Source organism: Nelumbo lutea, chromosome 3 (assembly GCF_056320005.1).
Source record: "Nelumbo lutea isolate HS-2025 chromosome 3, American lotus-T2T, whole genome shotgun sequence".
Lineage (NCBI taxonomy): Eukaryota > Viridiplantae > Streptophyta > Magnoliopsida > Proteales > Nelumbonaceae > Nelumbo > Nelumbo lutea.
The window spans coordinates 34,478,109-34,549,744 of record NC_142686.1 but is presented as its reverse complement, the minus strand read 5'-3'; the positions used below and the strand labels follow the sequence as shown (position 1 = coordinate 34,549,744).

General features: G+C 36.2%; 5 protein-coding genes, 1 long non-coding RNA gene and 1 pseudogene across 12 annotated transcripts in view; 6 read left to right on the top strand and 1 right to left on the bottom strand.

The window, feature by feature from the left end:
* LOC148864172 (elongation factor Tu, chloroplastic-like) overlaps positions 1-1,979 on the bottom strand; it is a 2,070-nt gene extending 91 nt beyond the window's left edge. Inside the window, exon 1 of the mRNA XM_088979042.1 lies at positions 1-1,979. This exon is cut by the window's left edge and continues 91 nt beyond it. Coding sequence (XP_088835168.1) covers positions 236-1,726 — 1,491 coding nt within the window. The 5' untranslated portion in view covers positions 1,727-1,979 and the 3' untranslated portion in view covers positions 1-235.
* Positions 1,980-11,798: 9,819 nt separating this feature from the next.
* Positions 11,799-35,080, top strand: LOC148864170 (uncharacterized). Of its 4 annotated transcripts, none has more exons than XM_088979037.1 (5): positions 11,799-12,132; positions 13,785-14,328; positions 26,608-26,721; positions 33,903-34,288; positions 34,517-35,080. In XM_088979037.1, exons 2-5 carry the CDS (start codon positions 13,798-13,800, stop codon positions 34,812-34,814), a joined length of 1,329 nt encoding a protein of 442 aa, XP_088835163.1. In that variant the 5' UTR covers positions 11,799-12,132; positions 13,785-13,797; the 3' UTR covers positions 34,815-35,080. The 4 variants fall into 4 exon arrangements, with proteins under 4 accessions (XP_088835163.1, XP_088835165.1, XP_088835164.1 ...); XM_088979038.1 differs by having other exon boundaries at positions 11,887-12,132; positions 13,790-14,328; XM_088979039.1 differs by lacking the exon at positions 26,608-26,721 and having other exon boundaries at positions 11,838-12,132.
* On the top strand, positions 17,144-18,195 carry LOC148864171 (uncharacterized; annotated as a pseudogene).
* Positions 35,081-37,018: 1,938 nt separating the features above from the next.
* LOC148864169 (uncharacterized) lies at positions 37,019-40,184 on the top strand. Its single transcript, XR_016110108.1, has 3 exons — positions 37,019-37,052; positions 37,145-37,248; positions 40,045-40,184. It is a non-coding gene; the product is annotated as an uncharacterized LOC148864169 (long non-coding RNA).
* Positions 40,185-47,553: 7,369 nt separating this feature from the next.
* LOC148864168 (uncharacterized) lies at positions 47,554-53,546 on the top strand. Of its 4 annotated transcripts, none has more exons than XR_016109253.1 (5): positions 47,554-47,806; positions 51,327-51,715; positions 51,985-52,307; positions 52,482-52,642; positions 52,896-53,546. XR_016109253.1 is itself a non-coding variant. In XM_088975314.1 (5 exons), exons 4-5 carry the CDS (start codon positions 52,577-52,579, stop codon positions 53,303-53,305), a joined length of 624 nt encoding a protein of 207 aa, XP_088831440.1. In that variant the 5' UTR covers positions 47,703-47,806; positions 51,327-51,715; positions 51,985-52,307; positions 52,482-52,576; the 3' UTR covers positions 53,306-53,546. The 4 variants fall into 4 exon arrangements, 3 of the variants coding, with proteins under 3 accessions (XP_088831440.1, XP_088831442.1, XP_088831441.1); XM_088975314.1 differs by having other exon boundaries at positions 47,703-47,806; positions 52,748-53,546; XM_088975316.1 differs by having other exon boundaries at positions 47,703-47,806; positions 51,327-52,307; positions 52,748-53,546.
* A 2,845-nt stretch (positions 53,547-56,391) lies between these two features.
* On the top strand, positions 56,392-63,280 carry LOC148864167 (F-box/LRR-repeat protein At4g14103-like). Its single transcript, XM_088975187.1, has 4 exons — positions 56,392-56,661; positions 60,549-61,550; positions 61,726-61,887; positions 62,021-63,280. Exons 2-4 carry the CDS (start codon positions 60,594-60,596, stop codon positions 62,888-62,890), a joined length of 1,989 nt encoding a protein of 662 aa, XP_088831313.1. The 5' UTR covers positions 56,392-56,661; positions 60,549-60,593; the 3' UTR covers positions 62,891-63,280.
* Positions 63,281-70,591: 7,311 nt separating this feature from the next.
* Positions 70,592-71,162, top strand: LOC148864166 (protein SRC2-like). Its single transcript, XM_088976302.1, has 2 exons — positions 70,592-70,987; positions 71,091-71,162. Exons 1-2 carry the CDS (start codon positions 70,592-70,594, stop codon positions 71,160-71,162), a joined length of 468 nt encoding a protein of 155 aa, XP_088832428.1.
* Positions 71,163-71,636: the final 474 nt, after the last annotated feature.

Sequence of the window (71,636 nt, the reverse complement as noted above, 5' to 3'; positions counted from 1 at the left end):
AAGCAACAGAAAATGAGAATTACAGAGAATCATAGCATGTCCATTAATCTAACTAAACTAAAATAACAATTAAGAGCAGAAAAGCAAAATTACAAAGCTATAAGACACTAAAATCATCGCTGGATGCAAACCCAGTCTCATTTACTGCACATAGTTGATGATTCAAGTCCCAAAATTCTACCAGTGAGGGATCATTTGCTTCCGTGCCAAAAATTTTTAGAAGAAACTAACTGTATCATTCTATGATGGACTGGATGACACCTGCACCAACAGTTTTCCCTCCTTCTCTGATGGCAAATCGCATTCCTTGCTCACAAGCCACGGGCATAATAAGCTCAACAACCATCTTCACACGATCGCCTGGCATAACCATTTTCGATTCCTCATCCTTGTCATTCATAATGGATGCAACCTTCCCGGTGACATCGGTAGTCCTCATGTAGAACTGAGGTTTATATCCAGCAAAAAAAGGAGAGTGTCTGCCACCTTCGTCCTTCTTGAGTACATAAACAATGGCAAGGAACTTGGTATGGGGGGTAATAGTGCCAGGCTTGGCAAGGACCATTCCTCTCTGAATATCAGCCTTCTGAACACCACGAAGAAGAAGACCGACATTCTCTCCAGCATAGGCCTCGTCAAGGATCTTCTGGAACATCTCAACACTGGTGACAGTGGTATTTCGAGTGTCCTTGAGGCCAACAATGTCGACAGTGTCACCAATCTTAATGGACCCCCTTTCAATACGGCCAGTGGCAACGGTACCACGACCAGTTATAGAGAACACATCTTCAACGGCAAGGAGGAAGGGGAGATCAGTCTGGCGCTGCGGGATAGGGATGTAGTTGTCGACGGCATCCATGAGTTCATAGATTTTGTCAACCCATTGATTCTCCCCTCTCTTGATGCTTGGATTAGCCATTAGGGCTTCAAGGGCCAGTAGAGCAGAGCCGGAGATAATTGGAATGTCGTCGCCTGGGAACTCATAAGACGATAAGAGCTCCCGAACTTCCAATTCGACGAGCTGGAGAAGTTCCTCGTCGTCAACCTGGTCCTGCTTGTTAAGAAAGACAACCATGTTGGGGACACCGACCTGCTTGGCGAGAAGGATATGCTCTTTGGTCTGAGGCATCGGACCATCGGCACCAGAGACGACAAGGATGGCGCCGTCCATCTGAGCAGCACCAGTAATCATATTCTTCACATAATCGGCGTGACCAGGGCAGTCGACGTGGGCATAGTGGCGTTTCTCAGTCTCGTACTCGACGTGAGCAGTGTTAATGGTAATACCTCTGGCCCTCTCTTCAGGAGCAGCGTCGATTTCGTCGTATTTCTTGGGAGCGCTGTTACCGACGGCGGCCAAGGCCATGGTTAGGGCAGCCGTGAGGGTGGTCTTGCCATGGTCGACATGCCCTATGGTTCCAATGTTGACATGAGGCTTCTTACGTTCGAACTTCCCTCTAGCGGCTCGGACGGTCAGGGAGCGGTGGTTACGCCTCGTCGTCTCCGGTGATGTGGTGGTGGTGGCGGTGGCGGTCCACCAGAAGATGCTGGAGGGGTTAGTGAAGGAGGAGGAGAGGAGAGGAGCTGCTTTAATGGTACGGAGAGCGCCATTGAAGACTGAAACACGGGAAGTAGTAGAAGGAGAAGAGGGTGTGAAGTGGAACTTTGTTGAAGCTGCTGTTGCTGTTGCAGCGGTTGCTGCGGTAGCTGTGGCTGCAATTGCCATGGAAGCAAGCTTTAATTCTACTACCAGTCTAGATTTGGGAGGGAGAAGGGGGGAGTGAGAGAGAGACTGGGAGGAGGAGGAGATGACAAGAGAGTGGATGAAAAGAGGGCTCGAGACCTCATATCCATCGTCCTATCCTGAAGCTGAAGGGTAGTAAGTACCGATTAGCTCAGTTGGAAAGGTCTCTAGCTGGTTATAGGGAAGACTAGGGTTCGAATCCCGCGTTCACCAGGTTGAGACTCGAGAGGTTAATCAGTTTGAGAAAGAGACGGACTATCAGCCTCATATAAAGAAAACAATAAATAAATAGTTATAATAAGGCAAAACACTTAAACTACCCCGAGGTTTTATGAAATTGACCGTTTATGTATGATTATGACTATTGTACAATTTTTTTTGACAATAGGACAAATACCTCTGGTCCGTTCGTTTTTTTCAACACACTATTAGAAGTTCACGTGCGTACCACGTGTATATAATAGTAAAATTTATTAATATGAAAAATAATTTTTTGAAATAAAATCAAGAAGAAAAGACATATTATCAAAATTTATTTATTTTTAATAACCCTAATATACAAAGATTATTGCAGCGTAGAAGAATAATTGATTATATAATAATTATTCTAATCAATAATTATCAATAATACAAAAAATAAATAAAAATCTGGAGAGTGGGTGATCACTTTCGTTGATTAAGTAGTATATGTGTTTTACTTCTTACTTTCTCATAGAGTTTTCTCTTAGCACCTACAAAGGTGGAAATGAGATCAATTGACAATAAATAAGAATAATAATATTACATAATGAAAAATAAGGTGTTGAGCATATAAATCCAGAGACAATGATCCCTTAATCTTCTTGCCTTCCTTTTGGCTTTATAAGTCATAGTCCTGTTAATATCAACTCTAAACCCTTTGTGAGTCTCAGTGTGTAGTGCAAGGACCTTCCAAGTTGGATCGTTAATGAATTTGTTCTTGTACTTTTTGATAAGCCTTGCAGATGTTATATTGTAATTCTTTAACTCTAGCACATTCACACATATTTCTAAAACTTTTAATTTGAATTTACTCCTTATTATGCACCCAAAATGCATATATTCTTCAACCAACCTGCAAATTGCCCCAACATTTTCCTTGCAGATTGGCAAATGTCTTCCCCACAAACAAATTGGGCTGTCCCTGGATATAAAGAACTCAAAGTGTGCTCATCCCTCATCATCCAAGCCATGTGGACTATTCAAATCTTCTAGTTTCTAATAGTTATCCAGCAATTTTGGTCCAACTACATTAGACCCATCTTGTAACCACCCACGCCATTTATTGTTTCATTGTGCTAAAAATGCAAAACACTATTATCACATTGTGCCTCATCGTGACCATGTTGTACTTTCATTGGGAGGAGCAAGCATGCATGTTTGCCCTCAAATACTATAATAATCCTCTATCCCACAACCACTAAGTGTATCGGTCAATTCATCATATAGTGATGTGGGCTGTTCGTTATCTTCATCATCACCACTAATAACATAGTCCATATCATCACTATTATCAACGTTGTCATCACTAATGTCAACATATCCCTCATATGAGATATTGAATTCACCATATTCATTTATCTTATGCCTTGATGAGATGGACTCACTCACAGGTGTTAAAGGGCTTCATTCCCCACTTCATGAACAACATACATGTTTATATGAACATTGCCTTCATGTGTTGCATAAACACATCTTGGTCATTATTCATCGTTGAAATCATACAATAAATTTCTATAACAAACTCGGCACTAACATTTGTACCCTGATCTATTCACTATGCTTTATATTTAAATGTATGATAGTAGGTCCCCATCAACATTATTGCACGTGGCAACATCACTACCACAGTAAATTTGTGATGGTAAATCAATGGTGATGCCACCATGGTGTATAAAAATAGTAAATATCTAAAATGGGAACTTTTTTCATTCAATAATATACAAAGTGTATGTAAATATCAACCTAATATACAGCATAACAGACATTAACTAGACAAAATGGAAAAGCCATATTTGCCCGCCTGGTGTGTGTGTCCCATTCTATTGAGATTGTGTTTGGTTCGAAGGAAAATGTATGAAAAGAAATGTAAAGATAAGAAAACCTATAAAAGGAAAAAAGGTAGGGAAATGAATGGAAAGAAGTAAACCTATACAAGATTTGCAGATGCTTCCTTATCTTTCCCTTCCTTCCCTACCTTCCCCTACAATTTTCCCTTCCTTCCCTATCATCAATGGAAACAATTAAAACAAGACTATTAAGGGCCCAATTTAAATGTTGTCATACTAGTTTAATCCTAACAAATAAACCCAAACCCATTAAAGGGCCAGCATATAAGAGTGCCAAACACGAATCCTGTTATACCAAATCAATGACATATGGGGTTGCTTGACATGAATCATATTATATCAGCTCATTGGCACATGATGATGCTAATACGAATCATGTTAAAATCAATTAAATGACATATAGGGATGTTAACATGAATATCTTAAACCAAATCAATGGCATATGGAGTTGGCTAACATTAATCATGTTATTCCAATTCAATGGCACATGGAGATGCATAACTTGAATATTGTTATACCAAATCAATGGCATATGGGAGTACTTAACACGAATCCTATTACACCAGTTCAATGGCATATGTGAATGCTAATATCAATAATGTTAAACTAGTTCAATGGCATATGGGGTTGGCTAACATTAATCATGTTGTACCAGTTCAATAAGATACGGTGTTGCCTAACATTAATTGTGTTATTCCAGTTCAATGGCACATGGGGATGCCTAACAGTAGTTTAATGTCAATGTTTAGAGAATTGAATCGGGAATATAACTAGAGAGGGGAGAAGTTCACAGGATATGTATATATACATATACACACTAGAGGTCATATAAATATTATATATAATATGTTTTACAACTTTAGTACACTTAAATATGGTGCATTGATGACAATTTCCTCAATTTTTTAAATAAATTATTATGGGTCAAGTTTCTTAATTTACATTTTATTTAAAATACATGCATAATAAAGTAATATGTACAATAAATGGCCATTAATTAACACAAGTTAAGAAGTGGACTAATAGTACTTAAGCAATATATGAAAATAAGAAGTTATGGATTTGAATCATGCTAAGCACGTTTTAAAATTTCTATTAGTTAAGGACCTGGGCAATTTCATGAAACTAGGATTGGTTCATTATGGTTAAAACAGATGGTTAACCGACTTTCACTAGTCTTTTAACAAAAACATTTATTAGGGCATAATTAAATTGGCCAAGGTCTTGGGTTACAATTCAACCTGGCCTACAATTTTCTAAACACTGCTTAATGTTGTATATAAAGAGCGCTCAAAGAGTTTAACTTGTATTTGACTTTGGAATCTATGTGCTTAATTTCATGTTGGTTATTTTGCCATGTTTCCATTCACCTAACACTCTTAACAAGGCTATAATCTTCATATGCTAACAAAAAAAAAAGTTGAAAACACACAAAATAAGATTGGGAGGATAATATCCTTTTGTCATTCACATAAATTAACAAATGGATAATTGGGCGGGGACTTACTTTACATTGATGGTACAATTGAAGGGATGGGAGGTCCATCATATGGATGGCCGAATGTTGCAAGAAGGTCGGGTGAAATTTCAAAAATTTCATTATCTCCCATCCGGAAATCATATTCCCTAATTTAGAAAACTGCATTTTCAATGATCGCTCTTGAATCAAAATCGGACCAGATCTGAAACCAAAAGGGAATGGATATACCTGAGACGAAGTAACAGTAACTCTCAAGGTAAGTATTCACGCCTAAGGAGAATACTAAAACCCACATCTACTGAAGATGACACAGTGTATGATGAAACATGATCAACATAATGGTTATTCAGTAAGAATCGAACAAGGGCTAGTGAGCACGACTTCAGATTGCTTCTTCTAGTAAGAAACAATATAAAAACCTTTCTTAATCAATTCCACCGGTGGAAATCGAACTGGGTAGTGGCAGCAAGAATTGGGGAGAATTATGCAAGTTGTTGAGTGTACGAGAGTCACTTTTAATTGGAGAATTTGCCCCTTATTTATAGCCTTATTTGGATCAATTCATAATCCAAATATGAGAGAATTTCTTGATCAAAATCTAATATTTGGATATGGACTCTTAAATGGATAAGACTTATCTTATCCTTTAGCTAATCCTAACCAGGTTATAAATCAGATTTTGCCCCATTTTAATTAACTAGCTTGAGCCCAGTTCAAATTGGACTTTAAGCCTATTAAACAATCACATAGCTCACTTACCCTTTAATCTACTAGCTAACTTGGCTCTCTTTGTATGGCGTAGGACCTGAACATTGATCTACACATCAGCCGCATGGGTTCAGCCCAGCCTCTATTACAAGGCTTGGCAAATTCACTATAGGACATAGTGAACCCCTGAATTCATCACCATGGGCTCTTAATGGGCCCAACATTTACATTAAATGGTCATTGGGTCTAGCCACCTTATGGAAACCCAGTGACTGTGGGTAGATGCAAGATTAGTCCATCAAATATTACCCTGAATGGTCTTACACTTAACCTCTTAGCCCTTAATGATCATACACTGCCCGACAATAGAGGACATTTCCATCGGCTGCAAGGTACAATGCTGCATTCTCTACTCACATGGATCCCGTGAATTAAAATCATCTGCAAACAATTTATATATATATGCAAAACAAATTTCAAACACATTTGAAATACAATACCGGCAGTTTAGGTTTCCATCAAAGATAATGCATTTCCCGATCATTCACTTTGTCCGACAAATGGGCTAATCCTATCACTATGATCACCTACTTAGATGAATTTTCGGACTACCCCAATATACCTAGGTTTTGACCCCCTCTAAGGATCTCACTGATTGGCATATCAAAGACAACCCAACTTGACACCTAGTGCAGTACCATAATCGAGTTTAGAGGTCAAGTGTAGCATTTCAGTTTTGTCCATCAATCTCCAAGGTCTATGATAATACTGGAATTTGGTCTGATTCAGGATTTCAATAAAATCCACATTGCATTTACATCAGGTCTCACCCTGGCAGCTGAGACAAGCCACCCCCACCAACTTGGCGGCACATCAATGTCATCATTGACAGGATAAATCTCCCCATATCTATCCAATGGCTATGAAGATTCTAAACTAACACGAGTCTCATAAGTGTTCAGTCTAAGGGTATTACACAGAAACACAATATAATAACACAAATCAATTATGCACTTTATTCTTTTATAATAAATGACAATAAGTACATCAATCTGATTGGAGCTAAGGGCATACACTATCCAACAACAATTACTTTCTGTCTTCCTCATTTGTACACATAAAACAATTTATGACACACGAGGTGGAGGACATTGTATGGGGCCATGGTGAATAATGACAATCCATACTGAAACCAACCTAACAGTGCTGATACAAAGGCATCCCATTAAAAATTAGTTGTTTAACTCATTCAAACACATATATAGCAATGAATCATAAAACTAGACATTACATACACCGTTCAATTGTCACAATAAACCCTAATTGAAAATATCTATCATTCAATTATCACACTAAACCCTAATTGAAATACAATCATAAACATTGAAAACTACATCAAAATTAACAAATCATATAAAAGAATCACAAGGCATAGAGAATAAGCGGCATTAAACAACCAGACTCCTGACATCAACTCCCTTAAACGAGAAGGGACAATATACAATAAACAAAAAACATGGAATGGAATAATGTATAAGTACATAATAAAATGATAAAAAATTGTAGAAAAAATAAAACAAACATTTTTTTTGTACCTTGATTATCTTCCATGATGCCAATACTAATCAATTGTCCCATTTGACAATGATAACACTAAAATCATGTACATAGCAATAACACCACATTCTTTTTTATTGCAAAAATGAAATAAATAAGCAAATTTTTTACGAGATGTTATATGAACATATTTTTTGCATCATTTTCCACATAGTAGCATCGACATAAGAACTGGTTCTTCAACAGTCTGTAAGGGCACAACGTGATGAATAGTGTCACCCAACAAAGTGAGGTATTATAACCAGTGTTATTTTGCCATTTTGAAATTTAGTTTCTTTCACCTATTGAAAACTCAAATGGCTTTTGCATCATTTTACATCCCATTTAACATCGGTTAACAATTTTGTATTATACCAAAACATTTTGGAAGTTTAAGTATTGGATTTGTACGTTTTAAAAGTCAAGTACCAAATTGAGACTAGGCCTAAAGCATAGGGCACTAATTTACAATTGTCCCAATTTAAAAAATGATTGTATTTTAGTTAACAAAAGTTATATACTCTAGTTCACACTTTAAAAAATGATGTGCGTGTATAAGAGTAAGCGTTCACGTGGCAATTCTAGATGATGATAATGATAATTATAATAATAATAATACATCTAAAAAATTATATAAATATGTATTTTTGAATTTTGAATTTTTAATATTAATTGGATGCAGATTGAAAAATCAATATGATTAGATAAACATCTCATCAAAATATGTGATAATTAGATCGACTTGTTAAGTTTCAAGTATCATTAGCAGGCCTACCTACTTGGCTAAATTATTATTTTTGTAATGTTTTATATTTTCTGTGTATCATTTTTATGTTCATTTATCAAATAAATGTAATATTTAAACAAAGAGAATTGAATGGGTGAAAAATAGTAGTTCAATTTATAATTTAAACCTCACAATTAAATATTGATGTGTTAAATTTTTTTTTCTATAAGTTTTTGTTGTGTTTCTGTGTGTAAAAATAATTTTGACATGTCACACTTACTTTTTATTTAATATGATATTATACGTACACTTTATTTTTTTTGCAAAATTTGTGTTTTTTTCATTTTTATATTCTATTAATTTTTATTATCTATTTATTGTATTAAATGCTAACACGTTTGACCCAAAAGTTGAACTATCGATCTTTGCCAAATAGTAAAATAATTTCATTTTTTGTTAGTTCTAAATTACGTATTTCATTTTAACTATCAACAAAAAAAACTTATTGTTTATAACACTTATTCTTTATTTTGATTAATAAAAATGTCATAAATGTGTTTAATTTTTCTATACTTTTGTAAATTTTTATATTTATTTTTATTTTAAAAAATTATTACCTAATTATAACTTCGTAGGTAGATCAATTTGATTAAGATGGTTGAATTGCTTACCACCACTACTTTGATAAAGAATCATTTTGTTTCTAAGTTATTTTAAAATATATGGATCTATATTATTACAAATATTTACATTGATCTAATTAGTAGCATTTATTAGTGAAAATAACTTAAATATAGGGTTTAATAAGAGAAAGTGATAGTTAATATGTATGTATATGTGTGCATACCTTGTTAAACTAATATGGTTGAACCACTGGCCTACTACGTAGAGGGAAAACAATTCAGCTTGTAAGTCAATTTTTAAAACATTGGTAGATATTATAAACACCACAAATGTGATAATTGTGGATTTATAATGACATAGGCCCAAAGCTTTTTCCATACTAGGTTAGGCTTAGGCATGCCCTAGTCATGGGTGTGAAGCCTAGATAAAATGCAATTTCGAGTGATAAAACGTAGGATAGAAGGTATAGGATGGAACCGAATCGAGCCTGTGGGGCCTTAGAATGCCAAACCAAATTGGTAGAAATAGAGTTCCCGGCAATGCGCCTCGCTTCCGCAAACTTCTTACCATCGGACTCCATAGCCTATGCATAAGCCCAACTTGTAGACTTAGACGGAACAACCAAGCTTCTCATTGACTTCAATTGGTTGTTTAATTTGAAAGGCAAAACTTAACTAGAGAGTAGGCTATAGGATTAAAACCCCTTCCTTTGAGGGTGGCGGGTGGGTACAGGAAGACTAATCCAATATTTTAATTCAATAAGAAGTACCACCAGTGTGACCAGCTAGTCCATGGTCACCCATGAAAACAAACAATTCAAAGCTTAAACTTTCCCCAAAAACCCCTAATTTGGTGCAAAGGCTTTTCCCTTGTGTTATGCATGAACAATATTGATTAGTATTTGATTTTAGCTTGAGTGCTTATTTGGAATGGCTTTTATTCAGTGGCTTTCTAGCATTTACAAGGTAGGGCTACACACAGTGGCGGATCCATGACCTTTGATCAGTGAGGATGGATACCCAATGGGGACGAGGAAAATTGCTAGGTTTGAGTAGTAGAGTTCAAAATACCAATACAGGCTGATATGCCAGTTGGAGCATATCGGCCTCTATCGACCCGTGCTTTCATTTTTTTTATCTATTTTAAACTACTTTAGAGGGGTTGGTTTAAGGCACGTCTACTCCTTGAACCAAGTCAAACCCCGAAACACCCACTATAGGGGTGCATCAGGAGGTTACCGATACATAGAGGTGTAAATCAGGCCATGCCGCTTGTGGCCCGGCACGACCCGACCCGACAGCACGCGAGTCGTGCTAGGCCTGACACGATCATGTGGGTAATGCTAGGCCTGGAGTTTTTGGTCAGTGGGCCGTGCCACTTGCGACTCGCGACACAGCCCAACATGGCCCATATATATTATTTGTATATAATATATATTTTCATATTATATTATATACATTATAATTATATAATCATATATAGTATATAATATATTAATAAAATAAACAATTGTTTCAATTTTATTATACTAATTTATTTAATTATTGTTATTATAACCAATTGTATACATCAAATTTCATATAAAATTAAAATTTTAAAATTTTCTTTTCATTTTTTTTAAATAAGTAGCTTTGGCCCGACCCACAACCCGGCCTGACCCGCGACACGGCACGGGCCCACACGGGCTTGGGCCATGGTCCATGTTAGGCCGACCCTCCAAGTTATCCCAGGGGAATGTGACATAGCCTAGGATGGCCCATGGGCCATTTTACACCTTTACCGATACAATATATATCGATCAATACATATCAATATTTTGAACCTTGAGATGAACAAAATAGAGTAATGAGATTGAATTGTTAAGGATGGAAAAAAGGACAACAAAACATAGAGTTAAACCCCTAAATCCCAAACCTCTTGGTCAACATGGAATATGAACATAGGTATCATTCTTGTATGTTTTTTTCTTTATTTCTTACATATTCATTTATAGAAAAATGACCCCATTTAAGAAACCAAAATTTAATTGACATGCTATTATTTTATTTGAGCGGAGGCAATTATGATAAAAATCAGTTTCTTCATGATTCAATGAGGGCAATTGCCCACACTGACTTATACATAGATCCAATGACAACACATGAAAATCCATGAAGTGATGTTTGGGGAAAAGCTTAAAAGGCAAAAATAGACTCACATGAGTTGAGAAATCAAGCACTTAGTAAAGCTATTATAGGTAGCTTTTCAAAAGTGGTTCAACCAGCGTGCTTCAAACAAAGTTGAAGCCTTCCCAAATGGGTCCTCAATGCATCTTTTGCATAAAGGTATTCTGTTTGCCTTGTGGGTAGAGTAATTGTGCATAGCAAATTAGACACGTGACAATATCTCTTGCTAGCAAATGTATGTATGTGTAGGCTTAGCTTGTGAAGAGTGCATTGGGCCATACGAATGAAATTGGCATGGCATATTGGCCCATATTACAACATCTCGCCATGAAATTGTGGGTATAGAAGGTCTAGAAACACCATGTATAAGGTTTTGAAGATATTCCCAATGCAAGGTTTCACCGATAACGGTGTGGGCACAAATTTGCCCTAAATCTGCTCACAACAAAAACATTACAACTTAAACGAATCAAATCTCCGGTACAAGGCTCGTGAGTTCGGACGGGCTGACATGCACGAGAGATGTTCTCAATGAGCGAAGGGATGGGTTGTGGGGCGCGCTTCGTTGGGAGTTCAATCCGTCTCGAGACTGGGAATCATCGTGTCTTCGATGTGCGGACATAGATCACGATGGAACGTATTGGAACGGCTGAGCAGATCCGGACTCGTATTACGGGTATAACTGTAGGCAATTTGAAGTCCCATTGCGCCATTCAATCAATATATTCCAATCTGTTGGTTAAGACCCTCCCCTCGTACAGATGGTTTTCAGCTTCACAATTTACAAACCCTACAATATTACCACAGCAGCAGCCAAACCGTAGGGATGGAACGTTTTTTTTCCTGGAATAGAGAATAGGTTCACTTTATCCGAACCGTCAGTCTCCGACACCCAAGGGCATTAAATCCATCGAATGCTCTCATTTTTTTCCATCATCGTTCTTAGAGCGTAGAGGTTCTCCTGCCGGGGCGTCCAAAGTCGCGAAATTCCTGCGGTTCCAGTGCGTCCTGACACTCTCCTTCCATCACCTTTCGCTTGTTGTTTTGATCGAATCAGGATTAGGGTTTCTGTAGTCCCTTTCAAATTGTCCAGTTTTATTCGTTGCTTGTTAGGGCTTGCAGTTCCTGTTCGTTTTGCCATGCACAAATTAGGGTTTTTGGCATATCACAAGGGATGCTTATTTTTATGCCTTGTACCTGAATTTTTTCTTCGTTATTTAAGTTGTTTCTCTTTGACCTGAACAGTAGATATAGGTCTGAAATGTTTGCTTATACGGTCTAATTGGAGATTTTACAGAGATTTTTTTTTTTGATCAAATTTCACACAGAAGTTTCGTAATGATTGGTCTACCCTTTTGGGAAATTTTATGTTTTTTTTTTTTTTCCTTCAAAAATTTGTTCTTATGCTCTACTGTTTGCTAATTTTTCCTGGATCTGATTACTGAATATCAATACTTTTAAGTTTATATTGTTCTTTGAGAAGCGACTGCAAGCCATTAGGGTTCTTGGGAATTGAAGTTAGTGTTTTTGTTACTTTATTTGCATATTGAAGGGATTAATCCAAGCAGGGAAAGGTTCGTCATTAACAAAAACATTAGGTTACTGATGAAAATAAAGGTTATGGTTACGTTAGTAAAGTTAGGGTTTGTATTTCCCTTTCTTTGTTCTATAGGAGCAGATATATACTATTTCTATACGGTAGGCATTTTAATTCACAGAGACCAATTTGAAGGTCAGAATTAGGGTCTGCAATGAAGTTCATAATGTTTACTTGATTTAACCTAGTCATATATGGTTGTGGCATCGTGCTTAGATTGTTTTCCTTTGATAATTTTTCCTGAACTATTGTCGTTTAGAACATTTTATGTGGTGAAGGAGCTTATTGTTCTGGCGTGTTTTAGTAGTTAGGAAAATTATGGAGTATCATATAATATAATCATGGGGGATTCATAAAAAGATCATGGGGGAATCACTCAATTTGCTCATTTTAGTTGTGAAAAATAAGGAAATGACCTTCACTGTGGTACATAAGATATTTCAAGCTTTTCTTCATGTTTCACTTCACTTCTTCCCCTACTCTTTTCAGTTAAAGGTTGATATTCTTTTCCGTGGAAAGACTTTTATGATGATGATATATTTTGAAGGCCTGATTGAGTGATTGTCTTGAGTTTCCATCTGGTAGGCACACCCAGCGAGCACACTGAGAATAAGCACATGATCGGTGTGTGACATCTGTCCTGCGATTGTGTCTCCCAGCCAACCATGCAACGGATCAATGACTTAAACACACTTGTGTGACTGATATCACACACTAATTCCGTGCTTATTCGTTGTGTTCATCCAGTGTGTGTAACAGCACTGTGACCTTCTCTTGTGACATAAAATATCGAGATATTTTATGTCATATGTGATGTGACATTTTCTCTTCAAGCCTTTCAAACATATAAAAACAATATTACAATCAAACATAAAAACAATATTACAATCAAATAATATAATTATTATAAAAAACATTTATAAGGTACTTTGTCCCCATTTAAAAGAAACTGTTCTTTGTCTATTTAGAATTAACTATCACATCTAGTTTGCTTGATGGTTCCTTTTAGAATGGGCTTTCACTTTTAAGTTTTTGATGGTGTGTTTATATTATCAGCACAGTCTTGACCATGGCAAAGGGGAGACGCAAGAACAAGGAACCCCCTACGATCAAGCCAGTTACTAAGAAGAGGCAAAAACAATTGGAGAAAAGATTGCGAAGAAGGCGAATGAAGAAGGCCTTGAAGGCTAATGTCGATCCCTCATCTATCATTGATCCCTCTCATGCATCTACTTCTGCTTTTGCTGAGGCCCCTGCCCCTGCACCTGCATCTGCTGCTGTTGCTGCACCTCCCCCTGCATCTGCTGCTGCCCCTACTTATAATGCTAATGACAGTGATGCTGTTAGCAATGAAAAAAAGCAAAGGGATTTTCATGGTTTCATTTTTATGTGCAATGGAAGAACAAAACCGGAATGCTACCGTTATCGTGTTTTTGGCCTTCCTGCAGGACAAATGGATATTGTAGAGAAAATCAAGACAGGTACAAAGCTTTTCCTATATGATACTGACCTGAAGCTTCTTTATGGTGTATACAAGGCAACATGCAATGGGAAATTGAACTTGGAGAAAGCTGCGTTTGGAGGCAAATTTCCTGCCCAGGTAACTAATTTCTGCTTCTACTTTTGCTGATCATTAGGTTGCTACCTAGGGCCTTTGTAGTCTACTTTGATAAATCTTAGAGAATAAGATGTTACTGTTACTTGACTTGCCTGAGGCTTGATGCATGCTCTTGGTAATTAACATGCCTTTTTAATGAATAAATTGGTTACACTATCCAATCAAGATGGCTGATCAGTATGAGGTGAAAGTGGGAGTGAAATGACTTGATTTTCTTTGTTTAGATGATATGTATTGGAAAATCTAACCAATTTGCTGCAAAACTTAGTAGATGCTCTCTCTGTCTAGAAAGAGATGATGGAAAGATTGCCGTTCAAAAAAAAAAAAAGAGATAGTGTGGTCTGCTGCTTTGGGCTAGTGCCTCACTGGAGATGGCTATGTAAGGAGAGGAGCAATTTTTCCTTAAACAGTTTGTGTATTTTCCAATGAAGAAAGGGAATGACCTGCCTTTGGCAATGTGACAGGAATCAGGCCAAATAGTTGGGGTCAAAGGTTGATCAGCTCTAGCAAAGGAGGACCTTGCACTTCAATATGGATTGGTGGAGAAGGTGAGAAAAATGTCTTGCCAGAGATAAAAACCATCATAGGTGATGGCTTTTGTGTTGTGGAAGTGAAGAAAGTTGGCTGCTTGTGGGAGAGTTTAGAGTTGTTGGAAAGATGTATAGGCAGATGATATGTAGGGGCAACTATGGATGAAGAGGTTGTTTCTGTAAGGATTTTGCAGGAATGACATCTTGGATATTCAGTTGATGTAAGATGTATTGAGTGGGGGCTTATTCTTGTTCTGCTTGCAGAATAAGGAAAACGCAAGTTCTGTTCTTCGTAGGGAAGTGGCACAGTCCTGTAACCCATAATTTTATGTTGATTGTTGGTTACCATCGATGAGTTCGATGAACAATGTTGGTTACCATTGTATGATGTATGATATTTTGAATGACTGCTGGAATGATCTAGCTGCAGTGCTCAGTTGGTTCATGGTTGAGGTAGGAAAAAGATGAAGTTGTAAGATGATAGGGTCAAAAGTGACATTTTGCATAGTTTAAATGAATGAGTGGAAGTCAAAAAACAATGAAATGGTTGTAGGTGGCATAGGGAATTTGAAAATCAGTATGGTAGATTGCATAAGAAAAGGCTTTCATAGTTTTAGTTGCCAATGAGTACACCATAAAGCCATAATTGAGGCTCAAGTGAATCCTTAGTGTGCTTCCAGTGCTTTCATGAAAAGATGCGTGGAGAGGAACAATTTTAATCATGGGGCTGATGGGGGAGGTACAACATAAGTCTTGAGGTTCACAAGTTCAACTAGTACAAGACTAATTTGAGGTTTGATAGGGTTGGTCGTATGCTTAGCTCGAATTGATAGAATTAAATCCCTCAGAAAGGGGTTTAAAAGTGTTTGGGGAAAGAGCAAAGTAGGCATTTTGGTATGCCAGATGAATGGGGTTGGTTTATTACTTGGTATCCTTGAACCTTTCGCCTTATCTGAAGGGTTGAGAGAAGTCTTGAGGTTCGCTTGATGGCTAATGAGATAGAGGTTATTAGTGTGCTTTTGTACTTGGTTGGTGATGGTTTGGAATTTTGTTGGCAAGTTGTCATTTGGGAATGGCAATGTTTAGACCGAATCTAATGATGTAAGGAGTTGTTCATTGGTGGTGAATTGTGACATAAGGATTGTGTCATTGAGATTGATGAGCCTCTGACAATGGGTATTAGTGGTGTTGGTGGTCGATTTGTTGAAGGGGGTTAGCAAGATTCAGAGTGAGCACTTCGAAGGAAGCTGGGAGGTGGTGTTAATGGATATAAGAGAGAAGTTAACTAGAAAAATTTGTAAGTGTCTTCAACAGATTGAAGCAGATGAATGGTGCCCAATCTGAAGGAGTGATGCTTGTTAAGTTAGTACAGGGTTTGAACAGTTGGAGTGGGTTTTGCAATAGCCAGAGGAATATCTCTAGTGGTGGGTAGTTATGATTGAAATGTGACTGGTAATAGGTCATCTATCAGCAATGATGGATCCCCATTCTCTAAGTATTTCATCAGTTTGTCACAAAGTAGCTGGAGTTTTGACATTGCTCTTATGATATTAGATGATATTTGGCTTGAGATAGGTTACTCTCCTTCATGTTGGGTCTATGACCGAAGGTTAGTGTGGTGGAAGGGATGACTTCTAGTAGTAATAAGAAGAGATTGGAGGAACTCTAGAAAGAAAATAAAGAGTAGAACTGGCATGGTAGCTTTGGGAAAAATCTTAAAGGTGGATTGATGTATATAAGTCATGGGTTTTCATTGATCTAATATTGCCATTGCTTTTGAGTGTTTTATGCTATCAATAGTGATCATTTATTCCTGTGGGTGTTGCAAGAAATGTGTAAATCAAGATGTGGGAGTATTTGTGGAGAGTGTGGAACTTGGAAGGATGAATTCAAATTTCATTTGGTCATTGGGATAGGGTATGCAGTCCTCTAATGGCAGGAGGATGGAAAAATTTAACAAGGCACTTTTTGGGAAGTGGTTATGGAGGTAAAGTGTGGAGAACGACAACCTCTGGAGCAAGGTAGTTGGGGCTAAATATGGCAGGAGAGAAATGGGTTGGGAGGTTGGAAACATTAATGAACCTTATAGTACATCAGTTTGGAAAGGGATTGAACATGAGGTTGGGCATTAAGATGAAAAAATTTAAGAAACACCTTTTGGGAAGTGGTTATGGAGGTATAGTGTGGAGAAGGACAGCCTTTGGAGCAAGGGTGTGGGGACAAATATAGCAGTAGAGAAATTGCTTGGGTTGTTGGAAACAATAATCAACCTTAGTTCATTTGTTTGGATAGGGATTGAACAAGTTTCTTCGAATTCTTTGATTTCAAGGTGGTGAATTTGTGATAGTTCCGAAGGAGAAAGGCCAAAATGTATCATCCTTGAAGAGGGGGCGTTTGTGGTGGCCAAGATGAGTTTAGGTGGGAAGATGTGTAGGTTGATAAACGTCGAAAAAACTATCTTTGGTCACAGTATTATGGCACCGGTTGGAAGATGGCAGAATGTGAAAGACCTACACTGGTATGCTAGGAGTTAGAAACCTAAAAATTAGGATATGGAAGCGGCCAAAGCAAAGATACAAAAGAACAGAAAAGAGGAGCATGCAATGCGGGAGGCTCTTGGCTTAACTCCTAAGTGTTCTAGTCGACCCCCCAAGGCAATCGATTGGATAAACATGAATTTTGTAGAGCTAGTAAACAGAGGATCCATAGCCAGAGGATTTGGGCGAGGGCCATGCTGAGGCAGCAAGGGTTCAAAGTCTCGGCATAGAGCACCCCCTCTTTGGGAAGAATCAAGTTCTCTTCCAGCTAGGCCAAAGGAGGCTTCATCTGAGATGGTTAATACAATCGAGCCCAGTCCACCACCAATAAACACTGAAGCTGCAACATCTTCTTCAGGGGATGAACGAAGTCCAAAGGAAAGGAGATGTGAAGAGAAGAAAGAGAGAAAACATGACATGCATGGGTAAGGGAAATGTCACTCACGTGATTCAGAAGATGAGGAAACACAAAAGAGACAAGGAAAGGCTTCATCTGAGATGGTTAATACAATCGAGCCCAGTCCACCACCAATAAACACTGAAGCTGCAACATCTTCTTCAGGGGATGAACGAAGTCCAAAGGAAAGGAGATGTGAAGAGAAGAAAGAGAGAAAACATGACATGCATGGGTAAGGGAAATGTCACTCACGTGATTCAGAAGATGAGGAAACACAAAAGAGACAAGGAAAAGAGAAGACATGACTGATTGATTGTGTCCCATATTATCTTACCCTGTACATTGTGCTCTGGATCTGTTTAACATTGTGTTCTTCAAGGGCCTTATTACATTACTCATCAAAAAAAGGGATTGAACAGGTTTGGGATGAGTTTGTAAAAGGAATTACATATAAAGTGGGGGAAGGCAATAGAATAGGGCTGCTCTGCTAAAATACTATTGTGAAATCTCCAATGACTGTTTCCTGGCACCCAACTGTAGAAGTAACTTAAGTGACTAGGAGGTAGATGAAATTGTGGGGCAGCTTCATTATAGAACATGGAGTTGGGAGAGCATTGGATAGTTCTCCGTGAAATCTTTTTTTTTTTTTTGAACAAGTTGATCCAGCATGTTTAGGAAGAGTCTTCTTCATGCACCATATGGAAATCTGCTGCTCCTTTGATTGAAAGTTAAATTTCTTGTTTGCATAGCTACTTTTGGAGAAATGCTTGACTTTTGATTAATTTCTAAAAAGGGGTGTGCTGCTGGATAGTGAGCAGTGTGTGCTGTGCTATAGCCTATAGGGAGGCAGAAACAACTAACCATCTGTTTTTGCATTGTCCATTCACTTGTAGGCTGTGGAGTACTGTGATGGGTACTTCTGGGTGGGTTGGATGTCTTCCATTTTCAATGTAAGAGTTTCTGTTTAGCTGGAAGCTAAGTGGGTTGAGTAGAAAAGGGAAGATAGTGTGGAATTTGTTGCCTATGGTTGCGTTCTTGGTTGTTTGCTCACAAGGAATACAGATTGGTGGCTTACAATTCATTTCTTTTTGAAAGCATCTTTTTATTCTTTGCTTAATATGTTGTTAATATCTTGCTAACAGGATTATGTATAGGCCATAACACTGAATAAATGATTACAGGCTAACTTTTTGCAATCACTTTTTGGTTAGTAACATTTCTTTACCTGTTCGGAAAAAAAATGGTGAATTGCAGTTGGATCAGACTAGTGTATTGTCTTGCACTCACCCACAAGTTTGCCCACCCTTAGTTAAGATGTTTTAGGACTATAAGGAATTCATTGGATATTTTGTGTTGGAGTTCCATGCAACCACTAATAGGCCATAACACTGAATAAATGATTACAGGCTAACTTTTTGCAATCACTTTTTGGTTAGTAACATTTCTTTACCTGTTCGGAAAAAAAATGGTGAATTGCAGTTGGATCAGACTAGTGTATTGTCTTGCACTCACCCACAAGTTTGCCCACCCTTAGTTAAGATGTTTTAGGACTATAAGGAATTCATTGGATATTTTGTGTTGGAGTTCCATGCAACCACTAATACTGTAAAACATTTTCAATGGCCTTCTAGTCTCATGATAAAGCTTTAATGTTTTTGTGCTTGACTAGGTTGACTACTTGTTGATTGATTAGTTGACCTAGTTGATGCTTGGTTATCCTAGTTAGTGATAGTCATTTTTTAATTTTTTGATCAGCATAGTGATATGGTCAATTTGACCCTCAAACTAACTAGTTGGTCAACTAGTTGATGAATAGTTGCCACCACTAACATTGGAACTTGTAAGGAGTACCTTCAGTTGTCGATTAGTAAAAGAAATTCAGATTAAGAAAAAAACTTTATAGTTTTGATTGTAGAAACAAGTTTCAGCAAAAGAGAGGGAGAAGGGTAGAGAAGTGGAGAAGAGAGAAAGAAGCAGAACTGATCATGGGGCTCAATTGAGACTCCATTAACAAAAAAAACCACTCTTTCCTACACTCTAGTCAAGCTGAGCATATATGCAAATAATGCCCAGCTTGCTAAGTGTGAGTGGGCATTGGTGCCATGGTTTGCAATATCAATGATAATGTGTATATCCTAAGAAGATGCACTTCATAGCATTAGGATCAAACTTTGACTTACGAGGACCAAGAATATGAACAATACATTTACAACTAAACACATAAAGGAACAATAAAGAGATCATCATTGGGATATAGGAGACTGAAAGGAGTTTTAAACCCTAGAACATTTGTACATACAACATTCTCCCAAGGAATATGGTATTGGGCCCACACATAATATACACAATATCAAAAGGAAAGCTACTTTGTTATTGGGAAAATAAGAGTTTCTACAATGCTTGGCAAACTGAAACCCCCCTCACATTGTAAACATGACACACTGGCATACTTAAAAAACTTTGGAAATAATGACCTAAGTAAGAGAATTGTAGAAAAGCCTTGAGAAAAGAAAGAGGAGGTGGAAAGGAAAGCATGAATAGGGGTGATGAAAAGGGAGGAGGAGGGAGATGAGTTTAGGTTTGTTGAAAGAGGCCATGTGGTAACTTAAATTGGATCAACTTTTGAGGCCGGCGGAGGATTGAAAGTAAATTGCTTGGGAGGAAGAAGAAATAGGAGATGCCGAGGAAGGAGGGAGAGGTGTGTAGAGAAAGAACAATGCAAAGAAGGTTGACTGAAGGTTTATGAAAGGAAGAGAATATAAAATAAGTTAAATTACAGGAGAAGATGATAAGGAAAAGGAAAATGTAGATGGTGAGGTTGAAAGCAAAGACAACAATGCAAATGAGTTCTATGAGAGGATATTATCATCGATGAAATGCACGAAATCAGATCTTTTGATTTGGATACATAAGTGGAGGAATAGTTGAGGGGAACAACTGCTAGCAGAGAACATGATTTGAAGGCAGACCTATTGTTTAAGAAAGATGCAGTCCTGGAATTAGAAAGGATAAATGCTAAGCCATAGGGCTTACAAGGTTCGGAGAGGATACCTAATGCAATCAGAATATTCAGAAGTCAGAGAAATCAAAGAAACAATGCAGGTTTCAATGTTCTTCCCTAGGTTGAAGGGTGTTTATTTGTAGTAAATGGGTAATCAGTTTCATAAAGATCTTTAAGTAGAGCAACATGGGTTTTTTTAGGTAACATGTTCTTTGTAGGGTCAGAGTAGTGATTTAAAAGGCGTGCCTAGGCGCACTGGCAAGGCACATTTTGGAGTATGCCCCTCGCCTAGATCCTAGGTGAACCCCTTTCAAAAGGCGTATGCTTGGTGCGCTGAAGCTCCGAGAACCCCCCATTTGCTAATGTTCATTCATTCATTGCAATAAATTATCTTCTTAAAAGGCAATGGAAGTTATAAATTCATTATTTTTTATGTGAGAAATAAGAATTTCAGACCCTAACATAGACTTGTTCGGGCTTGCCTCGAGGGGCATGGTACAAAGGCGACTCATAGAATCAAGAATGCAATATGTTTTACATCACATTAGCTACTTGAAGCAATGCAATTAAGGAGAAAAGGAGTGAGTTTTACATGCTTGGAAATGTTTTATATGTTTGCTTTTATTTTTAAATTTTCATTTGAATACACTTTACATGTTATGTTTATGTATTTTAATTTTAGATAATAGGTTTTTTAAAACATTTATTTTAAAATTTAAGTTTATATTTTTTATTAACATTATGTTTAAATTTTTTGGATTTTTTTTTGCATTTTTAAAAATTTGTGGCATTGTTATTGATTTTTTTGACTTTTTTTTGATGTTTAACCTTTCTTTTTGTAATTTTGCGCCTTGGTTAAAAAGGTGTGCACCTCAGGCACAAATTGGCCCTTGCGCTTTTAAAACACTGCGTCAGAGGGGTTTTGGGATCTTTTGCAGCAGTGAGTTTGTGTTTGTGGTGTTGGACAATTAAGTGGTAGCATGTTGTGAGCTGGATGGTATAGTTGCAAGGTTTCTTTTAGGTGTTGAATTTTGGTTAGGGTTGGGTGGTTGTTTCTTTTTGTTGTTTTTCAAGGCTTTATTTAGAAGGGGCTGATTTCAGTTTGTTTGGGCTGGCTTCTTATCTTTTGTTTTGGGTGATATCTTATCACTACCTTTGTAATCTTCTCTTCTGGAATAAATTTACTTTTTCATTTATTTTCATAATCAAAGACCTTAAAGAAATACATGAAATAAAATCCAATTAGATACGCCAACTAATAATCCAATCAACACTCACAGATGCCTTCCAAAAAAAACACTCATAGATGACATTACTAGACCCTGCCGACTTTGGTAGGTAGAAGAAGTCGATACAAGTTGGCGAATCTTATTGTTCTCATTTCCACTCCCAACCATCCTACTTGATGTCAGATCTTGGAAAATAAAATGATTAGGAAATGTCACTAGGCAATTCAAGCTTCTAGTAGGACCACAAATTAGTGCTCAACACAGGTACATGAAATAGATGGAAGAGTAAGCCCGTTAGACGCTTTAGTATCTTGCTTCCCAGACATAGGACCAAGAGACCCATCGACTATATAGACTTTATGGACTTAAGTTGCTTTTGGAAGATAAGAGTGTTTGTCTTCTTTACTGTAACTATTCTTGTGATATTTTAATAAATTTGCTGAAGTTGTTATTGATAAAAAAAAACCTATAGAGACTTTATCCTATCCAAACACAACTAATAGGAATGAAATAAAGTAGATATATTGGTCGTATCATCAGAGCTTTTTGAGTTGATGCTCCAAGGTTTGTTAGGATTACCTATACATTATGGGAGGCATAAGCCATGGAAGAGGAAGTAGAGCTGCCGACCATGCTATTCTCAATCTAAGTACCTGCCATTACCTTTCCACCTCTACCTTGGCTGCATTCAATGCATCCATGGAAGGCATGGTAGGATCAGATGTGAATGAAGCATCATTGGTGGCAACACCAATGTGCATGGGGCATTTGGTGTTTCCCCCAATGCTCGGGCATTCCTTGAGATGAAATGCTGATGTGGTGCACTTTATTTGAGGTGGAAAGCAACTTTATGCGGTGTTACTTGAAATGCTCATAAAATGTCCAACCAAATAGAAAAAAACAAAAAACGTTTAAAGTTATGTTTTTCAGATAAATGTTTATCTAAAAAATGTCTCTCAAGAAACTCCCACGGAACCAAACATACGCAATATTGGAAGACCCATTCATAAAAAAACCAATAGTATCAGACCCCTTGTTATTCCTGAATCTCTGAGGTTTAAGATGAGGGTGAAGCTTGCAAGGTGCCAACCGGCTGGTTGGTAAGGTCTTCTCTTGCTGGTCGTAGCAAAGACTTGGGGATCGAATCCCACTTGCACCTGGGTTGGGGAGGTTTATGGGTTTGGGGGATGGGCTACCCCCATTGTGTAGCCCCTTGCATTAAAAAAAGTATCTAAAAAAGATAAGGGTGACTGAGTGAAGCTTCTAGCATGTCTCATGTGCATTTTTCATGATGATAAAGATTATTAAAATCATCAGAACAAGATGGTTAAAAAGTCTCCAAACAATCTATCTACTATCATAGAGACTTCACTTTAGTATGTGAACTAAAGCATCTCCCCTTGTTTAAGATTATTACTCTCCAATACTTAAAAAAAAAAGATAATTACCCTCGAATTTTAACTGGAATGCTCTGGTCACGTTGAGAGCCTGGGGATATGTTTCATTTGCATACCTAGTCGTCAATCAATAAAACAGATTCAGATCAAGAAAAAAACTATTTAGTTTTGATTGTAGAAATTCAGTAGAAGAGAAGGAGGAGTAGAGGAGTGGAGAAGAGTGAAATAAGTGGAATGGAAGAGAGTAGATCATACCATGAGGTTCAATTGAGACTCCATCTCCTTATATACAATGGAAATAATTCTTACACCCATAATCAGTTTGAAAATTGTATAAAGCAGATGAAGAAACTCTCCCTAACCAAGGTTCATGTCAAGAAGGGATTATTCCCCATTACAAATCTAGAAGTCGAGTTAGTTTCAATAAGAGGAGTGATGGAGGTCTATAAGCTAAGAAAGAAGAGTTCATGTCAATTATCAAAAAAAAAAAGAATTCATGTTTTCATCCACACTTGTTTGGTGGTAATGGGCCTCCAAAACATGTTCCAAGATGGTCCAACAATCAAGTCTTTGTGGGACAATGTGAATCAGACCGATACTTGTATGCTTTGATTACATACCAAGCCACCGAGTCCAAAGGTGATTTGTATGGGTTCCACAAGATGGTAGACCATTTCAAAACTTTACTAGATTATCAATATTTGTTGGATCAACAAATTGTTGGAGGATGTTTAAATTTTCTTTGATATGACATTTATAATTTTCTTTAGTTACAATTATTCTATTTAATATTAATGTTCTATGAATGTGAATATTTTGTTTATCTCAAGAGATATCTTCAATTTCTGTAAATATACCCATTTAACTGCTCTTCCAAGTGCAATGAAAGAATTGTAGATTTATGAGCACCATTTGCTTTCTTGTTTGGTGTAAACTTGGAAGGGTGTCTGTAGGTAACATCTCCTTGAGAGGGCTAGATGCCATCCCTTGCGTTGTTTTTGTTCTATTTCTTTGCTTATCGCTTATGCCTTGTATCATTTTCTAAGGAGTAATTGTTCAATCAATGGATTGGGATGAGGATGATTGTATTTGTTGAGTATCAATTGTGCATGAGCTCATCTCAAAACATAGAGCTTGATAGTTTATCTCGACTTGAGATTAAGTGGGTTTCAAGTTTCGAGCTTGAACTTGGCTCGAGTCTATCCTCATGAGGTACTCAAGCTCACTTGAGCTTGGCTCGAGGGGACTCGATCATAAATAAATTAGTATTCAAAATAATAAATAAACTAATAGTATACATATTAATAAAATTAAAAATAAAAATATATTAGAAAACTTGAACATATATTAAACACTATATATAAATTAATATTATATGAAGATATATTATGAAGATATATCTATTTAAATTATAAATACAAATATAATTAACATAATTTATTTATAAAAAAATATGTTAATTGTTATTTTATAAGCTCGATTAGGCTTGCAAGCCATTAGAGCTAGGTATAGTGAAGTTCAAACTTGGCTCAACCAAGTTTGAGTATTTAGAAAGTTGGGCCCAAGTAGCTAGTGAGTAGGCTCGACTCGCTTATATGTAATGCTTTTAAAACCTTGGAAACTCAGTTGCTTTTGTGTTCGAGTGGTGTGTTAGTAGTTCAACCATTTTGGTTAAATGGTTTAGCTTGTGATGTTATAAATTAAATAAAAGTATATAAATATATAAAACGTAGAACGATTATGAAATTTGCAAAGAATGCAAACAATTTGGGCATATCTTTAACACTATTAAGTTGTTATATTTAGTAGAAAGAATGTTTTGATGGTAGTAGTGTGACAAATGAGAATTATTGTTATTAATGACAGAAATGACTAAAAAGAGATAGCTAACCTTGCCCAAATAAGGTTGGTCCACTGGCTGAAATCTTTAGATCTTTTCACAGATTTTTCCATGGCTGACTTGCTTAGAAATTGGAAAGGGGTATCTAACCTTGAAGGTGATTTTTGGAGGTGGTGGTTAGATGGCTAAAGGAAGACAACAATAGCATGTGGAGCTATAGCAATGAAAGGAAAAAATTAAAATGACTTGCTAGGGACATTGAGTGGAACTATATTTGGGTGAAAAGAAATGTGAACTCACTTGCCAATTGGTTAGCCAAGCAAGGGGTGAATAGGGTTTCTTTGTTTTGGGTTAATTTTTAATTCCTCTTTCTTTGTAATTTACTGGTTGGGAGTTGTCTTAATTTATGACTCTTGGCTGGGTTAAATGGTTTAGCTGCTAAATTGGACATATTAGTGGATTGTTGAGCAAGTCAATTACTTGTTTTTGCAAGTGAGCACTTTGGGTGTGAAGTTGACCAGGAAAGTTGGTTCGGTGCTAGGTTAAGAGTGTAACTTGGGTGGGCTTTGGTTTTGGATTTGTCAATAATTGAATAGGCCCGAGTTGAAAACTTGGACCCAATACAATGTACAATTTTAAAATTAGGTACTCAACTTTTTCCCCCAATGCTAAGTGTAAGATGGTAGATTTATAAAAAGGCAATAAACCTAGTCAACCCGATTGGAACCCATGTCTCGGTCTGACTTGAGGTTGTAAACCAAACCTTTACTGGTTGGTTATTGGTTGTAAAGGGATCCTTAGACTTCCTTTCTCTTTTTAATTGCCTTTGACTTCTTGCCTCTATCATTCAAGAACTGGCGAACAACGGCGGTCCGATCTTTCGTTGGAATAGCCCCTTTGAGGAGTCAACCTATTCCTTGTCTCTCTTTCTTCTCCCCCTTTTTGGTTTACTTTGCCACTTTTCTCGGCCACCATCCCTCATTGGAGTCCACCTTGCTTATACTAGGTGGAATAGTTCGACCGGCTGGTTAAGTTATAGGTTGAAAACATTGGTTACATGAGTTCACCATCAATTCGGTATTATCAATTTAAGTTCTTATGAAGTTTATCAAATATCTTTGAGAGGCATTGCTCATCATTCATCAAACAATTGGGCAATGTGTTTTTTAAATTTTAGTTGTGTTGTTGCAAAGATTGTTACAAATGATATTGTTGGCTGTGCTTCTTAGTATGGAGGTATATTGGGCAATCATGGTGGTCACACATATTTCAGCTTTGTTGATGTGTTGAACATTTTGGGGTGCTTCTTGTGGCCACACTCTTTTTGCAGGTAAGATTCAAGATTTTGAAGGATTCTTTGCCCCTTCCAGAGAGTGCTTTCAAACAAGTAATCAAGGACAACTACAAAGGAAAAAGATTCAAACAGGAGCTTAGTAACCGACAGGTAAGATTGTCTCACACGTGTCTATGAAGTTAAGATATGGTCTCCAGTTGTTTTACTTGCATGGTTAAGGTATGCAATAATATTTAAGTCATGAGAAATGCAAGCTCCCGACAATCGACATGTAAGTAGGGAACACAACCACAACATGGGGCTCAAAGATCATATTTTAAAAAATAAAGAAGGAAGTGTCAAGGCTGTGGAAAAATATAGCCAACTTCTTTTTGTACCTCGTAAGCTTGGGTATTTTCAATGAAGATGGCAATGTTGATATCCATTTGAACAAGGGATAAGGATATTTTGTATATGATGGCTAAATAGTAATTCAACAAAGCCTTGCTTGAATTATAAGTTTGGCCACACTGATCTTGTTATGCTGTTTCATTGTTTTTTAATGCCACATTCATTTTTATGGACCTGTGATTTTTTTCACTACCATAATTCATGTCCTTTTTTGTCTTTATATTGGTCCTCTAGTCCTTTCAACTTTGCAACAATTCACTTCTTACTTAGTAAATGGTTGTCTATGCAATTGACATCTTTGTCTAGTTTTCCAATTTTATCACCTATCACCTATCGGGCTATTCCTTGACTTTCTTGAATATGCTTACTTCTTATTCATTTTCTTTTTGTTTTTGCACTCATCCAATTTTCTACTCTCATTTTTTTTGATGAATGAATGGTATTTTATTAAATAGAGATAGAAATAGTACAAGCATGAAGCACCCTAAGAGGAGGCACGAGGTGTTACCTCCCCTTGAAGGTGGTTCTGAACCCAACTCTTTTCAGATTGTAATTACAAATTAGCCAAAAACAGAGAATCCCTTGAAGCCCATTATTTAGCTAAAGAATTTGCCAAAGCATTTGCCGATCTACTAACCCACTGAAAGCTAACTGACATGGTTCTCGTAAGCCATTTGACTTTTTTGATGATGTCCCTATTATATCCCCAAACAACAGTTTCTGGGTCCGCATCCATCCCACTATCACCTTAGAGTCTCCTTCAACTATCAAATTATTACTCCAAGTTGGTTGGAAATCTATAGTCCTTGTTCCACAGCCAATATCTCAGCACTTGTAGAGTCTCCATAACTCACTGGACCTGAGAATAAGGACAGAATGTTGCCATCCTTATTCCTCAAGATCCCTCCTATACCCAAAGGTCTTGGATTGCCTTGACTGCTCCCATTACTTTCTTGGATGATGTGGAGGCCATTGCTGCCAAACTCCTTCGAAGGTCATCACTAGAGTAATCCGCAAAGAGATTAGTAGTTTTTAGCCAAAGGATTGCCCTTGTCAGTATACAATCCTTTATTTCAGCGATGCTTCTCTCATTCTTCTGGTAAGTTCTAGCATTTATTTCCTCCCAAATGGTCCATAAGAGGGCTGCCCTAATACATTTCCACATTACTTTCCCTCTCTTGGTTGGCCAACCAAAAAAAGATGGATCAAAAAGCAAATTTACTTCAGGAGGCAAGTTCCACCTGTACCCAAACAGCATAAAAACCCAATTCCAAATATTTACTGTAAATCAGTAGGTGATAACAGTCCTCATTCTGCACTTTACATAAAATGCACCAATTGGGGGACAAACATGAATAATGTCTCTTTTTTTGTACATTGTCCACAGTGTTAATTTTACCATAATACACTTCCCAACAAAAACCAGCAATTTTAGGTGGAATTGGCCTTGACCAGAATTCGTTTACTGGGAACAACAAAGGGGAAGGAGTAGAGCAAAGGGACTTAAAGAAGGAAGAACAAGAGAAGGAGCCACTTGAGGTCAAAGACCAAATTCTTCTATCTGGTTTAGGAGGGTCCAAACAAACAAAATCAAGTAAAAGTAAGGGCTCAGAGGTAGAAACCGATTCCTCATCCCTCAACCCTCTACAGAACCCAAAGTCCCAATTAAGAGACAATGGGAGAATGGGGGGAGAAAGAAACCTCGAAACAGGCTTCTTTTTATAGAGGGAAATAGAAAAAAGGGAGGGAGGTCTTTTAATGGTTGGTTGCCCACCCAAACATCTTTCCAAAAAAGCACAGAATTACCATTGCAGACATCTTACCTTACGAACTTGAGAAATTTTGGGAGGATGCCAAAAATCGCCTTCCAAGGTGTAGTGAGTGTGGCCCATTGATATACCCCGACATCCCAACCAGATTTAGAACAACCATGGATACTAGCACCACCTCATGCCACAATCTCTCTCTTTCTAGAGGCCACCTCCATAACCACTTGTTTAAAAGAGCTTCATCCTTATTTACTAGGTTCCCTAACCCTAAGCCTCCTTGTTCCTTGCTTTGACTCACCACCTCCCATCTAATCAAATGATCTTTTTTCTCTACACCTGGTTCCGACAAAAAAATCCCTCATCAACTTTTCTATCTTCTTGGCTTCCCTAACAAGTATCCTAAAAGCAGACAAAAAGTAGATGGGTAAGTTTGCGAGTGTGGCCCTTAATCAAAGTTATTTTACCCCCTAGAGAGACATGGTTCTTTTTCCAGGTCACTAGCCTATTTTCAAACTTTTCTACCATCCAAAACCTACTTTCCTTTGGATTTGCACCTAGGGGAAGTTCTAGATAGGTCAAGGGCCAAGCAGAAATAGGGCATTCTAAGCAGGCAACAATAGACTCCAACTCCCTTCCCTCCACATTTAGCCCCACCACACAACTCTTCCCAAGATTTATTTTCAGGTTTGAGACATTCTCAAAGAGGGTTATTAGATTTCTCAGATTCCTTGCCCTCAACAAATCACATCCCTCACAAAAGATTATGATATCATCTACAAACTGAAGGTGGGTAACCGAAACTTGATTTCTTCCTAATCTCCATCCTCTTATCAATCCAGCCCTGTTTGCTTTTGACAAAAGTCTACTAAAAATATCAACAACCAATGTGAAAAGGAAAGGGGACAATGTAGGGGCCTACATGTAGGGAAAAAAATCCTTTACTACCCCATTTACTAAAGTTGAGTAATGGCAAGACATCAGACAACCATCTATCCACTTGCACCATCTTCCCCAAAACCATCCATCCACTTGCACCATCTACTCCATCTACTCTCATTTTTTGGACATATTTATAACTAGCTATCTAGCTAGTAGGGTGTACATTTAATTCTTTAAAATGATCCATTGAAATTATTCCTATTTCCTCTTGACCAGTTCCCATCTCCTTTAATCCATTTGCACCTAAACGTTTTTTTTTGGTCTCCACGATATCCCTTCTCTTTGTTTTATCTCTTCCACTTCTCTCATTAAACTACCCCTTTTTGAATATTTCCCTTCTCCTTATGAACTTCCTCAATATGATTCAATATCTTTTTGGCTTTCTTCGTAAATGGCAATTTGATTCAACGGTTAGGGGAGGAAGGTGGCCGTTGGAGGCATGCAAAATTTTTCGAGGTTAGAGATATTATGGAACCTAGGAAGTTGAATGTAGTGGTAGATGGTCTAGTTAAATCTAGGATTTATAGGGATTTTATGTGTAGTGATGGCAATTTGATTCAACGGTTAGGGGAGGAAGGTGGCCGTTGGAGGCATGCAAAATTTTTCGAGGTTAGAGATATTATGGAACCTAGGAAGTTGAATGTAGTGGTAGATGGTCTAGTTAAATCTGGGATTTATAGGGATTTTATGTGTAGTGATTGCTCCTTGCCAATGGAATTTCTATCGAGAGTCCTTTGTATGCTTGATGTACTCTTTATATCCATCTATTATACATCTATTATGCTCTTAAAAAAATATTTTAGCTTTCTCCTCTTTACATCCAAACACATCCTTATCCTTGCTTTCTATGTGGCTTTGATCCTTTGAAGTTTCTTGAAGAATTTGAAGCCTTCCCAAACCCATTGGGCCTGAGAACAAGGCTAAAACAGTGCTGACCTTATCTCTCAAAACCCCTCCTATGCTAGGAGGCCAGGGTTACCATGATTGCTCCCATCAAAGTTCAATTTTACAAAGCTCTCGAGAGGAGGGATCCAATCTGCAACATAACTCTTCTTTGAGGCCTCCAATGCTAGGGGGCCAGGGTTACCATGATTGCCTCACATCAAAGTTCAATTTTACAAAACCCTCGAGAGGAGGGATCTAATCCGCAACACAACTCTTCTTTGAGGAAGAACTAGCCATTGCTAACCAATTTCTCTAGAAGTCATCACAAGAAATGATTGGAATAAATTTGACGTTCTGAGCTAGTGTATTGTCCTTGTAAAAATGCAATCCTTGACCTCTTTAAGGATTCTCTCCTTATTTTGGAAACTTCTAGTATTTCCTCCCAAATAGTCCATAAGGAGGCTGCCCTAATACACCTCCCTATCAGTTTTCCTCTTTCTGAATGCCAAACAATGATTGATAGTTCGAGCAACTAAGAAACTTTAGTTGGCAAATACTATCTGCAGCCAAAGAGGGCAAAAATCCAATACTAGATAGCTGCAACAAAAGGGCAGGATAAAAACAAGTGGTAACAATCCTTACCACTAGATTTGTAGAAAGAACACTACACTAGTCTGGGGATAAGCACAAATAAGGCCTTTTCTTCTACATTGTGTCAAAATGTTAAAACTTCTCATGGAATACTTCTTACCAAAACACAGAGATCTTGGGGGGCATGGGTTTAGTCCAAACTTCCTATGTAGGGAAAGGTAAAGAGGTAGAGGACGAGCAATGAATTTTGAAGAAGCAATTGAAAAGGAAGTTTGGACTAAACCCATGCCCCTTAAGATATCTGTGTTTTGTTAGGAAGTATTCCATGAGAAACAATCGAAAAGGAGCCTTTATGCAAAAGATACCAAATCCTTTTGTCTATCTTAAGAGGGTTCAAACAAACATTGCCCAAAAGAAGCATGAGATCTATAACACAATTCTTCCTCCCTTAAACCTCTTTTGAACCCAAATTCCCAATTCAAAGAATCAAGGTGGATAGGATAAGAAAGACACCTAGCAACAAATGCATTTATTTGCAAGGGAGCTGAGTAGAGAGAAGGAAACGAATCCTTGAGGGCTGGATTATACTAAATTCCCACCACATGCATCCTGCCTAATATAAAGGAGGATTGGGGGAGCATCCTTGAGATTGCCACCATTCTCCAAGCATCCGTTTATAAAACCAAACACCTCATGCCACAAGGACCCTCTCTCCTTGGGCCACCTCCACAATCATATACCCAACAAAGCCATATTCTTGCACACTTTACTTTCTAGACCTAGGCCACCCTATTCTTTGTTCCTACAAATTAAATCCCAACTTACCAATTGATACCTTTTCTCCTCCCTGGGCTCTCAAAGAAAATTCCTCATCATGCTCTCTAATATATTAGCATCTCTAGTGGGGGATTTTAAAGAGAAAGAAAATAGACCGGTAAATTGGTTAAAGTGGCCTAATCAATGTAACATTTTCTCGAGTTTCTCCAAAACATGAGTCTAGGACCAACTTTCTTTAGGATTTGCACCTAGAGGGAAACCTAAGATTACTCACCCTCCTTAAATCGTCCCCTTCACAAAAGCTTATTGTATCATCGGCAAATTGGAAATGGGTGATAGGGAGATTATTCCTACCTATTCTCCAACCTCTAAAAGCCTCCTCTCCATCAACTTTTGAGATTAATCTACTAAAAACACGAGTCTAGGGCCAACTTTCTTTAGGATTTGCACCTAGAGGGAGACCTAAGATTACTCACCCTCCTTAAATCGTCCCCTTCACAAAAGATTATTGTATCATTGGCAAATTGGAAATGGGTGATCGGGAGATTATTCCTACCTATTCTCCAACCTCTAAAAGCCTCCTCTCCATCAACTTTTGAGATTAATCTACTAAAAACATCATCTTTTGAGATTATTCCTACCTATCCTCCACACATTCATTGGCTATCAAAATTTGGTCAGTTCCATGCCTTCTTTGTCGAAAGGCCCCTTGCGCCTGACTAGTAAGAGAGGGAAGCACACCTTTAAGCGTTCCAGAGAGCACCTTTGCCAAAATTTTGTATAGGGGGTCACGATGTCTCAGACCTCTTTTTTTGCTAGAAAGAAATCTCTAGCCACACCATTTATGAAGATTGAGTAGTGTACTGAGCTCAAAATCCCTTAATCCACAATCTCCACCTCTCCTCCAAGCCAATTCTCTCTAGAATCTCCAAAAGAAATGAATGATCAACAAAGTTGTAGGCTTTCTTTTCCATTTTACACACCAATCCTTGTCCTCTCTTTTGCCTCCTTGATATTGTGAGATTACCAATGGTAACACCTTCTTTAGTCTTCCAATTAATACTTTTGCAATGATTTTGTAGATGCTTCCTAGTAGGCTTATTGGTGCTCTTGCCTCCTTTTTGTTGGGGATTAGGGCTATGAAGGTTGAATTTATTCCTCGAGAAATTTCTCCATCTTGATAGAACTCATTGAAAACCCCTAACAAATCACCCTTGATATATCCCAACATTCCTGAAAGAAGGCCATGGAGAAGCCATCCAGCCTTGGGTCTTTGGACCTTTCCATTGAAAAATCTGCCTCTCTAAACCAGGCTTCTGGTACTCCCAACCCAGATTTTGAAGTCAGATCTCTCACTCCTGGATGCATATAAATACCTGTAAAATGATCCACAAACATAAATACCTGTAAAATGATCCACAAACACCTTAATGATTTCCTCCTCCTCAGTTACCCCCCTGTTGTTCTAACTATAAAATCCAAATTCTGTCCCACTGTTGTTCCAACATTGGTTGTTGCCCTCTCATACATGGTGCCTTGAGATTGTTGCCTTAAGAAAAGATGTGTGATTGGTGTGTGAAGATGTGCAGCTGGTGCGCCTTGTGCCTTGTCTTTTGAAACATATCTTGTATTAAGAAGAATGAATGGACAACATTAGCAAGTAGGTGATTTATCAAAAAAAAAAAACATTAACCAGTAGGTGATTCTACTTTGCTCTGGCTTGCTCTCTCACCGAAGCTCCAAGAGCTAATGTTCATTCATTCGCATACCCATGGGTGATAATACTCTAATTCAGCTTTGAAAGGTTTTCTGGTAAATAGAGAAAAAAAGGCTTCAGAGTCATGAGTCATGAGCTTTGCACTTGTCTTTGAGGTTTGTGCCTTGTGTATCAAGACATCTTGGCACCATTCCTCAGATCTTCATCTTTTAAAACAATTCTTTTGCCTAGGTGCTTCTCATTTGATGGCACTCACAATGCAGGTCAAAAATCTGATTTCATTGTTCCTCCCAATTTCTGCAATTAGTCCAGCCCCTCTGGCCCCTCCACAGGCCGACTCTCCTCCAGTAAGGGTGGATCGCCGCAGAAAGCCAGTGAGGACTCGCCGCACTGTGGAGGATCCATATGCAAATAGAGCACCTGTTGGTCGCACTCTAGCAGTTGCTCGTGCTCCAGCAATGGATCCACCCCCACGAAATGATCGATATGTATCTGCTGCATACGTGGAACATCCCCAACCAAGTGTTCAGTTCAGACATGTTCAGCCTATAGGCCCAATGCCTCATGCTGATCCTTATTATTCTGCAGAATATCATCCAAGTTACATGCCTGAAAACCCAGTTCTACCTGCACCGGACCGATACAGCAGGTAGTACTTGTAGTCTATTTTTCCTAAACGATTGGTGGGTTCCGAGTGTATTAGTTTTTTCCAATATGTGGCATTTTGCTTCACTATGTCACCATAGAGCAAAGCACCTGCAGATTCTAGGTTGCAAGTTGTTGGATACAATCTGCTTGTAACATGTTGTGCTTTCTTTTGGATTCTGTGTACTTGCTAAATCATTTTTGGCCAATTTTTGTCTTACTACCATACCAGGTATGGGACTGCAGTGGAGATGATTCCACGGGATCGACCTGCTCTCTTAGAGAGTGAGTATACTGGTCATCATGCAATGGCATCATCACGCCCACAGCTATCTGCCTTGTATGCTTCTGAAGATCTGCGACCACCATTCCGGACAACTTCTCGCCGGAAGGCTGTGGCTTACGAAGATGCGCACCATGTATATGCTGCTTCTATGCAGAGGCCAGTATCGGGAAGAGCTAGTTTGGTGGGGGAACATGTGCCCGTTTCCTCAATTTATTCATTTGCAGGAGCACCTACCTACCGCTAACTGACAATTCGGACTGGGAGGAAAGATTCATATTGATATGCGCCTTTCCGTCATTCCCACCTTTCCTGAATGGTGTTCCCTGTGTGAGAAGCATCGGATGGTTGCTTTCAAGGAAAATTTAGAACGAGAGACCACCTTTTCTTAACCTGTCTTTGCGTCTCGTATCTATCTGTAACATTCTATTTGATGGATTTGAGACACAACCTTGAATTGCTGTGTTACATCTGTTGACATTAGTTTTACTGGGCTAGCATGCGTACTTTTTTTCCCTTGTTTTGTTTATCCTGAGCTTATCAAATGTGGAATCATAGCCCAATAATATAACTAACTTAACAGCAGGAAGGGATTAAGTCATGCTGGATGCTGCTAATATCTCGTGCTGTTCAAGTATTGTGGCGCCGGTCACGCTGTTATGTTTGGGTATCATGCTCTGCTTGGTGCAATTGGATAGCACTCAGAACTCATTTGATATTTGGGCTGCGTTTGGTGGTGTAAATGCAAATATGTACGGTAGAAATCAATCCCGCACCGGTGTAGATGATGGGGACTGGATTATGAGACTCATTTGCGCCCATTTTGTTTGGTAACCAAAATGCAAGCAGTCGTTTTGGGCATTTGAGTTGATGCAGGAAAACAATGGTGGATTTTTGGACCTTTTTTCTTGCAAGTAGAGACGGCGGTCCAACTGTGAATTGAAAGACTTTGAGTGCCACATGTCACGGGATGAACTCTTGTAAGAGAAGAAATTCTTGCGATGTCGGGGCCTGTGCGGTCAGGTTAAGCTTTTTGCGTGTATGGGTCATGTGTCTATCCGTTGAATGGCTCCATCAGTGAGTGACATTGGATCATGATCTGATTGTGCATGGTCGGAGTTCGTGTGTGGCTTTTTCAGGTTCGTAGGAAATGCTGCTTATGTGCTAACAAGGGATTGTGCCAATGATGTGTGTGAGTCAACTGTTGGCCTTTGTGAATACACTCGTGTGCTTGGCCAACGGGGTAGTTCAATTAGGCAAGATTCACGTGTAAAGTTTCCTTTTCATGTGTCTTGTGCAATGCCGGTCCATGCAATGTCTCTATGAACGATTGTGTGCCCATGAGGAACCCTGGTGGATATGTTAGCTCTTAATCAGGGCCGTGCAAGGGATACACCCAATGAGGTTAAGGTTCAAAGTATTGGAAACACAAGGTATTTCGGAAAGGTAATTTTAAGAGATGTATCGAGATATACTTTGGAAACGCATAGATACGGACGAAAAATCAAGATATGCAGGGATACACTAGAGAATCTAAAAAAATCCTTAAAAAATATAAACATCAATAAAAATGAGTTTTATGTGATTATAATGAATTTATTTAAATATAAAAATTATTCTTTAATGATTTATATAAAGTATCGGGATATAACTAGTAACTGTTGAAAAATAATAGAACTAAAATATTTATAAGTTAATATTTTTGTGAAGTCATTTATTAGTTAAGTGCTATTGGAAAGAAATTAAATGTCGAATATGCCCTCCACTATTCCTTAATTTTAAAATAAAACCCAATTGAAAGAAACTAAATGATGTTTTGGAGATGGATTGAAATGGTCTCCAACTTAAATGCAAACCCAAAAATTAAAAACTTTACCGTGTTCTCATCAACTGGTTTCAGACCTAGATGGGTAGTCTGAAAAGCCAAATCAGATGCTTTACTAGCCATGCTCGATGAGTAAAACGCAGAGGAAAAGTTAAAAGGGTTCGTAGATCCATCTCTGCAAGCCAACTATCCATTTGATCTTGCTCTGCTCATGGTCAGATTGACTTAGAACCGTCTAAGGAAGAATCCAGCCAGTCGGCCTGGGATGGATGAGATTGAGAAGTCCCTATCGAAAATCTTAACTACATCACTGAATTTGGAATTAAGAAACACCCTATCTGGATAGAGTTTCAGCAAGAACCATACATAAATGTTAGATTAACTAGTTTCTGTAGGAAATGGGGTCTTAGCTTTAATTTTCAGGATTAGCTCTTCTCAATTTTACTGATCTTCAAATGTCTATGCTGTATTTCAGAGTTACAACTTATAATCACATTTTACGTTTTGTATTCCCTCCCGGCTCCTTGCCTCATTGCAAGTGATCAACGTTGAGTGCCCTCTTGTTCCTTTTTATTCCCATCTTTTTAATGCGTATAATATAATGCAACACTAATTTGAAGGTACCTTGTGAATGGACCGCATCATATGCAAGTATGGAATGTGAGTCATCATCTATTTCCATCCATTTTCAGCATTTCTTTTCGGGTAAATTATATACAGCGATCCAATTCATCAATTTCATTGGCTGCAAGGGTGTTGCCGGAGACCACGCCAATTTCACTGGAGTCGATCCATTTTCAGCCGGGTAAATTCTCCATTGCAGATCGTAGTTCTCCATCAATCCATTTTCATCTGGGTAAGTTCTCCATATTTTTAAACTTTAAAAGGGACTGAGCAATCTTAGATATACTCTTAAGAAACTCCTCAGATTCCTCCTCTGACTTACCTTTGAGGGGTTTCTTGAATGAATCGGTGACGGTAATAGAATCAATTGGGCGCCTCTGACTTCTTCGTAAAACAACATAATAAACAACGGCCAAGACAGCAATAAGCACAAATAAACTGGCTGCAACTCCAACAACCACGTAAACCCATGTTTTCTTAGAGCCTTTACCCGATGGAGGGGGAGGAAAAGAACGACGACACCACGAGCTCGGTGTCATGTCCTGTTACTGTGCGTGAACCCAGCATGAAAAAGAAGGGGAGAGAGAGGATGAAGGGGATGAGGGTAATATTAGGTTTTGAAAAAAATTTATAAGTCATGTGGGGTCACCTGTGCATAGATCGTGATAGAGCAATTAAAGATAGGGGTAGAGTTAGTCAATTGTCAGTAACAATAGGGATAGCCTTAGACAATATTCAAACAGTAAGGGTACCATTAGTCAATTTCGCAAATAGTAAAGGTAATTTAAGAGATTTACCCTATTTATTATGTATACAATTTAATAACAAATTATTTGACTTAAATAGCATTTAATGACATATTAAATGTCTTAATTAAAGGTAACTTAAATGAGCATTTAATTAAATAATATTAGTATTTAGTGGCGTCTCAAATTTAAAGGCTTAATTAAAATTGATATTAATGAAAAAGAGAAAAGAGATGAATTAAATTTATAAAAGAGGGAAATTAAAATTGACTGATACATAATATGTATCAGCCCGTTTTAGGTTGTATCAGCTGATACATACCCGAAACGGTCCGAAAGAAAAAAACGAAACCATTTTTTTTGCCATTGCAATAGGTACGTACAAGTCCATTACTGTGTCAATGGATTTGGCACAAATAATCCACTGATTACATGGATCCAGATTGAGGGAAGTAAGTGATTGAGATCGAGAATTCCTTACTACCTGTTTAGTTCAGATCACTCTAATATGATTTCAATTTGGAAGAGGACATTATGGATGTTATAGACAATGTATGAAGGAAATAAGTTACTTGAATCGGGTGAAGTAGGGAGCTTCCCAGTATGACCTGCCATTGTGCCTTGTAGAAGGATGATGTAGCTGATCCATGTGATCCACCAAGTAGGAGTCTAGGAGACCCTCTGAACTGGCCACTTGTTGAAATACCCAAGTGATCACCTCAATCCTGAACCCCATCTTTGAGTAGTGTTAAAACATTGAGGGTGGGGTGGGGGGTTGCCTTATTCTGTGCTTGTGGTATTAATTTTGGGCTTAAAATACAGGTTGTGAGAGGAATTTGTGTGGCTATTTTTCTACCAAACATACCAAATTTGATTGGCTGAACAATCAAGGACATTACTAGTTACTAACACACTTGTGCCACATTTTTTTTTGGGGGGGGAGGGGGCTAAGACAGAAGACTGATACTTGATTGCAGAACTCTAATGAAGCCCTTTAGAACACCTTTGGTAGCTTTTGGCAAGATTTTCTATGTCTAGTGCTCACATTCATCATATTATTTAGACCGAGTTGCATCCTCAGGAAAAATAGTTGATATATTAACTAACTAGTTATTAACTTACTGGGTTTATAGACATATAGGAAATTGGTTCCATAAAGTAGGGACAAGGTTTAGATGATGATGTTGATGGCAATGATGATATATAGGGATATAGCAGGAAAACAAATGCTTATTGGGTATGAGATTTCAATGAACCCAATTGTGTAAAAAGAAGGGTAAATTACAATAGTTATCTTGTATTTGGGGGGTAGTAACACTTAGGTACTCTGAATTTTCGAATGCAACACTAAGGTAGTCCGAACTTTCAGAAATAGACCTTAGGCTGAGTTTGAAAGGAGTATAAATGCAAATATGTAAAGTGCAAAATCTTATATTTTGTACTATTTATACTGTATATATTTGCATTTGTATTCTTTCCAAATAGATCATTTTTTTCCATCAGTTAAACATTTTATAATACCAAAATTATCCTTTTTATGTATTTTTAAACTGTTTTGCCCCTCTAATGTATAAACACACTATTTTGAGAGCTCGTTCGCAAAATAACTCTACTCTTTGACAGATCATTTTGGCTCAATTTCCAATACGAGTCCATTGTAAATGGACCAGGTCCAATCTAATGTGATGAGCACTTTGGATATTTGTTCAGTTTGACCCAATCTAATATAAATACATTACAGATGGACCAGGCCCAATCTAATATAAATACATTACAGAGCATTGACACTCCCAACCACACTGCCGCCCTTCGGTTTAAAAGTTTGGGTAGTAAAATGAAATTACCCCAAACCACAGCATACTAACCTGCCATTTATCCAGAAGAAGGAATCCAAATTTAATATTTAATTTTAATTTTAAAGGAGGGAATTGGGAAGTGGAGGGTGGAGACATCCTTTCCTTGAAACCGGAAGAGAAGATTCAGTGCCTCCCCCTCTCTCTCTGCATTATTCCCCAGGCAACATGCTGAAGTACCCACGCCTCGTTTTACACAAACCCCTCTTGCTCTCTCTTTCTCTCTCTAGTCTCTTCGCATTTAATATTTCGAAAGGCAGATCCATACACACACAGAGATCGGAACTGCTCCTCACACCGATCTCACAGAAAGTTTCAGCCGTGCATCTGAAACATGGATTTGGATTCATTTTAAAATGTCTTTTTCTTCTTCCTCCCTTCCTCTCCGGTCTCCACCATCTAATCTAATACTGCTTGTAAGTTGTACAGTGTTGACGGTGGGTCCGTGCTAAAGAAATCAAGATGGAAGCATGCATCACTCGATTTTCAAACTTTCGAGTTTTGAGCTTTACATAGAAAATCCCATCCGCCTCATCATAGCAATGGAGCCGTATAAGGTCCTTTCAGTCTTCAGAATCAGAGGTTTGTTTGTGCGTGTCCGAGAGCGTGCGACTTGCGGCTTCGAGTAAGCTCCAAGACCGTACAACAATGGCGGAATCTGATGAGTACTAATTTAATGCAGAGGATTCGGCTATCCTAACCTAAGCTTTATGCAGAGAGATCTGGCGGAGTATTAATTTATACAGAGTTTTGAGTTTTGGGTTGCTATCCTGCGCCTACAGCGTGAAGCTTGGGTTTGAGAGGTCAAATGGCGTTGGAGTGGTCATGGATAATAGAGCAAGCAAAGGAGGAGTTGCAGATATTGGAAGCTCAGCACCCGGACCGGTTCGACTATCTCAAGCTCGAGCTACAGTCCTTCATCGCCCAAGAATGCGATAAGTTTTCCTACTCCTCCTCCCCCTCTCGGTATCTCCCGCGAAATATCGTCCCGTCTCGGAACTCCGCGTCCTCATCCTCATCTTCTGTAACTACACAAGGTAGGTACACACCACTCCATTTCTTGTCCGTCTCATAATGAATCTTGACCGTTCAATCCGTATAATGATATCGACTAACGGATTGTTAAAAGTTAAACAATGGTATTCAGACTTCAGATTGACGAGATTTTGCACTGGATGTGTCCGTTTTACTTACTTTTATGTTTTCATTTGTACCGGTGCAAAAAGTATGGGGGTGTAGTGTATATAAATTGAATGCAAATTCTTTTTTTTTTTTTTCGTTTAGGTTTCAAATTTTGAAGTGTTTTTCTACCCAAAGAAATTTATTTTATTTAATTTGATTGCGTGCAAATGAAAGAAGGAAGATAAAACCTGAATGCTCCGTTTGTTTGCAATAGTACAAATGCATGAGAGTGAAAATGAGAAAAAAATACAAATTCTGGTTAAATTTGGGTCAACATTTTTCTTTGGATTTGGGTTTCACTTTACTTTGCTTCAGTCTTCAATTTTGATTTTGCTTCAGGTTTCGTTCCACTTTTTCCTTTTTTTTTTTTTAATTTATAATGCAAAGAAATAAAGTAAGTCAAAAGTTACTTTTCCATGCTTTTGCACCAGAGCAAATGAAATTACACTACCAACAAACCAAGCCGAAGTACAAGGTAAAACCCAAAACAAAAATGAATAAGAATTTACATTCGATTGCACTCGCATGTATTTGTAACAGTACATACATATGAAATTGTGTTGCAAACAAACATAAGATCAAAAGTGGTATGTCCATGTTCCGTAACTTCTTTAGTTGTGATCCAGGGCCCACAGACATGGTGGGATCATCTTAAACCGTTGATCATTTTTCTTGTCTTTTTGGTATTATATATCATTATTAATTTATATTTATTTGGGTGTAAATATGTTTGTGATAACAGCTTCGTCATCAAACGAGAGGGAGAGGAAGAGGAAGAGAGGTGATGAGATTGGGACAAAATTTCAAAGGAATCGAAAATCTACAAGGCTGGAGGTGGAGGAGCAATCGATGGATAGGGTGGAGGCTGTCATGGAGAGAGCTAGAGCATGCTTGAGAAAATTTCAGGAGATGAAAAAAAAGCTTTGTAGTCTAAACTCCAACGTCCATATTTGAAGAATCCCACTTTTGGACTGATTTGAAATGTACAGGCTGCGTTTGGAATCGGTGTAAAAGTTTACATCGGTTATTTTGTTTATCTTTGGAAGGAGAGTGTAATTTAGTTCTGTTTGTGTACGTTTGGATGGAGTGGAGTTTTAAAATAAAAAGTTTTACATCAATTATTGATGTAAATATTATATCAATTTTATCCATATAAAACTTTACACTCTTCACCCATCACGTTTTTTTCAAAAAGCAATGGTCACTTTTTACAGTTAAGCATAAAATATTATTGGATGGCGTTTTACATTGATTCCAAACGCAGCCTTAGTGTGAAAGGTGGGATTGGTGTGTAGTCATTTTGGAATCTCTCTACAACATTAGTGTTTTTCTTTCTTTTGTTTCAGTTTTTTCTAACATAAAACTGCATTTTTTTGGTATAAAAGTGACTCGGGCAATGTACAAGTTGGTGTCAAAATGCCCAATATGTTTAGTTTCAGTTTCTAATAAAAAAAAATACAATATTGAATTGGCTGTGAGCTGAGTTTAAGTTGCCTTATATTTGATATTTTTATTTTTAAATGAGAAATCATGTAGATGAATTTTGATCATCATCCAAGCCTTATCCAACAACATGGGATTGACTACATGAATTATGTTTCATCATGCCATGTCCATTGTTAAATTGTGAGTGCTTAAATCATTTCCTATTATTTTAATTCATGTCCTTTTCCTTATAACCCCTTTAACTTGTAAATTGTCTTCTATGCATATGATCAAATCATCTTAATCTGCTTTCTATCATTTGATCACCTATTGGATCTATTTTAAGGGCCTTTTGGATGATCTCATTTTATCTATTTAGGTTCCATATGCTTCAATTTTTACGATGCCTATGCATTACATGTGTCTTGGGTCTTGATTAGTTTTTATATATAATATAGATTAATCTAGCTATATATTTGTTTTACTTAATTATTTTAATCTATGTATTATTTGAAATTGAAAAAAAAATATGGATTACTTAAATAGTTTATGCTTTTAATAAACATATCCATGATTCTTTTTTTCTCTAACCATTATATTTATTTGTGATAAATTATTTTTCTAGTCTATTATATAGAATATTGGATTAGTGTAAATTTGGAGAGAAATAGTACTTCAAATTAATATTTTCTAATCTAATATATAGAATATTTTGGTTAGGAATGAGCTAGCCAAATTAATTGGTTAATCTATTTTTAATAGTACAAGACATTAGACATTAGACATCTAATCTTATATGAACTTGTTGTTTAGTTTTAAATATAATAGATAGTGCTTGAAATCAATCTATATATACAACGGAGAGAGGAATATGTAGAGGCCAAGAATCTCTCACTACAAGCTTGGTAAGGCTTCCCTTTCTCTTCTTCACACATGTGAAATATTAAAAATAAAGAATTTAGCAAAATAAAAATAGAGTTTTTAAAACAACTACCTTAATCTCGCATCAGAAAGTCTTATAAATCTCGATGTACAAATATGCCTCCTCATAAAAATCCTCTTATTTTTTTATTTTCTCTATTAAAACTTATCATTACTCATATCTAATAAAAATGATAAAAATGAAGGTATGAAAACCACCCTAATTTAGTTGTTTAATTTTTTTTTTTTTAAATCCTCAAACTACCCTTTACGTATTTATTTGAACAATTTATGATTCAATTAGTTTTCTAAATATGATATTGAAATCCTCTTCGTTGCTCCAATAGATCCTTACAAATTTCTAGCTGGATTCAAGATTTAGATGAAATGGTAGAGGTTTCTTTCTAATAGATATAAATTTAAGGTTTTGTTTCATTTTTCTTGTTTTCTTAAAGAAAGGAGTGGATAATTTTTATATTTTAATATAAAGAGAGGCATTTATGTCAAGGAAATGAAACAAGAATTTAAAGAATCTTGTTTTCCTATTTCAGTGAAATGATTATTGTTAATTTATTTGGTTTTGTCTGGAGAAAATGTCTTTTTGGGTCCATCAGGGTTTAAGAGAAAAGGGCAAAAAAAGAAATAAAAAAAATTCAGGTGGACATTTTGGTAATTTAATGCATTCCATCATCTGACTTAACACCTAAGGGTATTTTATACAAAGTGAAAATTCAGGGGGTCTTTGTTGTAAGTGAAAGTTCAAGGGGATAATTTCACTGACTCCATAATACCGGGGACCGGGGTCTTTGTAATTATCATAAACTTGCTAATCTTCCTTCTTAGCATAACATATGAGATTAAGGAGGGCGTATCATTTTGACCATTCAACCTTTAAGGTAGGGGTAATAGTATTTATATCTAATATACCATTGTCTAAGTTTTCCTCTTACCATTTTCCCTTATTTTATTTGTTATGTTATATTTTCTTCACTCTTCCTTGGAGCATGGAGACAAGCCCATTCAAATTTTGACAAAAAGCCCAACTAGAGCCCGCCAAGTTGTACCCCTAGGTTAGACCTCCATGTGAATTCTCTTTTAGGTAGTGTTTGGTTTAGAAGAAAAGATAGGAAAAGACAGAAAGCAACCACATATATACTCAAGACGATACCTCTCAATCAAGGAACTAGATACGTCTAAGACAAGATCACATTTCCTCCTCATAGAATTGGTCAGCACACTCACCTTACAACCTTTGTAACCGCACATAAGGAGCATCTTTGTACTTGTATGTTTTTATTCACAAGGAGTTTCACAATGCAAGACTCAAAGTGTTATATGGGGGCCAATTCTATGAAGAGTAGGGGTGCTCACAGTTTGGTTAATCAAATCATGGGCTCTTCTTTGAAACCGAAGTGGTACCACCTTGCAGTTCCCCGAATTGAAATTGAATTAATATCACCATGGTTTCGATTTTTGATTAGTTCATTTTTTTATATTTATAATATATATTACAAATAAATATATAAATATATTATATCATAAATAATAAAAAATATATTATATATTATAAATAGATAATTATATATAATATATCGATTGGATTAACAACTATTCTTTTTCTAAGTTAACCAAAAACTGAACTAGTCCTTCGGCTTTTCAAAAATACCAAACTGATCAATTCAGTTAATCACATTTTTCAGTTCAATTTCTTGGTTTTTTATGAGCACCCCTAGTGAAGATGAATCAGGATGCCTCACGTGACCAAACAAGTCAGCCAAGGAAGTTCATTAAAGAGCCATATTATAATGCCCTTCTTTCCTAAGTTCAAAAAAAAAAAAAAAAAAAAGAAAAAAAATCCCCGAGCCAAGAAGGTGGTTCAACAGTGACATGTACATGGCTTTGTAAGTGGGCTCTTTGGGTTGTTATATGAGCCATTACATTTTGTTCTCTATTAACATGCATCACTTTACATTTTTCAAAAAATCACATCAGTTGTCGTATTTCTTCTACAAGTGATTGTTGCATCCACCATGGTGACTTTCCTCGACCTAGTGGAGGAATCGAAATGGTCCATTCCCATAGTCTGTTTGGTTCAGACATGAATGGGAATGAGAGTCATCAGGAATGAGATTTCATTCCCAACGGAGGGGCACTCAAATGGAGGAATGCCATTCCAGCAGGAATGAGAATGAGATTTCGATTCTGCCCAATCAAACAGTTGAAAATCGGAAAAATCCATTGCAATTCCAATTCCAGACCCCTATTCCCACAAACCAAATGGAGCCTAAAAGAACTCTCCACCATGGTGAGTTGGATGAATTTGCCTTATCTAAGAAAATAGATTTATTTTTGAGGTATGTCATTCTTTATCACCCTCAAACAAAGGCTCTGTTGATTGTGAAAGAGGCACCAAAGAGCTACTTGATGAAGAGTGCCATCTTGTTCATGGCATTATCTCTTCTAATGCCAATACCACCCATGAATTTTGGAAGGGCAATTGTCCTCCAGTTTCATTTTTCACAGGCTTTGAGCATGAGAGCTACCTCTCTACCAGAAGTGACATTTAGCCCATTCCAATTCCTTGGTGATCATACTTGGTAGCAGGTTCACTTGCATCTGGTATTGAAAAATGTGTTGGGCCACTAGTTGTACAAGTGTGGTACAACCTACTGGTGACAAGATATTAGTCTTCCAAATGAGGAAACAATCATCCACAAAACAAAGAATAGGTGTGTGATGGCTAGATCCCCATGAGCAATTTTAATTCGTTGCAAGGAATTATTTGCTTTAGGCTAATGGAACAAACTAGGAGTAACCTACATTCCAATAACAAGCAAGTAGGGTGATAGAGGGTCACCCTATCTTATCTAGACCTGTTCATGGGCCGGGACGGGTCGGGCTTTTACTCTTTATTAACAGAAAAATGTTAGGCTCAAGCCCGAGCTCGAAGCCCGACCTAATAAAAGAAATTCGAATTTTTCCTATTCAAATGGATATTATCTATTTTAATTCAGATGTTTTTTCCCCTATTTAAATGAACAATGGACATACAAGTGAATCAACAACCTTCTTAAATAAAAAAATGTATTCATATGGACATCACATAGGGTTTTTACTTAGGTTTAACTATAGGTCGGGCCGGGTCAGGCACTCGAATTTTATGCGGGCTGGGCTTTTTGGCCCGAGGTTAAGCCCGCGGGCCAAAAAGCCTGTTCAAGCCCGTCCGGGGGTTGGGCCGGCCCGTCAGGCCACCCGGCCCATGAACAGGTCTAGTCTTATCCCTCTAGTAGTTGTAAATTTGTAAGAGCATTGACCATTTAACAATATGGAGAAGGTTGTTGTTATTAGGCATTTCTCAATCATCTTTAATGACAATCCACCCCTTTTTACTTTTAGGGTTTTTTTTTTCACGAAGTGTGGAATTTCCCTTGCTAAAATGATGTTATCTGTGATCTGCCTTCCCCGAATGAATATCGATTGGTTTGGAGCAACTAGAAAGGGAAGGAGGGGTTTACTTCTATTAGGACTTTAAAAATGATTTTATAGGATACATTACGAAGTCCTATGGGTCTAAAGTGGGATGGTTTCTTTTGGACCCACAATTTTTGGTATAAAATAAAAGATGGGTATAATTTTTGGTATAAATATATGGTATATTTTCTTCTTATGGTAAACAATATTATATATATATATATATATATATATATATATATATATATATATATATGGTATAATCAACATATTATCTGAATTTATAATATTTAAAGCAAATACATGTCTTGGTTCAGGTGTAGATCATAAAAGTTAAACCACAAATTTCTTTTTTACTTTCATACATGGATAATACATGTGCTTACACTAAATGTCTTTCTATAATTTTGAATGTAGAATTAAATTAGAATTCTATTTAAAAAAAAATAATTTTCTTAATAAATATGGGATCATTGTCTTAATGGATCACCCATGTTGTAATGTACAATAAAATTACTGAAATGCCTTATATATTTTAAGCACATGTTTAATTTTATTCACACAACAACAATAACAACAATAACAACAACAATAATCATTCAAACTCGAGATATCCTACCCACAAAATATTGTTTCCGTGCATTGAGAGAGATATACTACCCACAAAATATTGTTTCCGTGCATTGGGAATATCTCAGCATGCATTGAGAATATGTCAACATGCATAATAACATGTAATACAGTAAGAACATGAGATGTTCTCATGTGTCACTGCAATCTCATGTGAATAGGTGTGGGTAGGAGATCCCATGCAATAACAAAAATAACTTCTTTTAATCTATTTTATTATTATTAATTTGGACTTTCAAATTCAAATGCCTAGAATTATTCTACCAAAAAAATGTTAAGAATTTTGAGTATTGAGTAACTTCACATGCTGCGAATAAATGACGGAACAGTAAACTGCGATGTATATTTTTGGAAGTTCCGGGAAAGTTCTGGTACCTATCCGTCGCTAACCCAAATTGCGAATTACCTGCCTGTAATTTAACCTAAAATATAAACAAAACTAACTGGGTTTTTGATTTGAAACGGAGCCACTGGGTGTGGGTTTCGTAACTTTGGTTGTGTTGGTTTTGGAACCTGCTGCAAGCAGCCTCATCCATTTTTGGTTGCCATTTTTGTGATGAAGGTTAGATTCCTTCTTCCATTTTGCTTTGAATTTTGTTTGATTGAACTTGCATCGCCCCGTGTGAATCCTGAATGAGGTTTGATCGAGTTTTGCTCTACGATAACCCTTCTCATGAGGTTTAAGAATGTGGGTTTTGTTTAGTGTTTCTGCTTCTTTGTTCTTTTCTTTTGCCTTTTGGGGTTGTTCTTTTGATATTTTACTATGTTATTCTCTTACAAAAACCACTCATGCGACACGATCCCCCCTAATTTTTCTTAGAAAAACAGTCATTTGAAACTTGAATATACTTGATGGATTTATCACAATTTTGTTTCTGGAAGTTTAAGTTTTCTCAACCGTGCTTTAGAAGATGCACTGATCAAATTTAATTCTTGAACCTATGGAAGAGATTAATTAATCAATACTAGAAATAAACTCAAGTGTCAGGAGAATGGAGAAAATACATGAAAAAAATGAACATTTCTTGAACGTCCTTGAAAAACAGGATTTGATTATTTTCACATTGGCGGTATTGAAACCATGGTTATGTTGACCTACAAATTTGTAAAGTTCTATACTTGGGGCAATTTATCTCGTTTTTTTTTTTTTTTTTCAGACTATAAGAGAAATTGGATCTTAATATGAAGACCCTTTTCAAAAGAAGTAAAGAAAGGAACTTGCCTTTCTCTTGTCTACATATTGTTTTTTAAATATGCTTGTTTATATATATAAGTACTTAGCTTGCCAAGTGATTCATATTTGATGGGTGAATGGATATCGTGCTGACCATAAAAGAAACAAATCACATGGTTAAGGATCCCAAAGATAACCTGTCATGAACACAGTTGTACTCTAGCCATGTTTGTCCAGTTGAGAGAGTTCATACAAAATGATTAAAGCTATGGCGGCTATGAAAAGGATAGATCACTGTCAAAGGCTTTGAAATATTTAGCTTCAACACTAGGCGTTCCTTTCGTGCATATCGGAATATGGTTGCACTGAATTTGTACAATATATCTTTTGGAGTAGCCGAGTAGGACAACATTAATTGATATCTGCCAGTTTATTTTTGTCCTGTGCTTGAGTCCACTATGAAAACAATCCACCAATTTCAGAAACACAATAGTTTTTTTGTGGAAATTCAGGGAGTTCAGAAAGGATCATTTCTTCAATTGGAAAATGTTATTGGAGAGTAAATAGCAGGGAGAACTTGGGAAGTAGGTTCTCAAGTAAATATGGACTTACATGCTAAAAGACTTGGTTTGTCCATAGAAGTCCATTCTTTCCATTTTCTCTTTTTCCATAAATTCATAATCTGGAAGACTTTGGTGGGGGTCAACCTATCCCTGTTAGGTCTGCTAAACGTTTTTTATTTTTTTTTTCTTTCCTTCTGTCTATTCCTGTCTCTGATTCTCTGTTGTAGCCTCATTTCTCCTGGTACTATTTGGAGCCTATTCGAGAAGAGGATTGCCTAATCATGAATTATTACAAGTAAATATGTTTCTCTTCACTCTAATGGTTCAGATAGCTTTCTTTGGTTTGTTAACCCAAATCTCATGTTCATCTTTCTTCCATGCCCCTGGCAGTTGACAATACTGTGATTAACTTTTAGAATTTTGCATTCAATTAGGTTTTGGTTAGGACTAAACTCTCTTCTCTCCTCCCCCTAAAGACACGGCTTTTTGTTGGGAGACTTATTACAGGAAAAATATACCTAATAGATGCTCCAGAAGACTTGGGCTTAAAACAGGTAGTGGGTCTTTTGATCTCCTTTATTTCCTGTTTGTCTAGAGTAATTGTTTGGGAATATTTTCTTTTTCCCTTTCTTGTGCATAGTGGCAGCCACCTGTGAAGAGTGTTCAGGCCCTTTTTTGATTTTTAGCTTGTAATGGCAAAATCTAGGGTTGACAAGTGTGAGAACGTGGGTCTGAGTCTGAGAGCAACCACTTTGTGCAAAAAATGCCGAAGGTTAGGACTGTATCCTGTCTAGTGTCTACCCCTTCAGAAACCCCAGATAGCTGGGACCAACATTGGGTAATGGCCACACCCAAGATGAGAAAGATTATGTAAAGGTGCAGTAAAATATTCTCTGATTGATCTCAATAGCATTTAACATCCATAAAGCTCTAATGTTTTGTTCCGGTATGATGTTTAATTTGTTTCCTGATGTGTAGAATTTCCCCTTTCAGTAGTTTTTGATATTATGTGTCAAACTACCTTTGAATGCCCTTTCAATTCAAAATTCCACCTAGAACCCTAATTTCGAAAATTTGGCTATTTTCTCAAAGCATATTTTTTGTCCTTTTGAGTAAATGTTCTTGAAACCCTACCAAATTTGGTCACTTCCTAGAAGTCTATTTCTAATCCAAATTACAATGTTTCACATTCTAGGTGGAATGTTGATCTATCAAATACACAAAATATTCAAGCATGCAATATTATATTGAATCTATCAAATACACTAATTTAAATTTATATAAAAATGATTTCTTATTTCAAAAAATTTATTGAAATAAAAGTGTTAATAATAGAATACTTATTTTAGTAATTAAATTATGAATTTGTGTATGAAATGTATTTTAAAAATTTTAGTATATAGATATGAAATATTTTATGTTAAGATTATATATTTTATAAATTATCAATTGATATTTTAATTTACATTTTATAATAAAATTTATTATTTACAAAAATAAATATATTGCTTATCAAACATTTCAAAATTTAATATTTAGTTGACTTTTTTTATTAATGTTGAAAAGTAAAAATAGTAAAATAAAAAATAATTGATATATTAATTAAAATATAATAATTGTATATGTTTTGTTTCTTGGACTTAAATAGAATATAACATAATAATGGTTTTATGCATGTGTTAATTTGTAAAGATTTATATAATATGAGTCTTGGACTCCTGATTGTTGGGTTATCAACAAAATTGTATGATATCTATACATTCCATTATATTTATTGTAATATATTTCTTTATATACCATTAAAATATACATTTCTTATACATTTATACCTTATTTGTGGTTATTTTGACCTTAAAGTTAGTGTAATTGATGTCTTTATGAAATTTGTACGTATTTTTCTAGCGTATCCATGTATTTTCATATCTTTCATCTATATCCATGCGTTAACAAAACGTATCCGTATCTGTATCCGTATCCAAGTTGTCTGATACCCGATACTGATACTTCAATCCTTGGTTCTATAAGCCTATTTTGAGTGAACCTGCCCTGCATCAATTTGGCATCAGAGTTGTCTTATATCAAGGTGAGGTGTTTGGTTATATGAGCAGTGGTTCTTTGGTTATATGAGCAGTGCTAGGAAGGGTAAGATATATTGTAAGATTTCATACAAAAAAAGTATTGAGTTCACACTTGTAAATGAACTGTTAATATTTGTTTATTTGACTTTGGAGTACTTCCATAACCTGGGTGATTTGACTATTTCAATGGATTAACCAGGGTTTTTCTTTCTATTTGTAATGGAATAAACAGAGCCTTACTTTATTTTTTTTCCTTTCCTTCCACAGGTTCTGATTTTTCTTCCTCAGGAAAAAGCATTTTCACTGTCCTTTTTGACTACAACCAGGAAATCTTTTGGTCATATTCATCTTCTAGAATTATCAACGAAGTCATGGAATCTGGTGAACAACATGAATTAGAAGTTGAAAAGCAGAAGCACTTTGATACAGGGAATGTAGGCGAGGGATGTGAGAGAATAAGTGGTCTGCTTGTATCAATTCTTCATCACATTCTCTCCTTTCTTCCTACCAGATATGCTGCAAGGACTAGCATCTTGTCAAGGAGATGGTAACACTTGTGGTGTTACATTTCCAATGTGGACTTTGATGATGATCGGTTTTATGATGGAGGAATCAATGATGACTTAATATGTAAATATATGGATTTTGTGGATAAGGTACTTGTTTCCCACAATTCTCTTAATTTATAGACTCCGTCTTCCATGTGGTGACTGTGATGCATCCCGTACATGGATCCGTGCTGTAATAAATCGTAAAGTTAAAGAGCTTAGTCTCTTCATCTCTCCTGCAGTAGAATTCAAGCTTCCCTACTGCTTTTTTGCCTCTGAATCACTAGCAGTGTTAACATTGAATTTGAATAACTCTGTTCTCAGCCTTACATCTTCAATTTTTCTTCCTGTTCTTAAGAGCATGAATCTTATTTCAGTTATATTTTTGGATGGAAAGTCAACGGATGAATTCTTTTCCAACTGCCCAGCCCTTGAAAGTATGGTCATGATATGTTGCGACATGAAGACATTTGGGGTCTTGAATATTTCTTCTCCCAAGCTCAAGAGTCTGTCACTTAGAGGGGGTGGTAATGGATATTTAAGGTGGTCTAAGATCAAGGTTTCTAGTCGAAGTCTTGTATCAATCAAGTACAAATATTATATTGCCCGAGATTATTTAGTAGAGAACACTTCATCTCTGGTTGATGCTTGTATTAAGCTGCAAGCTGAGTTTGGGCAGAACAAAGTTGACATCATTGAGGTACAATCTCATTTCTTCTCCTAGTGTTATCTACTCTGTAGTTCTCTTTTTAATTTGATTAGATGTTGAAAATCTATCATACTTCAACAATTGATTTGTTGAGAAAAGTTCATAGATACCTTTTTTGATACCTATGGTTTTATGAGTCTTTTGATGTGACTATTTACCATGCAGATTGTCTCTGTGGTTCCTGATTTGTATGATCAATTGCCTGCATTTGATAATCTTAAACGTTTGGAACTGACTACTGGTTACCGCAAAACCATCTTATGGCTGTTGCCCACCTTCTCCAGCAGTCTCCTAAACTTGAATATCTTCAGATAAAAATTGATCATGTAAGTAAAATTATTGAACAAGGAACCACAATTACTTAAAGCTACTTAATTTAAGCAATCTATGGATTTCCTTGTTTTCTAATTAATATCATGCAATAACCTTAGTGGTGGCATGTGTATGATGACCAAGAGCGCTGGGAACCAAATAGTTTGGGCTTGTTCTATCTTGTTCATCTGAAGATTGTTAAAATCAAGTGCTTTGGAGGAAGAGATAATGAACTTGAACTTGTGAAGTTTTTCCTTGGAAATGCAGGAAACCTGAATCATATGGCAATTGTTGCTAATCCTGAATTATCTGAAGATTTAGAGAGGCAAATGAAGATATCCCAAATGCTAATTAGTTTTCCAAGAGCTTCAAGTACAACTATGGTTGACTTCAAAATCCTGGAACATGAAGTTCATTATGATAGAATCTTATCTAGTGATGAGTCATGGTGGCCTGACTTATTTCCTCATAAGAAACGACCACTGAAAGCAGCTGAATGGGCGGGAATACATATGAGACGTCAAGATCATCCCAAGTACTTGCCAGAAGATGCAGAGATATGGTTAGAAGATGAAGATGGCATGCTAGATTATGACTGGGTAGACTGGCCAGATGATGAAGAGAACTTGCCAGAAGATCAGGACATGCTAGAAAATGAAGAGGACTTCTTAGAATGAAGAAGATAAAGATCATATATGATCAATTAAGCATATGTAATAAAAACCATCCCGATACTTCCACCCTGATATAATTAAGCAGATCAGGACCATCCATGTTGATATGTAGTAATAGCAGGAAAGAAGTTACAACAATATAACCATGTGCTGAATGTGATGTTATAAGGGTGATCTGTTTTTTGATGGGTGATACAATTACAGTGAGAATGGGGATGAAATGCTAGTTTTGCATACTTAGTAAGCTCTTTTTCTCCTATTTGAATTTGTTTAAAGAGCGTCTGCATTTACTACTTAGACTTGCTATGGTAGGCACTTCATCTGAATTAGTGTGATCTTATTAGTTTTAGGGCCGTCAATGGGTCGGGTAGACTCACTCAACAGAAACGAACATACCTGACCCAATTATTCAGGTTCTGGGTTTCCATGAGAACGCTCTAATGGTATCAATTCTGTCATTTCTCTCTCATGAATTTCTTGAGGTTTCTCTTACGAATCCCTCGAGATCCTTCTGTTGCACTTTGTATCATGTCTAACTGTGTAGATCATCGGTAGTTTATCCTAGACGAATTCCTATTTCCTGGGAAATACCAGCAACAGTAAAGAAAACAAGTCTTTAGATGTACAGGCAAGTTATGTTAGCGCGTTTCAACTTTCAACCCAGTTACCCAGATGTAAGCAGTGTTTTCGAACTGTGGTTGACCTGGATGGTTGAATTGTTTGGCCTGGGAATCGTTTAGCCATCCTCAAACTGGCCCCTGGCAAAAAACTGTTGATTTGGTCAACAATTCACTGACCTGGGTGGTCGAACTGTTGACCCGTTCAATCTGTTTAATGGTTTTTGGCTGTTTTTCTTATTTAAATTATTTCTTATTTTTTCAATCAAAGCGGGCCATCTATTCTAACCAGAAAGTCAAACTTAAAACAGGCCATCTGTTAGGCCACTATGTAGCCATTCAAGCCTAGTAAAACTTAAAATTCTTTTATTCAAAAGCTAATTTTCATTAATGAAATGGCTGGTAACATAAAAATAACTAATATTAAATTTGGATGTCCAAACATCCGAATTAATTGCAACTTTAGAATTAAGATTTAGTAATAAAGAAATTAAATTTTGTTTATATGAATAAAAACTTTTTAAAGCTTCAGTTCTTATAGTATTCCTAGAAACTTCTTTATATTGTGGGTTTACAGAATTATGCAACCATTTTTCTAGTTTTGGATCTTCAACTAACATAAATGGTTGTTCTGCATGTACAATATACTTAGCAAGTTCTTGTCTTATTTTTTCAGGTTTTGTGTGATAGGTGGATATTATTTTTTTTTCAAAATGTCCTTATATTGTGCATTAAAGGGCAATAATAATTAATTTTTGTAGTATAAGGATAATTTATTACCCATATATAATCAAATCAAGTATTATTAATAAGTTAACTTATTAACTGCCCTTTAATAAGTCAGGGTTGATCATTTTCAGCATGGCCCTGTATTAACACAACAAACTGTGAGTAGGGGTGAGTATGGGTTGGTTTGGTTCGATTCCATAGCAAAACTTGGAAACCTACCTTACAAGGGTCAGTTCCAGGTTTTTGGAACTAGAACCTACTCTATGAATGTTGGTTCCAAGGTCGGTTCTGGTCTACTTGTGGAACCTGTTCTTTCTTTACTCTCTCACTTCAAAAAAAAAGAAAAAAAGAAAAAAAAGAAAAAAGAAACATGTCCTTTAAAAACTTAATATTCAATAATGATAATACATAGTTTAAAACTTATGTTATCTTATAAATTGAGTAATTAAATATGTAAATTATCATAATATATTAATATATGGTTCAAAATTTGTCATTATAATTTAAATTTTGTAAATGCTACCTTTTACATTATTTAGTATATACATTCAAATATTAAAATGAAAACAAATTATCAAATCGCTTAAATAATTCAATGGCAAAGTGAGACCATGGCTTTTGTAACCATGAGTGTTTAGGTTTAAATAAATCTTCATATCTTTAAAAAACTTTTGGGGCATATTTCAAGGCAAGTTCAGTTCCAAGGCTAACCAAGGTCGATTCAGGCAGAGTAAACCCCTAGACCCTGGAATGGACCTGAGGTCTATTCCAAGAATTTGGAACCAGACCCTACCATATAACAGATTGGATAGGGCTGGTTCAAGGCCAATTCAAGGTTGGTTCCGTTTGGTTCTGGCCTTTCGAGTAGAACCTATCCATTTGCTCACCCTTAACTCTAAGGCTTGGCTAGGGCTCAACACTTAAAGTGGGGCCATAAGCCTTGCATGGCTTAGACATATTTATATTATTTATACATATAATTTATGATATTTTTATATTAGAAAATGTATAAGATAATTTTTATGTATATATTATATGATATATAATATATAAAATTATATATATTCACTATTTTATATAAAGAATTCATAGACTTGAATTTAAGCTGGACCCTATTCAGGCCTAGGCTATAACCCTTATTACAATTGCTAAGACTAGCCTAGGTCCGTGTAGGCCTGGGTAGGAGCTTATGTTTTTTGGCTTAGAACCAAATCGAGACCAAGCTTGGACCATAATACATGTGCTAAGCCCAACCTAGGGCTGACTTTGCTCTGCCCATGGTCATTGTTAGTTAGCTTCAGTCCGTTTTAATTCTAATCAAAATAAAACAAAAAAATTAGTAGCAGAAATTATTAATTCTGAAACAAATTTTTATAATTTAATATCCATTAAAATTGTATTTAAAAATAACGATAAAATCAATAAATATAATAACAATAAATTAAAATAATACATATATTTTTAAAAATATTAACTTTGAAATCATAAAAATAGTAACATTGAAAGTTCTAATATAAAATAATAAAGCTTAGTAAAAAATTAATAAAACTAAATATTATTATAAATTTATTAATAAAATTAATAATGTAAAAAAATTTTAGTTTTAAATCAACAAAAAATTAATTTTAAAACTAATCTATCCAATAATATATAATCAAAATTAATATTTGGATGGTATTATCAGTGCAGAGTACTTTTGTAGAACTACTTTTACCAAAGCCCGCAGAGGAGTACAATCTCGTTGAGTGAGGTGAGAAGTACTAAATTAAAACTAGACGACTCTTCGGGAAGTAGCGATAGCGATAAGAGAATAGCACTATTGCAGTGCCGCGTTGTCAGCAGGTATAATTACATCGGGAAGTGGGAGCGAACGTTTCCTCCTTCATCCACAAGTTTGAAGGCAACTTGGTTCTGAAAGGGCTATTGTGTCTGTGTCTGGGTTTTGTTGGCGTTGGAAGTTGGAACCTTCTGCTCTGCCTCATCCATTATCGGTTGCCATTTTCTGTGATCAGGGTTTGTTTCTTTCTCCTCTCTTGATTTGCATTCTGTTTTATACAACTTGCATCGTCCAGTGATAATTGAATCAGGTTTCATCGCGTTTGGCTCAACGATAATCCTTCTTATGACCATTCCTTTATTATTATTATTATTTTTATTTTCAGATTATAATAAGCTTGCTTTCCTCCTCTTGTCTGTATATTCATTTTATATATATATATATAATAAGCTTTTCTTCATATTCTCTTTGCTGTTTGCTGCCTTCAAGTTGGAGTTGAAAGAAAATGAGTAGTTAGCTTGTCCAGTCATGCTCATGTATGCTGAATGCATGAGAACTCATATAAAAGAACTAACTATTAAAGCTACAGGGGATAAGAATGGATAGATCACTCTTAGAGACTCTGAAATAATTAGCTTCAACATTAGTTGTTCCCTTCGAGCATGCGTGCTAGAATACAGTTGTACCGAATTGGTTCAGTATCTCCCTTGGAGTAGGTTAACACTGATCATTATCTGCCAGTTTATTTTTTTTCTCTATGTGCTTTGGTTCACTGTGAAAATAATCAATCCAGTTTATTTTTTTCTCTGTGCATGGAAGCCCATTCTTTCCATTTTTCTCTTCTTCCATAATGCATATATATAATCTGCATTTTGGAAGATTTGATTTCTTTTTTCTTTTCTTTCCTTCTGTCTCCTGATTGAGAAATGTTCCTGTATCTGACTCTCTGTTGTGGCCCCATTTCTCTTGGAAATTCATGGAATCTTTTGGAGAAGAGTGTTTCAGATAGCTTTCTTTGGTTTGTTAACGCAAAAGATGGTTCCTCATACTCATCTTTCTTCCATGTCCCTGGCAGTTGGCAATACTTCGATTTGCTTAAAAATTTTGTAGTCAATCAGGTTCTAGTTAGGCCCAAACACTCAGAAACTCTCCCCCCCTCCCCCCCTGAAGTCGAGGCTTTTTGTTGAGAGACTTGCTACAAGAAAAAGATACCTATTAGATGCTCCAGAAGAGTTGGCTTTTGTCTCTTTAAATATTCACCTTTGTTCAAAACACGTAGTGGGGTCTATAAATCTCATTTATCTTTTGTTTGTCTAGAGCAATTGTTTGGGTTCTTTGGGAATATTTACTTTTCCCCTTCAGGTCCTTTCTGATTTTAGCTTGTTACCTATCACACCCATGATGATGAAGATTATATAAAGGTCAGTAGAGAAATGATGTTCTGGAGCATTTGGAGGGAGATAATGCTAGGATGTTCTCTGATATCCCTCCCCAAAGATCACACAAACAAAAAATACCTTAATATCCAACCTAAACTATCAAAATTACATCCTTACAGAATCAAACCATACCCTGATTCGCAAGCCAATTGGCAGCGAAATTATCTTCTCTAAAGATATGCTAGTACCTAATTACATTTAACCAAAATTGCAAACAAAGCAAGTAGCACACTACCACGATTGTCCTGGCATTTCAAGGGGGCCTTCAATTCCACATAGGCAATTGATGACAATCTTTGAATTACCTTTGATAACTATATTCTTATTCCTGAATTTGGTTTCAACACTAAGAGCTTCAAATGCTGCCCAAGCCTCAGCCAGGTTAGTAGACCATGAATCAATGTCCCTGTATATATAACCAACTACATCTCCTTTGTTATTTCTTGTCACAACTCCAACGGTACATGAGTCCAAACATGGAGTGGGCCATTGTTCATGTTTTTCCGAGAAACACCATCACGCTTGCTTAATTTTTCTGCTTCACCGTTTCACTAGTTTTTGTCAGTATGTGTTAATCCACCTTTGAATGCCCTTTCATCTCAAATTTCAATGTAGAATGATAGTTTCCAAAAATTTTTGCCTTTTTATCAAAGCAAAAATTTTGTACCTTTGTGTAAAATGTTCTTGAAACCCTACCAAACTTGGTCACCTCCTAGAAGTCTCTACTTCTAGTCCTAATTACAATATTTCACATCTTAGACCCATTTTTGTCAATTTGAAACCTTTCACAGTTTTGAGACAATTAGGGGTGTAAACGGATCAAATCCGATTAGAAAACCCAATATCCGAATTTGATTCGATATCTGATGGATATTGAAAATAAATATTCGAATATTCGATTCGATTTGAATTAGATTAATTAACCATTTTAGATAATTAATAAATATATAAAATAAATATTTTATTGATATAAAGTATATAAATATATATTATTTATATAACTTAATTATTTTATATAAATTATATAAAATATTTTATATATTATATAAGAATTAAATAATCGGTCGAATTGAAATATTTATCGAATCGAATCAGGTCATATATGAATTTGAATCCGATTAACTATTCGGTATGAATAGGATATCCGAATTTGACCGATTAGATATTCAAATTATTTGAATTCGATTCGATTATGTTGAATATCGAATTCGAAATCAGATTTTCGAATACCGTTGACACCCCTAGAGATAAACTTGTAGTTCTTGCAGTTAATTCCAATCCAACCTATGTATTCACCTTAATTTCATTCTTGCACGTTTGAACTTAGTTCCTAGCTCTAGAAGCCCATCTTGAGTGAACCTACTGTAAATAAGTTTGCTATCAGAGTAGTCGTGTTTCATTAAGGTGAGGTGTTTGGATGTATGAGCAATGGTTCTTTGGGTATGTAGTCAATGTACAACTACAATATAGAAGCTCTACTTTGGTTTCTGCATGGAACATCTCAGTGAGATGGATCATAAGGTAGGCTGGTCCATTTGCTTATAGTTTAAGTAGGAGATAGGGCTGTTCATAACAAGACCCAAACCGATCAAACCGACCAACCCGGTCCGATCCAACCCGAGTTGGTCGGTTTTTCTTCAGCACCGGTCGGTTTCGGGTTACAAAAAACATAAACCGATGGTTCGGTTCGGTTTTGGTTTTCACTCATGAAAACCGAGACTGAACCGACCCAAACTGACTTAGATATATATATATATATATGATATTTCAGATATATTATATATACATATATATCTGATATATTTCAGTTTTACTATATATATATTTCAGATATATATTTGTGGAAATATATATATATATATATATATATATATATATCTTTATTTCAGAAATATACATATTATATATAAAATTTCTGATATATATATATATCTTTATTTCAGAAATATACATATTATATACAAAATATCAGTTTTAATCCATCAAATCATTTTTAATTTCTAGGCATCCAGCCTTTGCTTTCTTAGACTTGAATCCTTTACCGTTCACACCGAAAGAATCATTGACAAAACCGACCCAAACCAATTCAAACCGACCAGGTCGGTATTACTTAGTACTGGGTCAGTTTCGGTTTCATTTCTAGGTAAACCGACCAGGTCGGGTCGGTTGGAAAAACGCCAGTAAACCAACCCAACCCGACCTGTGAACAGCCCTAGTAGGGCCCTAGTAGGAGAGTAGATTAAATGTTTGAATTGTATTTGATTTCTTGTTTTTTACTCCTTGTTGTGAATTTGCTAGTGTGCTTTCTGAGTTTCTGTATGCATTTTATATATTCTTGGGAATTTTGATCATTAATAGAATCTATTCTAAATGAACAAAAATTTTAATTACATGAAATCCAAATTTAACTTTACAAGAAACAATAGGTGGTAGAAAGGCAAAGAAAACATTTAGTAGATGCTAGTATTATGGGTAGGGTGAAGCATATTTTAAGCTTTCATACAAAAAAAAAAAGATTGAGTTCAGACATGTAAATACTGAACTGTTAATGTTGTTTATTTGACTTTTCTAATGGGTTAGACAATTTTTTCTATTCTTTTTTTCCTTGTACAAGCACTGATTTTGTTTCCTCAAGGAGAAGCATTTTCATCACATTCTACTCACCTCCTTTCAACTATAACCAGGAAATCCTTTGGGCATTTTCATCTTCTAGAATTATTAACAAAGTCATGGAATTTGGTGAACAAGATGAGTTACAAGTTGAAAAGAAGAAGCTCTCTGATACGGGGAATGTAGGTGAGGGATGTGACAGAATAAGTGATCTGCCTGAATCAATTCTTCATCACATTCTCTCCTTTCTTCCTGCTAGATATGCTGTAAGGACTAGCATTTTGTCAAGGAGATGGCAACACTTGTGGTATTATGTTTCCATTCTGGATTTTGATGATGATCTGCTTAATGATGATGGAATCAATGAAGATTTAAAATATAAATATATGGATTTTGTGGATAAGGTGCTTGTTCTCCACAGTTCGCTTAATTTATATAGAGTCCGTCTTCCATGTGGTGACTGTGATGCATCCCGTGTTGATACATGGATCCGTGCTGCAATAAATCGTAAAGTTAAAGAACTTAGTCTCTTCATCTCTCCTACAGTAGAATTCACGCTCCCCTGCTGCCTTTTTACATGTGAATCACTAGAAGTGTTGACACTGCATTTGGATGACTCTGTTCTCTACCTTCCAACTTCAATTTTTCTTCCTGGTCTTAAGATCATGAATCTTATGTCGGTTGTATTTTTGGATGGAAAGTCAGCAGATGAATTCTTTTCCAACTGTCCAGCCCTTGAAAGTTTGGTAATGATGTGTTGTGACATTAAGACGTCTGGGTTCTTGCATATTTCTGTTCCGAAGCTAAAGAGTCTATCAATTTGTGGGGGCCATAATGGTTTAATACATTCTAAGATCAAGGTTTCTACCCCAAGTCTTGTATCAATCAAGTATGATTGTTATACTGCCCAAGATTATTTAGTAGAGATTACACCATATCTGATTGATGCATGTATTAAGTTGCAAGCCAATTTTGGGCAGAACACAATTAACAGTGTCCATGGTTACCTTGCAAATAAATTCCTTAGACAACTTTCTATGGTTGCGGTTCTAAAGTTATCAGATTCTAGCATTGAGGTATGGCTTCTTTTCTTCTCCTTGCGTTTCTACTCTGCATGTCTCTATTTTATCTGATTTGTTGTTGAAAATCTATCATACTCCAATAAGTGATTTGTTGTGAAAAGTTTATTGACGTCTTTTTTATTATCTGTTGTTTTTATTTGAATATTTTGTATGACTATTTACCATGCAGATTCTCTCCAAGGTGCATGACTTGTTTGATCATTTGCCTACATTTAATAATCTTAAACGTTTGATATTGACTACTGGTTACTGCAAAATCCATCTTATGGCTGTCACCTTCCTTCTTCAGAGGTCTCCTAAACTTGAATATCTTCAGATAAAAATTGATCATGTAAGTAAAATGCCTGAATAAGTAACCACATTTATTTATTTACTTATGGTAAAAGGCCACATTTTACTTATTTAAATTTACTTAATTTAAGCAACATATGGAGTTTCTAACTAAAATCAGGTAATAACCTCAGTGTCTGCATGTGTATGATGACCAAGAACGTTGGGAATCAAATAGTTTGGACTTGCTCTGTCCTTTAGATCATCTGAAGACTGTTGAAATCAAGTGCTTTGAAGGAAGGGATAATGAACTTGAGCTTGCGAAGTTTTTCCTCAAAAATGCAGAGGTCCTGAAGCAGATAACAGTTGTTGCTACTCCTAATTTATCTGAAGATCTAGGGAAGCAAATGGAGATATCCCGAATGCTAATTACTTTTCCAAGAGCCTCAAGAACAACTTTGGTTGATTTCAAAATTTTAGAACGTGGAGTTCATTATGATCAGGCCAGTGTATTATCTCGTGAGGGTACATGGGAGCCATTCTTATTTACCCGGAGGAAACGACCACTAAAATTAGTTGAATGGACTAGAATGCGTATGAGACGTCCAGATGATACAGTGTTAGTGCCGCAATATGAAGAGGACCGGTTAGAAGATGAAGATGGCATGCCAGATAATGATTACTTGTTAGAAGATGAAGTGGACATGCTAGAAAATGAAGAGGACTGGTTTGAAGATGAGTACAACATGCCTGATGATGATAATGGCTTTCTAGAAGATGAAGTGGAAATGCCAGGAGATCAGGATGATATGCCAGGAAATGAAGAGGTCTTGTTAGAAGAGGAATACAACATGCCAGATAATGTTAATGGCTTGCTAGAAGATGAAGTGCAAATACCAGGAGATCAGGAAGCCATGCCAGAAAATGAAATGGACTTGTTAAAAAATGAGTACAGCATGCCTGATAATAATAATGGCTTGCTAGAAATGCCAGTAGATCAGGAGGCCATGCCAGAAAATGAAGAGAACTTTTTTTTTGGATCAATGGAAATGAAGAGAACTTGATGGAAGATGGATACTGCATGGCATCGATTGAAGTTGCTTTTATTGGAAGATGCAGTGCATTTTGCCAGAAGATCAAAGATAAGACAATCATTATCATATGTGATGGCACCTATCCTGATACTTTTTCCTTGACAAAAGGAACAAAACAGACTAGGACCATCCATGTCTGATATGTAGTAATAGCAGAAAGAGCTTTTCACCACTTGTTTATTGTGATGTTATGGGTTTTTTTGGTAGATATATTGCAGTGGCCATGGAGATGAAATGCCAGTTTTGCAAACTTATTAAGCCCATTTTCTCCAATTTGGATGTGTAAATGAATGCTGCCTTTACTACTTTATATTTGATATGATCAGCACTTCAGCTGATTTAATGTAATCTTTTGTTGAAGGGCTGTCTAAGGATCGTTTGGACCCAACAGAACTGAACCGAGTTGATCCAATTTAATGGGGTCTCGGTTTGCAACATTTGTCCCGATTGTAGTTGGGTTGGATCTGAGCTTAAAAATTATGTCTCGATTATGATTTGACCGGTTGTTCCAAACTGATTAAGACCCAAAGCGACTCTATATAATATGAAAATACTCTAAACCTGCAAATTTGCTAAATCGACAAATTTGAACATGACAATATGATGATATTACAGAGATAGGTATTAGATTAATATATACATGTGTGTAAGCATTACACGCATAGATATACATATATTATAATTTGTTATTGATTTATTTACTTATTTTCATGATTTTTTTTTTCATTTTTTGAAGATTACCTTTTAATTTTTCACAGAGGTTGGGCCAAACACATGTGGACTTACGTGAGGACATTATGGTGTTTTACACCATACAAATCAAGTATAAATTGGCTATGCAACATCCTGGATTGTGAGCTTTTGAAGTAAATGTGCTTAAGGCCCATAATAAGATCAAGTAAGTTGTTACATGACAATCTAGGTTTGGAAATGGGTATTGAGTACCTATCCTTTTATGAGAATAAGGTTTATCTCTTAAAGAGTTCAGATCCAAATTAGATTTGGATAATCTCCTATTTTGATTAGGAGAGTGCTCCATAAGGAGATAAAAGAAGAAGAGGGTGAACCAGACTAGAACACCACTCTCTATTGTTTTCTGTTGTTCTCTTTTGCTTTCCAATAAACCCTATTACAACCTAAGCTTTCAAGGACTGATTTGGGCGTGAAATTCCACAATGGGATCTGTGTTTGTGGTATTCGTACCAGGTATAGATCTCTTTCTTTGTTTGGTTTCAAATCAGGTCCGATTCAATGCAAGATTGATTCAGAAAATTCAGTTTTCAAATTTATCGAAAAATCGGTTTTAGTAAGGGTTGGAAAATTTTTGAAATTTTGCCTAGGCATCTAGCATGGTTCCATCATACATATGATATTACATAGATATACTAAGAAAATTTAAATTAATCCTAAAATTGTATTAAATAACACTAAGTTTAAAGCTCAATTCATTAAAATGAAACATAAATAGGCCAACAACCCTCTGCCCTTGTTATGATATTGGTTATCACTAGATGGTCCTTTGTTTTGACAGAACCCTTAAGTGATTTTTTTTTCCTTCAAATTTTATTTAGTTTGTATTGCGGTGTTTGTGTTTGCTGAGAGGTCTTGTTTTGTTTGTTTTTTCATCAATGAAATGTTTATTTACCAAAAAAACTCTTATTTTCTCAACCTCCATGGATCTAGCGTCTATATGCTCATAGTAAGTTGATACCTTCTTGGTTACTTAGTTACATATCCTAGGTCCTATGGTTGGGCTAGTCATGGGTAACCAAATTTGCATTGAATTGTAATTCCATATGCACCCGGTCCACATTTCGTATTCATTCTTTGGAAAATGATGTAAATGAGATGTTTGATTGAATGACTTGGGCTTAAAAAAAAGGGGTTCAAACTGATTCCAACCATTTGGTTGTGTGGATTTGGGATTTAATTCCCATTCCTGCTACAATGGCATTCTCCCTTTTGAGGGAATGGTCATTTCCTCCCCCTCCTTTGGGAATGAGAATCCATTTTAGCCGATTCGAATTTTGATTTCGATTATGATCTGGACCAAATAAGTGAGGGGAATAGATCATTTCGATTCCAATTCTAATTATGAAGGATTTTGATTTCAATTCCAATTCCAATTCCAACTGTGGACCAAATAAACCCTTATAAATAGTTGATTGAATGGAAAATGCTCATTGGTAATGAGGGTACTATAAAAATTTTATAGACAAAAACTGTGAAAAATATAAAAAAAGAAGAAAGGAAGTTAAAAAGAAAGTGAATGAAGTTAAATTTAAGGCTTATGATGAGCTTTATCATAAGCTAGGCATTGAAGAGGAAAAAAAAGGAAAGATGAAAAACTATTGTGAACAAATATAAAACCATGTTAAGTGCATTAATGATGAAAGTGAAAAAGTCTTGGTAAAAGATAAGAAAAACAAATAAAGATGAAAAACTATTTTGAAAATTTTGAATGAACTAGGATGTTAATGGAAGAGAATCTAACTTAAAAATAATACGAGTCTTCGTATAGTTAGGTATATGAAAGTATAAAAAAAAAAGTAAATAAAATGAAGAAGGGAAAGCCATTAGGATTTGGGAATTCAATAGAACTATGGAAGATATCACAACTGCAAATGGCTGTGATCACAGTGGGAAGATGGTTTATGATAACTGAATCGGAATTGGGAATTCCCGAGAAATGACCTTGCCGAAGCCCCATGACAAACTCGACACGAGACCCAGTGAAACCCTTGTCATTTTTTGTGATCAAGGTTTGTTTCTTTCTCCTCATTTGATTTGCATTTTACTTTTTGCAATTTGCATCGTTCAGTGAAACCCTGAATCGGGTTTCATTGCGTTTGGGTCAACGGTAATCCTTTTTATGACCATTCATTTTTTATTTTCAGATTATAATAAGCTTGCCTTCTTAGTTGTAATTGAAAGAAAATGAGTATTTAGATTGTCCAGATATGCTCATGCATGCTGAGAACTTTATACAAACGACCATTTTTTTAAGTTACAGTAGTTAAAGGCCTGTTTGATGATTAAGTGGTTGTTAATGAATGTGTTATATCTGTTATTCTATTTAGAGTTTCTCGAAAATAGTCCAAATGTGTTTCGTGCGTCTTTTGTTGATAGACCATGCTTTTGTTGATGTAACGGTTGCTGTTGTTTTCAAAAACAAAACCCACCCTCTTGAAAAGCCCCTTGATGATTCAATGATCCTTCCATGACCCGGATAGATGACGGTTTGATGGATTGAAGTTTGAAGGGGTTAATCATCTAGTTAAATAAAACAATGATTATTTTAACCATAAAAAAACTATTGTTAAAATGAATAATTGCATGGTTGCTACATGAATTATTGCATGCAAGGTTCTGATAGGGGCGTATCAGAATTATTGCATGCAAGTTATGAACCTTGTCTCATCTTATGGGCCCCCATTACATAGCTAAGTTTCTAATTCTAACGCATAATATTAAGATACCTATTGGGATGCAGTAAGATAGAACTGTCGCTGACTTGGATGGCCAAACTGTTTGGACTGAAAACAGTTTTGAAATGGTTAGAAAATCACTAACCCAGATGGTTGAATTGTTAAACTGTTCAACCGAAGCTACGGTTTGTGGTTAAGGGGCTGGGGAAAATGTTGCCATCTCCTCCCCGCCATCATCACCATTGCTTGTGACCGTCACCTTCTCTTTTCTCCTTTCTCCTTCTTTTCTTTCTTTTTTCTTTCTCAACCAGCAACCACCTACTTCTCTCAGCTTTTCTCATAAAAGAGTTATATATAATTCGACTTAGACGATCGAATCATTGACCCATAAATAGGTGGTGGTCAAAGCGGTTTCGAGGTTGGTTTTTAAAATCTTGCAATAAGGAGACACATGGGTGCAGTGAAATGGTATTGCATAGATATACTAAGGAAATTTATATGAATCCTAAAACTGTATTAAATAACACTAAATCTAAGGCTCAAGTCATTAATAATGAAACATAAGCAGGCCAACAACCCTCAAGTGAAGGGGCACTTTTTTTTCCCTTTGAATTTTATTTAGTCTATAGGGCGGGTGTATTGTCTAGAATTCGGATTTCATCCTTACACTGTCCTCACAGCTCTTGAAATCAAGCATGGGAATATCTCACAGTCCTTGCATGGTAGCAAGGTTGTTCAATTATGTCAAATTACCCTTGAATGGTGAGTTAGAGGAAAAATAGTCTTTTTCAGTTTTCAATTTTTGTGTTTTTTTTTGCATTTTTAGTGTTTTGTTCTAATTTCCAATGTTTTTTATAATTTATGTTTTTTTTTACATTTTCTATTTTCTACAATCTATAATTTTTTCTGTATTTTTTTATATTTATTTGCAATTTTTGTGTTTTTCTATAATTTTTGGTGCTTTTTCTATAATTTTTATTTTCTGATATTGTTTTTCAATTTCTATAGTTTCTATAATTTGAATTTTTTTTTATTTTATTTTCAATTTTTATAATTTTTTATTTTTTTTATTTCTATGTTTTTATGTATTTTATATTTGAAAATATTTTTTTGAACCTTTTCCTTTTTTTATGTCTAAATATTAAAATGGTAATATATTAATACCCATTAATTTATTTTGTATACGTTTTATATTTTTCTATGAGGGTTAAAATGGTAATATATTAACACCCGTTAGTCTGTTTAACGTAAAGCTAGTGACATGGTGAGTTTTAGACATTTTGAAAAGTTGTGGTGAGTTTAAGAAAAATGCTAAAAAAAACTCATGGTAAGTTTTAGACAATTTCCTTTTTTTATTTGTGTAAGAGTCAACCATTGAAAGAAACACTATTTTTAATGTTTTCCCCAATACCACTATTCAGCTTATGTGACACCTAATGACAACTGTCAAATAATACTAAATAAATATTTATCAACCACTTTCCTATTTTTCAAGATAAATCCAATATAAAACGTTTATTAAATAATTGACTACAGCACCAAACAACCTATTATTTGGACATACTTGAACAACTTGGCATTCCACTGAATGAAAATCTTACTTCACCAAGGATATGTCATGTTTCTGGTGAGCAAGTTAAAAGGTGTCAAGACGAGTAGATGGAGAGCAGAAGCATGAGACCATTTCATTGGCTTGTTCATTGTATTAATGATCCTGTTCGCACAGTCTGTCTTGTACCACAGTCGTATCCAACAGGAATTGGGATTTATTCCTCACAGAGTTTCGTGTTTAGAAAATCTGTGCTAACAATTAGACTTTTTTATGGGCCGAGCCAGGTTTTGTATATGTATCAATAGAATACATTTAAGTTCGAGCCTGAACCCGGCCCTCATATAAAGCCCGAAGTCCAAGCCAGAGTCCCAGCCAATCGGGCTATCCAGCCCATAAACAGGTCTACTCACAATATATACTAGGTAAGTTCAGCTCACTTTGATAGATATGTCAGTATTGGTTTTATGATTTTGTTCCAGTTAATAATTGGGTCAGTTCTGATTTTTGTTTGTTTAAAATTAATTCAAATATGGAATCAATTATTTTGTTATATCTATATAAATAATATTGTTAAAAATGTTCAATTTATTAACATATAAATAATTTAGTATTTTACTATCACTTTGTTCAGGTTATATTCTCAAATTTGAAATTTTAAGTTATCGTTTAATAAACATAAACAAGTATAGTTTTCAGTGTCGTCAGGTCTAATGGGTCTAGACCCGGTAAACCCGACTATTAATCAGGACAGTTCCAGGTCTGTAATTTTGTCCCAATAAATAATTGGTTTGGGACTGGAACCATACAATCTCGTCCCATCCCAGACCCAACCCGTTGATAGCCCTAGTCTCTTCTTGCATATATTTGCGAATCCGTGTTCAAAATTAGAAACGGTTCATTCTAAAGAGGTCGGTCAAGGCTTAATAAATCAAAGTTACAGGTCCTAATGTACCATTCTATAATGGGTCTAGAGGTAAGAACAATGACTATGTGACATATGTCCTATTTAATGCGCCTTTCATCCAAACGAAATTATCCATTCTTTTATTGTCTTTGTCAAAATAATTAAAAATAAAATCAATGAAAAAAGGAAAACTTAAACGTATTAGGAATTAGGACTCATTTATGTTTTTATTTTTCATTATTTTCTATTTTTAATTATTTTGACAAAGATAATAAGATAATGGATAATTTCAGTCTAAATAAGCAAAAACGATGAAAAGTACATTAACTTCTTACCTAACGTGCCTATTACACCGGGACCCTTCTATAACAACTTAGACCCGGCCAAATCATCTCTCGCATTAATGCCTTCACGTACGTTTGGTGGTGGAAGTCTTATGAGCATTTCTGGACACAAGTCATGTCAATGGGTTGAGTCCTGTAGTCCTCATCAGCGTAGATCCGGTTTCAACAAGATAAATAAATTAATAGGATGGACAAAGTCATGTCAATGGGTACCATATCTTTATGGCAGCATATATTTTTTTATTAACAAATCATCTTTTCTTCTTCTTTTTGTTTTTGTTTGTTATAAATTATTTAAACCTTTTCTGCATTTTCTAATAAATGCTTAACCCTCTTATCGGGGTTCAAATCTTGGTAACAGACTCTTTATATGTACAGATCGTGGCAAAACTGGTACATCTCTCCCTCCCCAAGCCCTGCATTGGTAGGAGCCTCATGCCCTCAGATCATGAAAGAATGGATTCTCACCACAGGTACAAAGAGGTAGAAGGTTGGCCAATGTTGATGTCAAGATGGTTACATTGTCGGTAGGGGTACAACTCGGCCGATTGACCCGAGTTAGCGGTTTACAATGCTTCGGCTCAGGCCTTCACACTCAAAGCTTTAGGTATATGTGAAGTATCGAGGGAGGAGAGTTTGAGGGAGTCATTGACTGAGTAAGAGATACATAAAAGATTGATTACCACACTTAAATTCATTGGGAGATGTTTTCAATGTGTGGCTGGATGCCCATGCTCTCAGTCTCAGTGTATTTTGCACTGTTTTTTATTGTTGGACTGACTAAACATAACCCAAATATAATTTTTGGACTGGACTCAAATTGACTTGGTCCAATAGAAATATATTATTATCGACGTACAATAATTTATATATATATATTTTTAGTTCATGTTGAGATAAATTATGTAAAATTTATCATCATTTATCCCAATTATATGGGATTGGTTGCATGAATCCTGTTTTGCTAATCCATTCTATTTAAAGCTATACCCAGTGTTAGATTATTTTTTTTTATTTTTATTAAATAATGTAAGACAAAACCCATTAATATAAATTAATAAAAATAAAAAAATACTCATTAATTTTATTATTCCTTTCCATTATTCACTATATATATATATTATATTTTTTGTTTTATTTTATTTTCTTCTCTGGCCAACAAATTAAAAGGCCAATGTAATTAGCTGCTAACCATGCACTCGACCTAATTTCATTATTTTTTCCCAAATTACACCAAAACAAAAACCTTAATTGACCAAGTTACACCTTATTATAATCCTTCTACAGTTTTCTTCTTTGTCTATATTAGGCATCATTTGCTATCCGTTACTGCAATCCTTGCTTAGTCTGCAGCTTTGAGGTACTTTTTGAGGCTTCCTACCTCTTATCACCTCTCTCTCTCTCTCTCTATACGTGCGTGTGTGTGTGAATACTAATCAAGTAATGGAGGCTTATAGGACAGTAAAAATCACCATTGCTTCTGCAGAAGTTTTCATGAAGAGAAGCGACATCAGAGTCTACGCCATGGCGTACATGGATGACGACCCTGAGAAGAAGAGGCTTACACATGAGGAGAGGGGTCTGAATCCCAAATGGCGAACGACGATGGGGTTCGAGGTCAGAGAGACAATGCTCAGAAGAAACCAACTTATCATCAAGTTGCGTCGCAAACGATCTCTAGTCTCAGACAAAACCATCGGAAAGGTTCGTATCAATCGGAACGACCTGGTTAACAACGCAAAAGAAAATCAGGCTTTTTACTACGACGTATACAAGGACAGACTCTTGTCATCTCCCAAGAGACGAGGACGGCTGATTGTCTCCTTTCGTCTCGAAGAGGTTTGTTATCACAGAGTTCCAAACAAAGTGGTGGGGTTCGTCAAGGGAGTCGCCAAATTCGGCTTCAAAACCTTTTTTGGATTTGATTTCCCCTACTCATCAGGTTGAAGTTGAATCCACTTTTTATAATCATTACTTCTCATCTCTCCATCTCCAGATAGATCATAGGCCATAGATCCTTCAATAAAGTGTGTGCTCTCAGTGTTTTTTTTTTTGTGTGTGTGTGTGCAAGTGCAACTGTGTAGACCATTCCATTTTGTGTATTTGTCTCCACCTTTAATATCTATGTTTATCACCATAATAAGTGTGGGAAAATAAAACCCTATTGTCCTGCTCTTTTTTATTTTATCTGATGGGCAAGTAGTGTTTCCCATATAAAATCTCCCTTACCCAAGTGAGGTTTCAGTGTTCTTATGCTATACAAGTTATTCCGGTAGTAAGTGAGGCTAAAGGGAGAGAGATTGTTTACTCGAGTAACTAAGGGCCATTTGTCGAATCTTTTTTGAAAAATCTTGTAAAAATTCAGGGGTTATTCGATAGTGTGGATGAGAAATTGGTGGGTGCACCACACCTTGTGGCAGGGACCAATCCACACCATACCATAGTCCACAACTGTTCTAAACTGTAGACAAATTATGTGGACAAGATC

Excerpts from the sequence above, each read along its gene's own strand:
- LOC148864167 (XM_088975187.1), top strand. The coding sequence starts at position 60,594 with ATGGAATTTGGTGAACAAGATGAGTTACAAGTTGAAAAGAAGAAGCTC. Across the intron at positions 61,551-61,725 it reads TATCAGATTCTAGCATTGAG|ATTCTCTCCAAGGTGCATGA; the intron begins GTATGGCTTCTT and ends TTTACCATGCAG. Across the intron at positions 61,888-62,020 it reads TTCAGATAAAAATTGATCAT|TGTCTGCATGTGTATGATGA; the intron begins GTAAGTAAAATG and ends TAATAACCTCAG.
- LOC148864166 (XM_088976302.1), top strand. The coding sequence starts at position 70,592 with ATGGAGGCTTATAGGACAGTAAAAATCACCATTGCTTCTGCAGAAGTT. Across the intron at positions 70,988-71,090 it reads TCTCCTTTCGTCTCGAAGAG|GTTGAAGTTGAATCCACTTT; the intron begins GTTTGTTATCAC and ends CCTACTCATCAG.
- LOC148864170 (XM_088979037.1), top strand. The coding sequence starts at position 13,798 with ATGGCAAAGGGGAGACGCAAGAACAAGGAACCCCCTACGATCAAGCCA. Across the intron at positions 14,329-26,607 it reads GAGGCAAATTTCCTGCCCAG|GTAAGATTCAAGATTTTGAA; the intron begins GTAACTAATTTC and ends CTCTTTTTGCAG. Across the intron at positions 26,722-33,902 it reads AGGAGCTTAGTAACCGACAG|GTCAAAAATCTGATTTCATT; the intron begins GTAAGATTGTCT and ends CTCACAATGCAG.
- LOC148864168 (XM_088975314.1), top strand. The coding sequence starts at position 52,577 with ATGGCTGTTGCCCACCTTCTCCAGCAGTCTCCTAAACTTGAATATCTT. Across the intron at positions 52,643-52,747 it reads TTCAGATAAAAATTGATCAT|TGGTGGCATGTGTATGATGA; the intron begins GTAAGTAAAATT and ends CAATAACCTTAG.